Source organism: Coloeus monedula (assembly GCF_965178545.1).
Source record: "Coloeus monedula genome assembly, chromosome: 17".
In the NCBI taxonomy this organism is placed as follows: domain Eukaryota; kingdom Metazoa; phylum Chordata; class Aves; order Passeriformes; family Corvidae; genus Coloeus; species Coloeus monedula.
Window position 1 is genome coordinate 7567964 of NC_138797.1, and position 68670 is coordinate 7636633.

The following is a 68670-nucleotide window of genomic DNA, read 5'->3' on the forward strand; positions in this document are numbered from 1 at the left end:
AGTGTAACCATTAACCTGACAATCAGATCACCCATTCTCAGATAAGTTTATATTTAATGTGTGAAAAAAAAGGGAATACTTTGCAACAGTCCCTGGAGGGAAGAGAAAGAATTGTGGTGAGCAGTCCACTGACAGAAACTGCTCCCTGGAGATCCCTTCCCCCTTGCCTTCCTCCCCTCTCTGAGTGCAGTAACTCAATCCACAAGGTAACTGAACTCTCCTGAGGGAATCTGGGGCACAACAGGCTGCAGCTCCTTTCCAAACAAATTCATTTCGTTTATTTATTTTAAAGTCCACTGATCATCATCATCATCACAAAAAAACCCCATGGGAAATGCAACTAAAGAGAAAAACAGTCCAACCAAGACCTAAGAACCCAGAGCTATGAGCAGATGTGGGCCTGTGTGGCACGGCGCCGGCGCACGCGCGGGAGGAGACGACCCCGTGTGCCGCGGTTGTGTGGCCAGAGCCGGGGTCCTTTATGTCAACCGCTGAACGATGACGGCGTTGAGCAGGTTGGCTTCCTTCAGGGTCTGGTTCTCATCAGTCAGCTCTTTATTGGGGAAGGTGGTCATGAGGACGAAACTGGTGGCAGCCATCGCTGGCCGAGCATCTACTATGAAGAGCCGGATGTCACGGATCCTGTCCAAAGGGATCAAACACACAGGGTGACGCTGTTACTGCACAGCCTGGACAAATGACTGCTCTCCCCAGAGCGTGCAGCCCTGCAGTGCTGCATTTATATTGCAGCTCTCACCACAGGCCACACCAGGCTATTCTGATTCAACCTGGTCCCATTTATTGAAATAGCAGCAGCTGCTTTCTGGGCTACAGACTCAGCTCAGTGTTCTCTGTCCATGTTGTCTCTGTTTCAGCTGTCAAACTGAAAGCCTCCAAACCCTTCACGGTGAACAATTAACAAACTGACACTTGCTGAGCTCGTCACACACAGCAGAACCCAGAGGATTTCAGCTCCTGTGAGCAGCCACACAGTGACACAGGATCCATTTCCTGAACTCAATCACAGAGGTTTTTGTAACTTTTTGCCCTGAGCTTGACTCTTATAAAAACTGGAGGAATGAGTATAAATGATGAGATCAGGAAAGTGAGAAGGATTTCAAGAGAGCAGTGGAATGAAGCATATCTAAGCCAACTTTGCTCGTCGAAAGAAACAGAATTGTGGTAAGAGCATCCCTTAATGCTTCATTCAGCCCAGGGAACAGCCCCACAGAAAAGTCTAAACTGCATCAGAATAACTGAACCAGGTTCCTAATTATCTGCCAGTTTCCAAAGCCTTTGGAAGAGATTCAGTTTTTTATAGGAGACATCAAGGAAAGTTCTGCTGGTAACACTTACGCTCCAAGATGTCAGATCACTGGCTATGATCTGTCCCAATTTGGAAAGCAAATCCTACCCAACAGTTAGCAACTGCCTTAAAAACACTCACAACAATTTCATTCCCTTTCACCCATGCAGAAGGATCCCCAGAGCTCCCTCTGGCATGCTATCCAGGATTTTAACACCTGCTCTACCCGTGCCCTGGCTTGCAGTGCCGTTTAGGCCTTGCCTGTGCTCCCTGTTGTGCTCATACCTGTGACTGTGGTTGAACTTCTGGACCAGGCGCCCACCGTCAGCGAGCCGGATCTGGATGTTGGTGACGGGCTCCGACTCATCGATCACAATGGCAGAGCTGGCTTTGGCTTCATTCTCTGCCTGCTGGGCTGGCGAGCTGGTGCCCATCACCTGGGGCGCGGTGCTGCCAACAGGGAGACGCAAGGTGAGCTGTTAGAAACCAAACTCACCTGGCTGCAGGGCACCAGGATCAGGCAGCGAGCTCACCACCTGCCAGGCCCAACTACCAGAGCTCCTCCACACGAGACACCAAGCAAGCTGGAAGTGAGAATTTTTGAGTCAGCCAGTTAGCAGGAGCTTGTCTAGAAGTTCACCTCTACCATCCCCTTTGGTACCACGGGTCCTCACACCCACAAGGTAACAGGAAAGTGTGACTTGGAAACACTGCTCCTTAGCAACATACCGTGGAGGTTCCAAACCAGGGATCTGCCTCCTGCTAGGGGGAAGCTGGGCCACCTCACAGGACACGTCAGTGAGCCTTGTTTCCTTAGAGGAACACCTCCCATTCCACAGGCACCCAGTGCCTTTCTTTCAGAAGGATGAATCAGAAGAAGGCTCCCCCTCACAAGGCTCAAGTGACTCTCTCATATTACACGTAGTAAACCAGTGTCACCATTTTCTCACCTGCCCAGCTTTTGTCCTTCTCCAGTAAAAGCTCTGAAGACACTTTTAGGTTTCACATAATCCTCATCACGGTGATCTTCCATGTCCAGGTTCACCTGTCCGCCCCGTGCTAACCTGCGCAGCTCAGCCGGGACTTCCCTGCAAAGAGAGTGTCCTAAGGCAGCTGCCTGAAGCAGCAAGGCAGGAATGTGTGGACAAAAAGCCCAAGACCTCTGGAATTTCAGGAATCACAGAGAGCCTTTGCTTAACTGACAGGGTAGTTGCACACCTCCCCACTAAGAGACACAAAGGTTACTTCTCCCTGGCCCTCACCTGCAGTGACACAATGCATCAGAAATTCTCAACCCAAATATGAACATGTTTGTTTACTTCAAACTCTCAAGGCTCCACATAGACCAAACCCACTCCCTGTTTACCTGAACCAAATGTTCAATATTAAGAGTAACTAATTTCTTGCAAGAAAGCTCAGGTGAAATGTGCCACGGATTCAGAGGCCTGGATTCCACAAACGCTTGTGTTTCAGAGAACAGCTGTTACTTTTCTCCCCTCTCACTGCGTACCCTCTGCGGATATCATCGAGGAACTGGGCATTGGACGGATCCTGGTAGCTCCTCAGCTCTCCACTATCCAGACTAAATCCACTCTTCCAGAGCTTCAGTACAACATGCACCTGCAGCAGCCCCAAAAGAACAATCAGCCTCACTGAGCATCTTGATGACAAAAAAAACAGACACGAAGTGAAAAGTTCCTGATGGGTAGAGGAGCTTCAAGGTGCAGAAAACCTTCCAGCCATGTTTCTCTGGGCTAAGGGAAAAACCCAAAGCATTGGCTTTTACGTAATGGTCAGGTGTCAATTCCTAGAAGGTGGCACCACAGTCCCCTTTTGGATAAACATGGCTGAAGAGCCAGGAATGTGCTGGGTAAGGATCCTAAACCAGGCTCCCATCATGGCCATGACCTTGTTTGGTCACAAACCAAGCACAAGGGAATCTTGCACTGATGCTGTCAGCTCCAATCTATGGATATATATTGGATATAAGTAACAATGGATAAAGAAGAGTTAATTTCCCAATGCTCTTTGCACACTGTTTTTCCCAATCTGCACTTGAAAGAAAGGCTCAGATTCTTAATTAAAAGATCACCAGAAAACTGCTTACCTAAGACCTAATCATCTATTATTTTCTACTCAGAAATCCCACAGGAAGCAGGATTTACCATATTTCTGTCCTTGTGAATTTCTATCAAGCTTTGTGACTCTTGGGGCTGGCAAGCTCAGTAGCTGGAGCAGAGAAATCCCTGGGGTGACAGCTACAAACCTGAGCAGAGATACTCACATCCTGAGAAGAGTTCGGTCTCCTCTCTCCTGCCACGTAAGCCGACTCCTCCTCTGGAGTAGCCCCAAGGCGATACCCTCCCCCTGCAAAAGGCTGTGAGAGGGAGGCAGGCACAGGGTTACAGAACTACACAGACCCAACAGAGCTGCTTCCCTGTCCCCAGCACCCCTGTGGGTGAACAGGGGCTTCATGGCATCAGCAACATCTACTGCCCTGCAGGCAGTGACAGCTTCAGCAAGTTAATGTGTGGCACAACAGAGCAGCTTTTCTTGCTGCTGTGACACACAAAATGGAGCTGCACTAAGAGAGGAGCCCAGACCTAGCTGCTGAGATAATTCCAGGACTCCTCAGTACCAAACAGCTGGCACGGTGGAACCTTAACTGAAAAGGGGAACAGAAGGAAGAACTCGTCCCTCCTCACCTTTGGCTTGCTTGTCTCACCACCGCTCTTGGCTGTCCGATCGACCGCCACCGCGCCGTGTTCCTTGGCTCCCTTGAACAGATCCTCCACCAGCTCGTTGGGGCTCTTCTTCCTCGGAGGACCCACGATCTGCTGGCCACTTCTCTCTGAGCCACCGGCATAAAACCTGACAGAAAGCACGCGGCTCCTGGTCAGCCCTGCCCGCTGCCTCTGCAGGACCCAGCGGGTGGGACCACAGCTCACTTGTGCAGCTCAGTGAAACCCCTTGGATCTACAAGCACTGGCTACCACCAGTGTGTCTCCCACTGCAGCCATGTGCAAGCTCCTGTACTGCAGAGACTTTCTTTTTATGTCAATTGCTGTAAATTACCCGTGGATCAATGGCAATAAAGTGGTAACAATGCTTAGACCTGGGAAGAAGAACAGCCCTGAGGGACAAGCCCAGTTTTAAACACCACTACCAGCTCGATTACCCAGCTGAGCAAGGCTTCCAGCAAATTTCTGACCTGTCAGAGCAACATCCAGCCGGAATTCTGAGGGAAGGCACACATTCATGCCACACAAAGGATGGATCTCAACTGGAAGCAATGGATGTGCAGTCAGTGAAGTGCAATTAAGCACTTCTGGAAGACTGGGTTTATTAGCTTCCAGATGCCTTGTAACACACAGAGTGAGCTCCCAGCTGCCTGCAGACCACGGCCCATCCAGGCTGAGCCACCCCTTCAGATACATCAGTTCCATTCCATTTACCTTGCCTGTCAACCTTAAGGGTATTTAACTACTTAGAGCTGACATTGTAGGAGACTGTCCTACTAATACTCTCTGTTCCACCTGGAAAGGGGCCCTACATTTTTATTTCTGCCTCCACACTCCATAACTTTACCCTTAAGCAACACTTTAAAAAAAAAAAAAAAGAACCCAAAACCAAAACCCCGACCAAAATAAACCCCAAAACCGCAAGCAGTAAGAAAACCAATCCCTGCATAATTCCCACATTTCCATTCCCTATGGACACAAATGAGGATCTGGGCTGTTTTCTATTCTTACCTCAGGGCTTCCACATCCCACTTTAGGCTTTCTCTCAGTGCTGAGAGCTGGTGCTTACACAGCTGAGCACGTGCTTGTGCACAGGCTTTGCACTGACAAACCTGCCCTGTCAAACCTCAGTCGGTTCATTACACAAACTTCATAGCCATGGAAACCCATTTTTCAAACAAGCTGTACACAAGCAGCACGTCCTCCCAAAAGCAGAGGGACAAACACCCAGCATTTGAGCCTTCAGCTGCTAACTTACCGCTGTCCCTCCTCCTCTTCATCATCCTCCTCCTGCGCATGCACAAGGTCTCTGAACGAGGTTACTCGGTGGTCACTGCAAAAATCCAGCAAGAAGGATGTCAGCCTGGAGACACATTCCCAGCTGGAACATTGCCCACTGACACAGGCTCCTTCTGCAAGGTGGGCTCTGTTCACCAACACCTGACCCGAGAGCACTCTTCCCTCAAGATACAGCCAGTAACTCCTCTTTAGAACTGGGCAGCATTCCCTTACCTCAAAGGGATTTGGTAAGGTAAAGTTTGCTTTTTTGTTTTATAAAATGCTCGGCTTGATCAGCTCAGGTGTCACACAAAATGAGAAAATATTCTTCCTGCAGAGATATGATCTGCTCAAATGAAAGGTCACCAACAGACTGTTTCTAATGTCAAAAGATAAATCAAGCTTTTCCTGAGCAATGAGGCAAGTTTTCCTAGCTGATCTCTGGCTTACTTGTGCAATAACACCCACGCTTGTGATGTACAAACACTCAGATTTTCACAATTTCTAAAGAGCCACACAACGTCAAGCAAACCTAAACACAGAGCTACTTCTCCTGAAAACTAACATAGTCAGTGCTTTAGAAAGTTTGTTTTGTCAAGTTTCCAGCATGGAGCTGAAGCTCCCTCTTCACCTGGCTCCAGTGCCTCTGGATATGGAGCTGGGTGTGGGCTGGGGAAGGGTCAGGATGTCCTCATCACCCCCGTCCTCATAGAAACTGGCGAGTGCAATCTGGAAAGGAAAACCACCAAAGCTCCTCAGGAAAAACACACACAAACAACCCAACTGAAGCATCTGTCACGCTGGACCTCCTAAGGCACCTCACACTGAAGACACTTCATGTCATTCCCCCTGCTGCAGGTCCTGGCAAAGACAAGGCCTCAGGAGGTTGTGCTATTTGGCTGTGTCATGGCAGGACACTCACTGCTGTAGGGATGTCACCCTCCCTGTCAGGGAATGTCAGGGCCCTTCTTCTGCAGCACTTATGCAGGGGTTATGCCAAAATTACTGCTCTGAAACAGCAGCTTTTGTGCCATCCATGAGCAGACTCGGAGTTTAACACAGCCAGTTTGAGGAGAAGCAGGGACAGGAGCAGGTCAGAATGGCGGCTGACTCCCCCTCAGCTTGTTTGCTGACAGCGCCAACAGCACAGCACTGACAACCTGACCAGCATTCCAGGAAAACCTACACAACCCCGGCAAACCCCAGACCCACCGTCCCTCAGCTCGCGCTACAAAGTGAACGAGAGAACCAGGAGGGGCCTCAGTCCCAACCAGCCCACGGCCCCGCCGCAAGGGCTGAGCCCGGCGACGGACGGGGGCGAGGCCTGAGCCTGCGGACACCGACCTCCGGCCCAGCGCTGCCCCCCGCCAGCGCCACGGCCTCCTAAGCCGCGGCCCCGCCGATCCCCGCGCCGGGCCGCGGAAGGCAGAAGGCAGCGGCGGAGGTACCTGGAGGTCCCAGCCGGCTGACTCGAGGAAGAATCGCGCTCGCTCCTCCTCGGCGCCGGTCACGGCCACGAACTCCCTCAGCGCCTCCTCCCTGTCCGCCATCTTGCCGCCGTGCAGCACCCAAACCCCGCCGGGCCGCCCCGCACCGCCCCCGCGTGCGCCGCCAAACCCGCCCGGCCGGAAACACCCGGGGCGGCGCGCAGCGCCCGGCCCGCGCACAGCGGCCCCTGTCAGCCGGGAGGTGCCACTGCACCGGAGTGAGGGCCGGACACCGGGCACCGGGCACCGGGCACCGGGCACCGGAGTGAGGGCCGGACACCGGACACCGGGCACCGGGCATCGGGCACCGGGCACCGGGCACCGGGCACCGGAGTGAGGGCCGGACACCGGACACCGGGCACCGGGCATCGGGCACCGGGCACCGGGCACCGGAGTGAGGGCCGGACACCGGACACCGGGCACCGGGCATCGGGCACCGGGCACCGGGCACCGGAGTGAGGGCCGGACACCGGACACCGGACACCGGGCATCGGGCACCGGCCACCGGCCACCGGCCACCGGGCACCACCGGGCACCACCGGGCACCGGACACCGGGCACCAGACACCGGGCACGGGGCACCGGGCACCGGACACCGGACACCGGGATGGGCAGCACCGAGCCCCAGTGTGCGGCACTGAGTCCCGGGGATGTGCAGCGCCAAGCCCCAGAGCAGGGCGGGTGTAAGGCCACAGGCAGGGGCTGTGTGACACGGAGCAGCGCACAACAGCCTCTGCATTCGTTTATTTCCACGTTCACATGACAGCGCTGGCAGTGGCCAAGCCCTGGGACCCGGTTCGAGGAGGCAGGGACTGAGACGGAGCAGGATAGGGCAACAGCTCCTGTGCTCTTCTCTTCATGCGTTGGAAGAGGAAGAAGAGGAGACCACCGAGGAGCCCCTTCTCCAGCAGGATACAAACCCACAGGAGGACAAGGCTGGACAGAAGGTTCGCACCTGCAATGGGACAGAGGATGTGAGCAACCAGGGCTCAGGGACAGGCAATCCCAACCCACAGCAGGGAGCCTTTCCTGGGACTTTGAGCTTCCTCAGAGGGTGACACCACACAGCTGCCCTGGCAGGCACCCCGTCCCAGCAGCTTTGACACACCCTTATCCATCTGGGACCCCTTGCTCAGTTCCCCCTGTGTCGGGTTGGAGATCCACAGGACGGCTGAGTAGTTGACAGGGGCCTGGGCATTGTGCACCACCACGCAGGTGATCGTGGACCCGTTTTTCTCCTCCGTCGCTTGCACCTCCACCTGGTGTTTCAGCTCGAATAAGCGCCGGGGCAGCTCCGATGGCCGAAAGATGTTCTCCTCCTTTATCTTAATCCCATTCTCCAGCCAGGAAACAGACATGTTTGCTGGGTAAAACTCCTTCATGTGGCAGGTGAAGGTCACGGTCTTGTTCACCTCGACGGGGCTCGGCTCAGCACGCACTTCGACACTGGGGGGAACTGGGAAGAGAGGCAGAGCTTGGTGTTTGGCATCTCCAGCTCTGCTGCCCACAGGGACCCCTGTCCCTGCCCCAGGATCCCCTGTCCTCCTCCCAGGGCCCCCAGCCCCACAGGAGCGGGACACCCCAGTGCAAGTCCCCCAGCCCTCACCTCGCAGGGTCCTGCTGAGCTGGTACGTCCCACGCAGCGGGGCCGGCAGTGTGGAGTGCTGCACCTCACAGATGAGCCGCGAGCGGACGTCATCCTTCTGCAGGGTCACCATCACTGTGCTGGACACGTTGTAGGATTTCACCGGCTCTTCGGTGACCTGAGGCAGCTGAGCCATCATGGGGTCCTTGTTCTTGAACCATTTCACCCCAATTTCTTTGGGAAGGAACCCTCCAGTCGTGCAGGTGAAAGGCACCGACTGCCCCGGCATCGCTCTCTGCTCAGGCCCGGACACGAGCGGGGGGCTGGGTTTGGCTGTGGGGAGAAGTACGGGGCCATCAGACCAGGCTCTGCCCCCTGCCCAGCCCTGGCCCTGCCAGGAGCAGGGTCTCCTACAAGGGCACGGTGATGGCCCACAGGATCCTCTCCTGGAGCAATCCCAGAGCCCTTCCACATCCCTGCCCAGCCTGAGCAGACCCCGCTGGGCTGGTTCCCAGCAGGAGCTGCTCCGGGAGCCCCACTCACCTTGCACAGACACCTCTGTGCCATTTCCACGCCGAAGCACCTCCTGCACACCAGTGACTTTCCTGGCAAACTTCACACAGTAGTAGGTGCCCATGTCCTCAGGCTCAACGTTCCTGATGTGGATGGTGAAGTCTGTGTCGGACCCAACCACTGCTCTCGTCACACGGGGTAAGGGGTCCCCTCTCTGGCCATAGATGGTCTTGTTCCCACTGCCCAAGCCCTTCAGCCACCTCACAGGACCCAGTTCAGCCATTCCGGATATGGTGCAGTTCAGGGTGAGCGTCTCTCCCGCTGTCACCAGCACCTTGTCCTGGGGCTGCTGCAGCTTGAAGTTCTGGGCACCCACACCTAGGTACAGCAACAGGAAGGTTTGGAGTTGACAAGGGGCCCCAGGGCTGGGGCACAGCACAAGGCATCATTAGACCCTGGCTCTGAGCCTGGAGCAGCGGACAGAGAGGTATTCCTGTCACTTGTCCCCCAGGCTGCTGAGGACTGCAGGATGAGGAAGGCCCAGACTCTTGCTGGAGTAAACTGAACTCCTCATCTGGAGATAAAAGCAAGCTGGAAGGGAGGCATCGAGAGGAGATCCCTGGATAGCCACAGGCACAGGGAAGGACTGCCAGGCCAGCAGTGTGGGGAAGTGTGCATGGGCCTGTGTGATGGGGCTGTGCAGGCCCCACTTACCCGGGTTTCTGCAGAGCAGGAGCAGCATCAGGCACATGAGAGGCAGTTCCTGCATCACTGGAGCCATGGGTATTCCCACGTCTTGCTCCCTGATGGCTGGGCTTTGCTCCGCTGGATTCAGCTCCGTTGGACTCTGCTGGACTGGGCGTAGCTTAGCGGGGTGCTTGGGCTCTCACCCAGCAAAGGGGAAGGAAAGGGGCCACTACCAGCCCAGTTCCCCCATGCAATCACATCCCATTTGCTTCTCAATGTCCACATCCTCTCCTGTCACAAGGCTGGTCCATAATGACGATGTCCACCCCACTTTCCCCTCAGATGTGTGCCCAGGCCACGGCCACCGGCGCTGAGCAGTCAGCGAGAGGGCCCCCCCTATCCGGCACACTCGCCCACACGTGGCCAGCCTGTGGCTCAGCACCCTGGGGTGCCAGGGGGACGCCCAGCCCTTGCCAGCAGGATCGGGGTGCAGGATGGTGTCTCTCATGGGTCGGTGATGCAGAGCAGGGCTCGGGATACACCGAGCATCCCACATCCCGAAGCCCCGGTGCTCCTGCCCCTCACCGAACCGGGGAGGACGCAGAGCCGCTCCCCGTCCCGAGCCCAGAGCAGCCCCTCGGCGGCCCGGGAGCGATGCCAGCGGGGTCTCGGCAGGGTGATGCCCGCCGGGGGGTGATGCCCGGCGGCTCTGCCGCACCCCGCCCGTCCCGGGCAGACACCAAAGCGTTAACCACCCGCTCGCCTCCATTTCCTGTCCCGCTTCCCTTTTTCCTTCCCGAAGTTTGGGCAGAACCGATGGCCGCGGCAGCAGCTCCGCGGCGAAGCCCCGTGCAGCGGCAGCTCTTGGGTGAGTCGGAAGTGGGGGCCCCCAGAGCCTCTCGGAGCTCCCCTGCCCCGTCTGCCACTGGTCATTAATGCGAGTGGACGGCAAAGATAAACACCGCTGGGGGGGGGCCCAGGATGGTCCTTTCCCGACCACCTTTTGGTGCAGATGCAGAGCATCCCCGGCACCGGGATAGGGAGAGCCGAGTCGAGCTCCGCCGAGCCACTGCCGAACGTATCGGGGGCTTTGGGCAGGAGAGGTTTGGGAACTGGAGGGGTTTGGGGAGGCAGGAGGGGTTTTGGGACACGGAGGGGTTGGGAAGCTGCGCTGGTCTACAGGACTGCACATCCCTGCCCAGAACACTGACTCCTGGAAGGCTCCTGGCAGGCTCCTGGCTGTGAACCCCAATTCCTCGCAGAGCCCCAGTGATCCTGGCTGGTGTGGAACAGAGCCAGGGTGTTAATGTTTAACAGCACTCAGGAGTTTTTCCTGCCAGGAGTTTCCCTTGGCTCCCTCTGCACCTCTCTGGCCTCCAGGCAGCTGCAGCACCTCCTGCAAATGACAGAACAGGATGCGGATTTATCAAATCATAGAATCACAGAACTGTTTGGGTTGCAAAAGCCCTCTGAGATCCTCGTGTCCAATCATTAACCCAGCACTGCCAAGGCCACCACTAAGCCAGGTCCCCAAGTGCCACATCTACATGTCATTTAAATCCCTCCAGGGGTGGTGATTCCACCACTGCTCTGGGCAGCCTGCTCATTTTTGAGACTTGCCCCTTGTTCATTTTGAATCGGGTTTCCTCCCTCCTGGTGCCTGCAGGTTGTCTCTGCCACATCCCAGGGTATCCCTCAGCTGCAAATTGGGGGATACTGGGGCTTCTCTGCCTGTGAGGCAGCCCTTGTCTCGCCCCATCGCTCATCCCTGAACCCTCCTGTCTCTGCCCAGGTGTGGATGCCAAGGCAGCTCAGGGCTTTGAGCTGCAGCAGCCCCAGAAGAAGGTGTCAGTGGCAGTAGGGGAGATGCTCACCCTGAACTGCACCACGTCTGGATCCGCTGCCCCTGGTCCTGTGAGGTGGCTGAAGGGCTTGGGCAGTGGGAACAAGACCATCTATGACCAGACAGGGGACTCCTTACCCAATGTGACAAGAGCAGTGGTTGGGTCCAACACAGACTTCACCATTCACATCAGGAACTTTCAGCCCAATGATGTTGGCACCTATTATTGTGTGAAGTTCACCAAGGAGAGCAATGGAAAAGAGGAGATGTTTCAGCATGGAAGTGGCACAGAGGTATCTGTGCGTGGTGAGTGCAGCCTGGCGGGACACTGCTCCCAGGGACCCCATCCCACAGCTCCCACCCTGCCCACAGCAAGGTCCTGCTCTGCCCCACACCCACCACCCTCTGCTCTGCCTCTGTCTCCACAGAGACAGCCCTGGTTCCTGGCGTGGTGGCTGCAGCTGTGGTGCTCTGCTTCCTCCTCCTTGGCCTCTTTGTTGCCCTTTGCATGTACAGGAGGAAGCGCCAAGGCAGGGCAGGCAGCCCGTGCCCAGCCGGGACAGTGGCCGTGGGCAGCTTCTCGTCTGTCCCTCTGCGGTGCTGTGCAGGGACCCCTGGCACCCCCAGGTTTGTACTCAGCACCTCTTCCTTCTGCACCCTTAAATGAGTAAACTGTCTTATCCACCTGCTTTATCTTGGCTTCCTTTCCTGTCTGGAGCAGAAATTTGCCACAGAAAAAGTCCTTTACTCACAGGTTCACAGTTCTGTTGCTTCTCTCTGCATTTCATGGAAGCACATGGCAGGGAGCTCCCTGCAGCCCCTCACCATGGGTCTGAGCCCAGCCCAGACATGCAGACAGCACTTGGTCCCTACTCTCTGCCTTCAACAGGGGCATCCTGCTGAAATTCGGGAGGGGAATTGAGGGCTGTGCTGGGGGGGGGGGGGGAACGACTCGGCTTCCTTTAGTTCTAATGGCCATCCTTATCCTTCCCCCCACAGTGAAGTCCTGGATAGAGAGAGCTCCCACCTGCCCAGCCAGGTAAGAGTGAGCTGTGAGTTTGGGGGAACACATCCCATGCTGATGCCCCAGCTTGCAGGAGCTCTGCAAGACTCTGGGGCCAGGTGGGACATTGGGTGGGCAGCAGCTGCCTGCATGTGGTCTCTGCACCATAGCACAGGGCCACCTCTGCAGCTGTGGCATCACCAGCCTGGCTTGAACCTGGTTCTTAGGGTTGTCATGTGCAGGGCCAGGAGGTGGTCTCGGTGATCCTCATGGGTCACTTCCAACTCAGGACGTTCTATGGTTTAGGGTTGTTTTTGCAAGCTTTTCCTTGCGGCAGCATTCCCCATTTGTGTGCACTTTTGCAGCAGAGCAGCAAGGAGGAGAACGACATCCACTACGCCGACCTGCAGCCCCTGCCCCCGGGCCCGCGGCGCAGCAGGAGCTCGGGCACAGCCCCCACTGAGTATGCCAGCCTCAGGGTAGCTGCCAAGTGACGCGTGGCACTGCTGCCTGCGTGGCCAGGCCGTGTCGAGGAGGAAGCAGGGACGTTTCTGCAGGGCACAATCAAGAAGAAGTGGAGCTGTTTGCATGGCACACCCCAGTCTCAGCTCTGCTCGCCATGCCCCCAGCTCAGGAGAGCTCTCCCAGGATCTGGAAGCCCTCTTGACCACAGGATCAGACCACGAGGCCAAGCACCTCCGCCTTGTGCAAGCTGTTTGGTGCTGATGACACCAGGAGGACCTCACACACACCTGTGTCCACCAGCATGAGCCTCCACTGGCCCTTTCCCGGCTAACAGGTCCATAATTTGTGTTACCTTGTCACCACCCTCATTAAAGCCAGCAAAGAGCCGTGCTGTCCAGTCCTGCTGTGCTCAGAGCAAGAGCAATAGTGCCTGTCCCACAGGGTCCTGGGGGGATGTGTGCCCCCCACAGCCACCCTGTGCTACTGCTGAGCCCCCTGGGCAGCTCCCACCTCCCACCTGCCCCAGGCAGCTGCCCCAGCCAGGGAATCTGCTCAGTCCCATGAAACCTGCATCTCCTGGCAAGGCAGGGGGAAGGTCTCAGGAACAGCCCCTGGTGCTGCTGCCCCAGGCTGAGGCCCAGCCCTCGCCCACCTTTCCCTGCCCTCCTCAAGGGGCTTGTGATGCTGTTAAGGCCAGGGCAGCTGGTGCCAGCTGGCCCTTCTGCCCCTTCCCCTGGTCCGTGCACATCTCCAGCTCCCGTCCCAGCCAGTCTGTGCACATCTGCTTCATGCACATCTGCTCCTGCACATCTGCCCCACGCACATTCCCTGCTTTGTGCCCACGTGTTCAGTGCCCACCTCCAAGGGGAGCGGGCCAGTGGCAGGAAGCCAGAGGGCAGAGGTGGCGCTGGCAGGAAGCTTCGGATCACGCTCCACACTGGGCACTGCTGCAGCCCCCAGCAACACCCGGCCACCACATACAGCCCCCCCCCCACCCATCTCCCCAGCTGTAGCAGCTGAGCTCCCACCACGTGTGGCCCCAGCAGCCCCCTTGGCAGGAGGAACTGAGGCCAAAACAGGCTTTCCAGGCAGAGGAACCTGCTGCCAGCACCACTGCCTGTGACCTTGAAAGCTGATACAGTCGCCAGTTTTCAGCTTTATCTACTTTTTTTCTGTGAGATGAGAAAAGAGAAGTGAAACAAGACAGTGTGACCCAGGGGAGTGGGGCTGGCAGGGAGATCCTTGAGGGGACAGAATTGTCATGGGGGGGAGAAATGCCACTACGGAAATTCATTTGCACAACTGAGTAAGAGTCCCCTGCTCTGGGGATGTGAAGTGGGGACAGTTTGGGGTCAGTTCTTTCTCAGGGGCAGCTTGGGAACACTCAGCACCCTGTGGGCATGGTGGTGGTTGTCAGTTTGCCAGGTCAGAGGTCTAGCACCTGGTCTCAGCCTGGCTCCCTCAGTGGGGGGCTGTGGGGCAGGGGTGCTGGGATGAAGCCCCTCCCAGTATTGCTTCCCAAGTGGAGCCATGGATCATTTCCCAGCTGAGGCAGTGGCTGCTCTGAGCAGGACTTGGGTTGCCCAGGCTCTGCGCAGGACAAAACCAAAACTGGCAGAAAATCTCACATCAAGGCTGTGAACATGAGTATGTAAAATACGTGGGTGGGACCAAAACCGGGGATAGACCTCGAGGACCAGGGGAAATGAAATTCAAGGGGATTTAGGGTTTTTTAAGCACTGGGCTGAATCAGGGGGAAATCCAGTTTGATAGGAGCATATGCAAAGCAGGGAGTGAGCAGAGCCCCAGCAGAGTGCTCTGCACCTAGGAAAGGGCCCAGGTCTGCAGCTTACTGCCCAGGGGAGGGATTTGGTGGTTATTAAAGGAAAATCCTTTAAGCCACCAGCCCGGGGTGTGCCTGCAGTGAAAGCACAAACAAGCGCCTGGGCACGGACACAAGGTAGGAGTGTGCCGGGGGGCAGAGCCTTGCTCGGGGGGCAGCACCAGGCAGTGCTGGGGTGATGGATTCACTGCTCATCCGTGCTGTTTTCCTGGTGCTGCTGGCTGTCACATCCCATAAGTGACCCGCTCGGTGGGTGTGTGTGGGAGGTCAGGAGCTGCCATGGCTGGGGGGGGCACAGGGCAGTGCTGGGGTTGGGACTGGCACCCACCAGGCTCCTCCTGCCACAGCTGGGGACTTTAGTGTGGAGCTGAGGTGGTGCCTGGATGGTGCTGGGAATGTTGGTGTCCCGGGGGGAGAGGACATGCAGGTTTTGGGCTGTGCATGGACACTCTGGGGCAGTGCCGTGCCAGGTTTATCTGGGCTGGTCCTCAGCATGGTGTGTGAGCCTGGTGCCAGGACCTCATGTAATGGCAAAGCCAAGGAAAAGGGCTGGGGAGGCTGATCTGGGCTGCACTGTGATGGGTTTCTGGGCTGCCAGGGGATGCTCAGGGGCTGCTCTGGCATCTGATCTGCTCCTGATGCCGAGAGGTGGGAAACATCTCCTGGAGGTGCCAAGGCGAGTGGGCTGGCAGGGCCTGCCGGGCAGTGGTGTGTGCCATGGTGTGCCGGGGGGCCAGAGTGGGAAGCGTGGGCTGTTCCAGGAGCTGACAGGGAGCATGAGCCTCCAGCAGAAAACACAGAGTAACAGGGAGCAATTAGCCTGGAGAGTGGCTGATGGAAGGGGCTGGTCCTGGCAGCAAGGGGAGGGGAGCAGTGATTTAATTAAGGCCAAGGAAGAGCATGGTCTCAGTTAGTGCATGGGCTGGCTGAAACGGGGGGATGCAGATGTCTCCTTCGTGTCCTGGGGGAGAGGAGAGGGCTGGCTGCACTTGTGGGGAGTGGGACAATGCTGAGCTGTGCTGGAGCCAGGGCTGGGTAAGGAGAAAAGTGGAGAGACAGGAATAAATGCCTTGTGCCCTGTCCTGGAGTGCTCCAGCTCAGTGATGAGAAGCAGAGACACTCCACAGTGGCAGTGTCTGTCACTGAGGTGGGTGCCCAGGGAATATTGTGTCTCCAGGAGCAGTCATTGCTCCAGCTGGTCTCCTCTGGTGTCTGACAGGGCAGCAGCTCCAGCCAAGGGCCTGGTTTGTGACTGTCTCTGTCCAAGACACCCTTTTGCCCCTGCTCTGTCCTCACCCCTGTCCTAGCTACCGTGAGACTGTGGTGGCCACAAGCCCGTCCCCAGGGAGAGGCAGGCCAGTCCCTTTCCACATCAACATCACCCAAATAGCCACAGGTCTAAGAGCATCCAATGCCACAGGGCCCCCACGACACCACAGGCATCCAGTGATGGCATGGGGACCCTGTGATGCCATAGGGACCCCATGATGCCAAGGGGACCAGGCAATGCCATGGGGACATTGTGCCAGGATGCAGCAGCGAGCAGCAGAAGCTGGAGGAGCAGCTGGGTGCTTTGAGGGGGTTGGAGGGAGTGAGAGGGTCTCGGAGATACTTTGATTGTCCCTCAGAAATGCTTCATGGGTCTTGCTTGTTCCTGCTGGCTGCCCTGAGCTGGGCTCCTGCCAGAAGAGAGAACCTGAGGGAGAAGTCCTGGGATGCTGCACAGCTGGAACCTGCTCCCTCCAATTCCAAACCTGTTAGCTCACCCCTTTGCAGCTCCCTGTTTCTCAGGCTTTTCCTTGGAAAGTGAACGAAGCCAGAGTAAAATGGTGACATGCTTTACACTGGTCCTGATTTATTTCACGTCTTACTATTGAATCTTATTCCCTGGTTTCACGGTTGTTGTGGATTTTCACCAAAGGGGATAAACAGGTCTGGGATTTGGGGTTGTCATAGGAACTGTTTCTGTGCCACAGCCTCACTGCCAGCCTCATCCCCTCCTGGGTTCCCGACAGAGTGAGGGCTCTCGCCAGCACAGTGGGGATATCTCCAGCCCCCAGGCACAGCCCCAGTGACAGTCAGGGTACGGGGCAGCCACCCCATGACACCGGAATACTGGGATGTTCAGGGAGGAGATGGACTCCCAGGCACTACCCAGCCATGCCCATGAAGCAAACTGGGACACCCAGGCTGGAGACCAGGACTTTAAGTTGGGAAGAGCTGGAGGTGTTTGGAGGATGCTGCTTGTCCCTGTGGATTCTCTGGTGTCTAATAGGAGGTTGTGCTATTGCAATTATTGCTACTGGGAACCTCTCTGGCCAATCTGGAATAATTTTCATTAAATCCCTGGAGCTGAAGGGGTGTGGGGTGAATGGGGAGCTGCCCTATGACCATTTCTCATCTCTTCAATCGCAGGGGGAGGGGGCAGGCACTGAAATTGAAAAGTGTCATGCACATCCTTTGTGCCCAACACTCCTTTGGCCCATGAGGTCCTTCACTGCGGGACACCGTGAGGCCAAGGCTCTGGCAGTGATTAAAGAGGGGTTTCCAGGGCCGTGGGACAAGCAGGAACATCCAGTGCTTAAGAAAGAATCACTTTGTGCTTTCAGTGTTGGACGGGACATTGCTCAGGGAAAATCACCCTCTGGAGCCGGCACGGGGAGGGCGGATCAAGCTGCAGTGCTGGGTCCTGCCGGTGCCTGCGTGAGGCTCCCAGGGTGGATGGGAGGGGGGTCCTGCACTGGGGTTCCCGGGGCTCTTCATGCTGGACCAGCTGTTGGAGTCGCTCGGGAGTGGTCCTGGTCCTCCCAACATCCACACGTACATTGTACCCGAAGTGAGCCGTGCATGCTCCTGGGGATGCTTCAGGTGGTTTTGTCCAGCGAGAAGAGCTCAAGGTAGGGAAGCCCTTTGGGGAGCTCCCTGTCCCGAGGGCAGGATTTTGTGGGGTCCCTGGCGCTCCCTGCTCCTTCCGGCACTGAGCGACCTTAAAGTGCGGCTGTGCTTGGCCGCGGCCCCAGCGCTGGCTGCCCCGAGCCCGGCACAAGTGTCCCTCTGCAGAGAAGTGCAGGGAAAGGGAAAAATATTGAGAGAGGCAGGAGAAGGGGGAAAGCAGGCGCTGCGGGAGGGAGCACAGCGCGGGCTGAAAGCTCCCTCTCAGCGGGCTTTTGTTCACCCTGGACGTGCCCAGCGATGCTGCCAGCCCGGAGGGGCTGTGCTGGCGCCGGTGGCTCCAGGCGATCCCGGAGCTCCGCAGCCTGCCCGGCGCCTCGTTCCAGCGACGTGCCCGCGGGCAGGATGCAGCTGCCTCCAGCGGGGACCCCTATCACCCCTCTGGGCTCGGCCCCTCGCCGCCGGCCCTGGGGTGGGCAGTGCTCGGACCCACAGCGCGCTCCCGAAAATAATTCCTTCTGACAGATCCATTTCTTCCACATGGTTCAGGCTTAATTTTATAATGGTATCAGTAGCTATGGCAACGTGTAAAAATAACGGATCCCCGAGCCCGGCACATTCTCCGTAAACAGCTCCCGTCTCCCGGAGCCCGGCTGGGTGGGCATCACCCCTTGCCCACGGCTACCGCGGCCGCTGCGGTTTGTGGTTGGGCTGGGATTCACGCGATGATTAATTAGCGGCGTTAACTGCTTACGCTTTGGGATGATGATTCCATCCGCTAATCCTTGGGGCTAGGCTGGGCTAATTGGGTGGATATCATTAACGCTGGCGGTCAGGAGCTGCCCTTACAGAGCTGCAGCACAACGAAGGCTGGAGCACCCCTCTGGCACCCCAGACACAGCACAGGGCTGGCAGCCACGGGGGGCCGGGCACGGCTCAGCCCCCGCGGTGTCAGGGGCCACCAGCCCCATTCGCTCCTACAGCTCGCCCCAGAGCCGTCGCTGTTGCACATCCACGCGTGTGCATACGAGGGAACGTGCACACGAGTGCAAACAGGCACACGCAGATCAGGTTTCCCGCACGCAGGACCCCCCCCCACCGCCAGCAGACATCAGCCGATGCCGGCGTCTCCCGCGGCTCAGAGGTCTCTGGTCACCACCGCGAGTGGATAATCCCAGGCAATATTTTCTAAACCTGTTAGACATCACACAGACCGTCTTAATCCCTGATGCCCCTCCAAGGCTCCAGCGGGATGGCAGCACTTGGCAGCTCGGATTTGCAGCTCCTTATCAGGGCCAGCCCCTTGGAGCGATGCATGGTGGATCCTGCCAAAATTAATCCCCCCGCTTTTTGTTGCCTTTCAACTTAAAAAATTAAAAAAAAAAAAAAAAAAAGACAAACCACACAACCCCCTTGGAGAAGCATTTTTCTCCATCCAGCCTCCAGCAGCAGGGCCAGAGTAACCCCAGCCCCACAGAGCTGGCAGCACTGGGTCAGGCAGTGTGGGTGGATGTGTTTGGTCTCAACAGAGCCACAACAAAGAGACAAAAGGTCTGGAGAGCCTTGGGGCTGCTGTGGGGACAACATGGGGACAGTGACCACAGGGACAGCCTGGCAGCAGGGCTGGGAATGGCCCTGAGGGCTGGTCAGCATCCTCTTCCAGGGGCTGGGTCTGGCTGTTTCAGGGGGTGCATCCCCCCCTGCATCCCAGCAGCTGTGCCATTCCCACCGTGAGGCATCGGATCTGGCACTGTCACAAATGACCCCGTGAAGCTCCCACTGCCAGACACGCCATCTCCCTTTGCAGTAAAGGGTGACATGGGGTTGTACCAGGTCTCCTACACCTCATGTGCCCTCCATGGGGCATCTCCCCGGCTCCAGCAGGGTGAGTGCCGAGGTGCCAGGGTCTCACAGCACAAATCCCACCTCTAAGCCTGGATTTTAGCACTTCACAGCAAGGGCTCTGCCAAGCAGGAAGCAATGGGCTGAGCTGGCTGAACATGATCAATCCCTCACGTTAGCAGTTTTATTTCCATCCACAGCTGCCGCAGGACTCTCAGGCAGCGCAGCCTCGATGAGCTCCAGCCGCCGGCCCGGCAGCACAGCGTTATCTGCTGCTGCAGCTTCGGATGCGCTTTCATGATAACGATTTGCAATCAACAAAGAACTTGGAGAGGATGCAGAAAAAAAAAAACCAGCTGGCATTAGAAAACTGAGATGATATCGCTCTCCCCTCGGCCGAGCTCTGAGCTCCACCACAGTCCTGGTGGTACCGCCAAGGGGAGACCAAGGTCTTCTCCAGCATCGCTCTGTGGGGCTGGCTGTGTGCTGGAGGATCTGGGTGCTGGCTCCCCATGAGCCAGTACAGTGCAGAACTTCCCCCTCTAGAGGGGGGAGGGAGGTTTTAGTTCAAACAGCTCCCAGAAGCCCATCAATGATTAACACCCAGCTCTGAAATGTCCCTGCACGGCTGGAGCTCTCTGCCTGCCCCTGCCTGCCCTCCCCCCACTCCCTGCCACTTCCTCCTCCTCAGCACTTCTGCTCCTGGGGCTGAGAAAGGGTCCCAGGATGGACACCAAGGCTCCGTGTGGCTCTGGAGCCCATCAGAGCTGGGGTGAGCCCAGTCGTGCCACAGACAGACAGCACAGATGTCTCCCACAGTTTTGCAACCACTGGCATAAAGGGTGCAGGATTGGGGCCACCCAGTGTCCCTGATGAGCGCCCTGAGTGGGGGCCTCGTCTCTGTCATCAGTTAAGGTTGGAACAGCCCTCTAAGATCATTGAGTCCAGCCATTCCCACAGCACTGCCAAGCCCACCACTAACACGTGTCCCCAGGTGCTATATCCACGTTTGTTGAACACTTCCAGGGGTGGTCACTGCACCACTTCCCGTGCAGCTTAGTCCTGGGGCTGTGCACGTGTTGCAGACCCACAGCAGAGAGCAAACCCTTCTCTGGGACAAGGGGCAGGCTCCTGCCTGCCAGCAAAGGTCAGCCCAGCCCTGTCAGCACTCACGGCACCTCAGTGGGCACAGGCGCCAGCACTGCCAGCCCTGTCCTTCCCAGCTGGCAGTGCCGTTGGGTTTTCCTGGCCTGTCAGCAGTTTTACCCTAAAACCCCTCACTTCAGGTCAGCCAGGGCCGTTTCCAGGCCAGGCACAGGATATAAACCACCTTTCCTGCTCTGACACAGCCTGTGAGGAATTCCCCCAGAGTGTGACTGTGCTGGGCTGCATTAAGGAAGCCCGGCCGAGTCACCCAGTTCGCAGCATCCCACAGGGCACCACTACGGGGTGGGAGCAGCCTGGGAGCACGGCCCGGCCCTGGATGGGAGAGCTGCACTGCGGGTATGGGCTCCACCGTAGCCCGTGGGTTTTCCTTCCTGCTTGGCAGACAGTGGTGGACATTCTGGTAGTGGTGGGTGGTCTCACAGTGCCTGGGCTCTGCTGCCGCTGCTGGAGCCCAGGGTGACAGTGTGTGAATGCCATGAAGGCACTCAGAGCATTGCTCCAACCCAGCAAAGCCCAGCACGGGCAGGCAGTGCTGCATCCCTCCCTCATCCTCCCTGGAAGTCATTTCAGGGGTTTGGAGGGAACCAGCTGATCCTGGCAGTGCTGGGGATTAATTCAGTGGCAGAGGGACTCTAGAATTAAGGGATTTGGAGCCCTGCTCCCTAAGGAGGGGACAGAAACAGGCAGTGGGTCTGGCCAGTGTGCACAGAGGGGCCTCCTCAAAAAATCCCCCATGCCGGGGAGCACCTCACCTTCACCCCACCCATTCCCCCACACCATCTGCACCAACTGTGCCTGAGCGCTCTAACAAAGACCTGAGAGAACTGAAATAACTCAGCTGTAACTCCTAAACCACCCAATAGAAGCTTGGCTTAAACAGTTACAGGCAATTCCCATGAGCCCCCTCAAAAGGTAAGGGGCAAAGCCCATGCACAGGCTGCTCAGAGCATCCAGCCCAGCCCCACCTTTCTCCTGGCAATCACAGCCTTAATGAGGCCCCTGCACCTCATCACCCTCTCCAGGGCCTCTCCCACATAAGGGGGTGATAGGGTGCACCTCTTCCCTAGCTGCAGGTGTTCATGGTGGTGGATGCTATCCCAGGAGTACGAGACAGGTAGGATACATCCCCCTGCTTCTTAAGAATCCCTGTTTGGAGGGCTGTGGGTGCCCCTTCCCTGGGTCACAGTCCATGAAAACCATCCCCATGTTAACATATTGCTTGTTAAAAGTTAACATTGAGACAAACTAAATTAAGCTTCCCCTGTACTGGATGTCTCAGATTAAATTGGCAAGGTACCTAATGAAGCTGCAGCTCCATTTGTTGTGCTGGAAGCCCTAAATATCAGCAGTGTAATTGGTGCTCCCTGCTTCAGGAGACATTTGTGTGTTTCTCTCCCAGCTGAAAGCCCTCTTTGGGTACTGACTGAAGACTAAGGCATGGGGGGAGCAGGGGCTGTAGGATATGTCCACCTAGATCTTAAGGTAGAGGGGTTTTGAAATTTGCCTTTGAAGCTGGAGGATGGATGGGGTGAACGTGCCGCTCTCTGGCTGCGTGGAGGCTGCACTGTCTTGTGGGTACCAGAACAGACCTTGTGTGGGCCTGGTGCTCTGATGTGGTCATACTGGGTGTTTTGTTGTGGTGAGTTGTGAAAGTAACACCTCTCAGGATGCTGGGGCTGGGCTGGGAGGTGTCTGGGGCTGGGACTGAGCCAGGCTGCCTCTGAGTTTCCTCAGGGTAGTGAGTCCCTGCAGCTCCATGTGCACGGTGCTGCGTTATTTGGGTTTATCAAGGAATCTTTGAGGTTGGAAAAGACCTCTAAGATCATTGAGTCATTATTGTGGAGGGCTCCTGCAAGTGCTGGCTGCTTGCTTGTGCTTGGGCATGGCTCTGTGCCTACAGCCCCAAAACAGCACATCTGGCTGCTGAATTTGGGGTATTTTCCAGGCTCATGTCCAAAGTATCGGTGGTTTTTTCTGTTTATCCCTAAGTTGGTTTGGCTTTTGAAGGGTGGACTGAGCCCTCTGGGACAACTGCTGGGTCTTGGTGTGATGTGGCCACTCAGGCTATTGGTACTTCTCCCGCTGTGCCATCCCATGCTGTAGTGGGGATCACAAGGGACAAAGTCCCAGGCAGGGAGAGGCCGCAGTCACGTCCATTAGTGAAATGGGATTCATTAACAGGCCCAGGTTTGGCCCTGCAGGGCAGAGACCAGAACCTCTCCCATCTCCATCCCCTGCGAATCCCCTCCAGCCAAGTGAGCCACCGCTGTTCCCGGGGGCCATCGGGGCTGGGAGAGGATGAGACAGGCAACTGATTAAGGGATGAAAGAACAGTCTGGGCAAAACCAGTGCTGCAAGACTTTCCACTGGGATCACTCTGGCAAGGCTGTAATTGTTCCCGTTGGATGCTGCCAGGCTCTGACAAGAGATGGGGTGCTGTTGCCCTGGCTGGGGATCCCTGTGTCTGGAAGGATCCCCACCTCCTCCTGGGGAGGGAGCAGATCCTGCTGTCTGCACAGAGCTGCCCAGCTGGGAACACGGGAATGCAAAAAGCACGTTGATCCCGTGGTCCTGGCTGGGAATAGGGAAGGGGAGAAGACCCCTGCCTGCCCAGCCCCCAAACCTACAGGGGTGGCTGAGCCTGGCCCAGCCCTGCCACACGAAGCAAGTGCCTTCCCCAAGCAGGTGCTAGCAGCATGATGCTAGTTCCTCAAAGCTGTGAAAATCAACTTATTCTTGAAAAGCTCTCCTGATGCTGCCCTGTCCCCATGCTGGCTGCTGCCCAGCTCCTGGGGCCAGGGAGAGCCAAGCTCCAAAATCCCCCGGAGTCTCTGGAATCCTCCCTGCTGGAGCGGGGATTTTGATCTGAAGCTTGGAGATGCTGCCGAGTGAGCGCAGCCTGGGTGCCCGCTGGCAGCATGGAGAGCCTGGCAGCACTGCCCGCCCTGCCAAGGTGCCGCAGCCTCCTGCTCACTGTGGGTGTTCTGTGCAGAAGGAGGATGATGATAATGGCAGAGTTGCACTCCCAAAATTTTGCATTGTCCCTCTGTCTCAGGCACACAAGGAGCCGAATCCTCCTCTCTCCCGGGATCCCTGCCTGATGCAGGGCAGGGGCTGCCCTCCCAGGGTGTATCCTCCAAACCTCTCACGTTGGAGCTGGGCCCCTGTGATGCTGAGTGGAAGGGCCATGGGTAGGAGGGGAGGGAGGCAGCTGAGCCTGCCCATATGCTTCCTAATGGGGAGCAATAGCAGCTCTTCCCGGGAAGCTCGCGCTGCACCATCTGCTCTGCGCGGTACCTTCTCTTGCAGAGCTTTTTTTAAGCTCTAACTTCCCTTCCCAAGTGCTCTGCGGTGGCTGCTGCTTGTGTGCAGGCTGGCTGTGCTCTGTAATCGCCTCAGAAGAGGTTGTCTGAACCTTCAGCATCGAGCAGAACAGCCCAGACAGGCTGAAGCCAACCAGGCCTCCAGGAACTGTGCTTCCATGTAAAAATAACCAGGGAAGGTGGCTGGGAATGGCTGCAGTGTGTCCCTGGCATTTTCCCTCCTGCTGGGCACTCATTTGCCCCGAGGGTCCCTGCTTCTGGACTTGGGCTGGGTGGGATGCACTGCCCACAGTGGTGTAGCTGCAGGGTTTCCACAAACCACTGCTAATCCCATGGAATATCCTGAGCTCAGTGTGACCCCCAAGGATCATCGAGTCCAACTCCTGTTCTGGCACAGGACACCCCAAGAATCTCACCCTGTGCCTGAGAGCATTGTCCAGATGCTTTTTGAGCTCTGGCAGGCTTGGGCTTTGGCCACTGCCCTGGGGAGCCTGTTCAGTGCTCAAACACCCTCTGGAGGAAGAACCTTTACCCAATATCCAACCTCAAACTTCCCTTGCAGAACTTTATGCAGTTCCCTCAGGTGTTATCACTGGTCACCAGAGAGCAGAGCTCAGCACCTGCCCCCTCTGCTTCCTCTTGTGAGGTGCCTGTGGACCATAGTGATGTGTCCCCATGTCCCATCCCTGTGCAAAGAAATTACTGCCATGTGCAAAAGGCCAAATTCAAGGGCTCCTCTGGATCCCTGCTCCTTGCTGGCCACTCTGGCCAGCTCTGTGAAGGGAAAGGATGGCTGTGCTGGGCTTCCCAGGACCAGTACTGGCCACAAATGTTTTTCCAGTGGGAGCAGTAGTGGCCATAGCCCTTGAGTGCAGCCTCCAGCTGCCAGGGGATCCCAGACAGAGGTGAGTGCTGAAGCCTGAGAAGCTGTTCTCGGCTCCCAGCAGCGCTAAATTAAGGCTGGATGTGCCCCATGGGCGTAGCTGGGGCTGAGGGGGAGGCTGGCGGGGCCGGGGATGTGCGGGCGGACGCCGTGCGCAGATTGATGGTGCCAAGTCACTTCAGATATCTTGGCTGTGTTTGTGCGAGGCTCTAAATAAAACCGACAGCCCCGGCGGCTGCCTTGGGAGGGAAGGCAGGAGGGGGGAGCTGGCAGCGGGTCCTCCAGTATGGCACCCAGTGCTGTCCTTGGGGACCCGGCCCAGTGTGGGAGAGCGGTCGGTGTGATCTGTGCTGCTGGGGATGCTGCAGGTGATGCTGGGTGGGTTGGGAGCTCCTGCTCTGCAGTGTCCACCCCATCCCTGGGTGGGCAGAGGGGGTGGTGCTGGGAGCTGCCACCATTGCACCTGGCATCCCAGGTACCTGGCTTGGCCTGGCTGAAGTGCCCCTGGGCGGTGGGAGAAGCTGTGACAGGTGCAGGCAGGGGAGAATGTGTTCTTGCGACTCCCCTGGGAAGGACTTTGTGTCAGGGAGAAGCAGGGCAGTGCAGGGATATGAATCCCATGGATGCTGACACCTTGACACCCTCCTCCTCCTCCTCAGCCCTGTCTACCATTACAGCTGCCTTGTCCTCAGGCTCTCGCTTCTCCCTGCTGCAGGATCCCGCTGAGGGGACATCACAGGGATGTCCCCATTCTCCCAGCGTGCTGTGCAGAAATTTCCTCTCCCTCCCCATCCACCCTCTGCCTGTCCTGCACCAGTGTTCCCTCCTGGCCCTAACCGTCGTGGGCCAAGCTGACCTGTCCCTGTGGCACCGGCAAAACACCACCCGTGCCTCTGCCACGGGCTGCCACAGCTCAGCTCTGCGTGGTCCCTTGGGAGGTCCCTGGGCATTTGGGACCCCCAAGGCTGGGTGCTGCTTGTGCCTCTGCCACGGGCTGTTCTGGCTCAGCCCCAGGTGGCCCCTGGGTGTTCAGGACCCCCAAAGCTGTGTGCTCCTGCACCCCAGGGATGCTGGGCTGTGTATTGTGGCCGTGCCGAAGCGGTGACTACACTGGCAGCCTGTGGCGAGTAAGGACACCCCCAGCCCCGCAGCCCTGGGGCCACGGAGCCGCCCCCCCCTCTGTCCCGGCCGAGAGGGACCGGGCGCCCCGGGGCTCCCGGCGGCCGGTGCCGGGGGTCCCCCCCCAGCCCACCTTAAGGCAGCCGCACACCGGGTTGGACCGGAGGACTCTGCCCCGGGGCGGGCGGGGCTGGCTTCGCCCCCGCCACGGGGGGAAGCGGCGCTAACCCGGGGCTGCTGCGAGCCGGAGGGGGTCTCGAAGCTGGGGCCAACTCCGTCCCTCCCCGGTACCACGGCAACGGAGGCGGCGCGGCGGCGGGGGGGAGGCGGCTCCGCGCGGCACCGGGGCACGCGCCCGCCCGGGGCCCCGCCGTGGCGGCCCCGTCAGCGGCCCAGAGCCCGGCCCGGTGCCCACGGGCGGCGGCGGGGCCGCGGGTCCGTGTCGGTGCGTGCGTGTGCGCTGCCCGCCCGCCGCGGGGGGGGAAAGGGGGGAGCCCGGCCTCCTTCCTCATTTTGGGGCTGAGAAGAGCGATTTCCTTCGCCAGCTGCAGTTCTGCGCTTTTTTTTTTTTTTTTTTTTTTTTTTTTTAATTTGTCTTATTTATCAAACCCAGCCGCCGAGCCGGGCGCGGGGCCGCGCTGTGAAGCCGCGGGCTCCGCTCCCCGCACCGATGGAGCCGCATCCCCGGGAACCCGGCCGCACCGCCTGGGCACTGCCGTGCCTGCTGCTGCTCGCCCTGCCCGGTAAGCCATGACTCCTGCCTGCCTCCCTGCTCTTCTCCTTGCCCTATTCCCCCCTTTCCCTCCCACCTTGCTGCTCTGCTCTGCCTTGTTCTCCCCTTTCTCACGCTGCTCCTCTCCTGTGCTTTGCCCTGTTTTCCCCCTTTTTTCCATCCTGTTCCTGTCTCTTCTGCCCTGTTTTCTACCTTTCCTTCCCTCCCGGCTCCTCTCCCTGCTCTGCCTTGTTTTCCCCCCTTTTCCCGCCCTGCTCCTCTCCTCTGCCCTGTTCGCCCCATTTCCCTCCCTGCCCTGTCCTCCGTTTTCCCCCCGTCCTCTCCTCTCTCCCCACTCCCGCACACCTCCGGTACCGACATGTCACCGCCTCTCCGCGCACGGTTGCTTTGACCTTTCCTGCGGTGACCTAGAGAGCGGCGATGGCCGAGGGGCTCCCACGGAGCCCTCGCCCGGCGATTCTTCTCAAACCAAACTTCAAGGCAGGCAGACATTCCCCTTCCCAGCGAGGCAGGGAATTCGGCAGGGGCATGAAGAGGCATGTTGTTCCCACCCGTTCACCAGCACCCCCTGCCAGCTGTGGGTGAGGCAAATCTCAGCGAGCAGCCCGAATTCCCACTTGGAGATGGTAGTGGAGAAGGCATGGGGAGGCTCTGGTGAGGGCTGCCTGTCTTCTCTGCCAGGAACTTGTTTTTCTTGCTACCCCACTGTGGACTCTTTCTCTGCTCAACTGTTGGGCACTGAAGCGGTGGGATTGCAACACCTCCGGGCACCCTGTGCCTCGGAGCCTTGTGTCACCTCAGGCTCAGGGTGCCCCAGGCCTCCCCGCGGCTTGTGGCTCCACCAGTCCCTTAGAAAAGCTGGGGGACACAGCAAAGGACAGTCAAAGTGTGCCGCTCTTGGCTGTTTCTGTTCCTTTACCAGCAGCGGGAAGTCTCTCATCCCACCAGGAACGAAGCCCTGTGGTGACTGCTGCTTTCAAGGATGTTTCCTTTCTAGGGTGTTTCGTTTGGGTGATTTCGAAGGAATCGCTCTCCTCCCTGCCAAGGGAGGGATGGGGTTTTTGAGGCAAACCTGCAGCGGTGGTGATGCATCTTCAGGAGCATCTCGCTGCTGAGCTTCTTGCTCTATTCCAATCCCACCGCTTCCAGCCAGATCCCATTACAAACGGCCCAGCCCAGGTTCCGTGGGGGAAACCCACATTCTCTCAAGCCCATTGAAATATTTACCATCAAAGCTTTACTTGGGCAAGGAGTTGGATGCAAACTTGGGCAGAAAGCAAATGCTTTCAGCACAGCACTCCTCACTTTGAGTCGCCTGATCACAACTGAGAAGTGTTGGCCCCAAACTGAAAACTCTGGCTGCTGAGAGCCAAGAAGGCTTTGGCGGTGAGCGCAGCTTCCCAGTGAGCCACTGCGATTTCCTGCGTGAAAGAATAGCTCCAGCAAAGCTCCTGAACTTAATTAAATGTGGTCTTGGAGTAAGAACCCCATTTCTTTGAGCCGACCATGGGAAAAAAACCCACCCCAGGGTGAAAAGCCCTGGCTTGTGAAGTGGTTTGCATCCCTGATTTTAGGTGCAAACGTGCATTTCCATATGGTGAATCCCTCCTGGGCCATGGCTCAAACTAAGCTGAACTCCAGCAGAGTTGGCCCAGGCTCCCACTGCTGGCTGTTCAGACAGCTCCTGCAGAAGTGGAGGGGAAAAGGAAAGGTCCTGGAGGAGACCTTCCTGTGGGGCAAAGGCAGCGAGATGTGGGAAACCAAACGGCAAAGCCCCATTGAGAAACTGTGCCCTGCAGAGCCCTTCCATGCCTGTGTGTCTCCACAGAGGGTTTCAGCTGTGCTTCCCAGAGCCTCTTCTAAAGGGGAATTCGGTTTGCTTCTGGGGCTTTGGCTCTTGGGATGAATTTCTGCTGATGCTGGAGGAGGGGAGCTTGGAAATGGTGGCTGCGTGTGAGCTGAGGCTTCCTCTGATGTCACAGATGTAAAACACAGCCTTTACTACAGCCCTCCCTGAGCGCCTTGGGGTCTGCTCGGGGCTCGACAGCTATCCCCAGGGCTCTCCTTGCCTTCCCTAAACAGCAGATTCCAGGCCTTTTATAGGCAGCACCTGTTAGTTTCTGCCCCTGGCAGCCCTGCTGCAGGTGAAATTCCAGCAGGATTATTTTGGGGTTCCCTTGCCCATTGGCCTGTTTCTTCAGTGAGTGACCGTGGGGCTTCGGATGCCAGTGACCAGCTGCACGTTGTTTCTGGAACACACAGCCATCCCAGAGCTCTTTCAGAGGAAAAAAAATCTATTTTTACCAGGAAGCATCCAAGCAGCCTCTCCTGAATTAAACCCCGGCCTCTTGCAATCTGTTCAATATCAAATACTTCAAAAGGTGGAATATAGAAAAAAATGTGCCACCAACATGGAAAACTTGCACTGCAGCAAGAGCTGGGATTATTTTGCTCCCAAATTAAACTGAATAACGGGAAGGAGGCAGGCTCTGCCAGATCGTGCTCCTGCCTCTGCTCCGGGCTGGAAGTGCTCCGGGTCTGCACTGCGAGGGTGCTCCCACCTACATGGGAACTGTCAGGTGATGCTTTTCAGGGCTTTAAAACCCTTGGCTAATTCTGGAGTGTAGGATAGAACAGATTACAGGGTCAGAGCACCTAAATTCCCCATGATCTTGGGGGCAAGAGGATAGTGTTCCAATTCCCGGTGGTTTGAAATCCAAGTCTAAGAAAAAAGTGTCATCAGGCAGCAGGAGAGAAGCAGGGAAACAGAGAGAAATTGTGGTGTCCCATGTGTTTGTGGCATGAAGACCTCCAGCATCCCACTTCTGATGCACAAGCGTGTTGTGAGCTGCTGGGAGGGAGCTTGGCTGAGCTCCCAATCCCACTGGGTGAGCACCTCAAAAGGGGAAGGAGAGGGGGAGGTCGGCTGTATGTGAGGAGAAGCTGTGTTCAGGAGAAAGAGGAAAAGAGCTTTGGTGGAAACTTTGCATTTTCTAACTTGTGTGTTCTGGGGTTTTCTGCCAACTTCCCCTTTGTGTTTTTCCCATCAGGGTGGGGGGGGGGGGGCTTGCTGTGAGCTGCTGTGGGGGATTGGGGTCTTTCTGAGCAGTGAGGGGTCAGGTTGGTCCTTGTGTGGGGTATTGGATGCAGGCAGGAGGTGGAGAGGCCAGGTCTGACCAGGACTCCTGCTTCTTGGCCAGGAGGTACGAGCTAATCTTTGTTGGGGTGTTCCTGTGGTGGATCATGGCTGGAGCTTGTGTGTCATAGATCAGAAATCGCTGAACAGGGTGATCTGAGCAGAGCTGGGTGAGGGTCTCTGAAGCAGCAGAACAGAAAACATGTAAAAATACCTCAAAGCCCCATTTTAATCCTATCCGAGGGGCTGCCTGGAGCCTCACGGTGTTTTCTGCCATGACCAAGGGCTGCCAGTGAAGCCCCCGGCCAGGCAGTGCTGCCGGCAGTGTGAAGCCCTTTTTCTCCTCTTTAGTCTGGGAGCAGTAGAAGTCAGGAAAGCACCTTGCATCCTATGCCTGGACAACAGCATGCTCTGTGCCTGCTAATCCCTGGGCACGGGAGGCAGGCAGGGTGCTTGCATGCTGCTGCCCTGGTGAGGAGGGAATGCGGGCTCGGTGATGTGGAATGCATACAGATCATCCACGTTTGGCTGCAAATCTGGCCCCTGGGAGAGATCCCTGCTGCTTGCAGGGATAAATCCCTGTGGTCCCAGGAAGGCAGGACCCTTGTGCCGAGGCAGTGGGGAGCCCTTGCTGCACACCAGGCGTGGCAGCCACAGGCAGGGCACCGAGCCACACTCGGCTCAATGTCCCAGTGCTTCTGTGGACGTTTCTCTGGGACCCATCACTGCAACCAAGAAATGAGCTTTGGGGTTGAGCAGTGCCCACCCTGACACTCTTGGGTGTTGGGGTCAGCTCTGGGGCCCCAAAGCAGGTACTTCCCCAGCTCTCCCCCTCAGCACACCACGTGCCTCGTGGGGAGATGGGCAGATGGAGAGAGGGAGGATGAAGAGGAGGTGCTCGGCTCGCTCGGGTTGGGCTGTGCAGGGCAGTGCAGGCAGTTCTACCCAGTGCAGGGCACCCTCAAGGGGACATGGGGGTAACCACTCCATAGAAGTTGCTTTTGCAGAGGGTTGCAGAGGGGAGCAGTGAGTAACACGCTCTTCACAGGGCACAGAGCATGCGCTGGGGAGCGGGCCTGGCCCTTGGCTCCTGCTCTGTGGCCACGCATGGGACGTGTCCCTTGCTGTACTGTGTGCCGCCCACTAATGAGCTTTCTTTGCCCAATTTGGTGGAGCCAGTACTTGGCATTGTGGCCCCCCAGGTATGTGGAAGGGCTAGGGGTCTGTGTGGTTGCTGCCTGTGTCACCCCAGTCTCTCTGCCTGCGTCACCGCAGTGCCTGCCTGTCACATCCCTGTGCAGTGGTTTGGCGAGAGACGGATGATGTGATGATGCTTCTGTGCTTGTGAACTTCCTCTGTGCTTCTCAACCATTTCTTGCAAAAGACTGTCAGCAGCAGGAGATGGAGAAGTTCAGGAGATGCCACAGAAGCAGATCCCAGTGGCGTTTGCCCTGCGTCAGCACCGTGTTCAGCACATGGAGTGCACGGGACCTCTGCTCCAGGGCTGCTCCCTGCAGTTTGGGTGTCACCTGAGAAGCATAGGGTTGTCTCTCAGGTGCCCAGAGCACCACAGCTCAGGTGCAGGACCAAGGCTTAGAGTGAATGACTCATCTGGACGTGACACAAACCAACTCTGTCCCTCTGTGCTTGTTTTGTGGGAAAAACTTGTTCTGGTGTCGAATGCTGCTGCCGTGTTAATCCTGACATGCCTTCAAAGGGAAACACCAAGGCCTGAAGGTTTTGGCTGAGGATGCTGTGGACTGATGCCCTGGGCAAAAAGCCTTTAACTGGGGCAGTCTGGAGAAATTGATCCTGGTAATTCTGGCCGTAGAGATGGAGTAATTCCACACACAGTAGAACAGAGAACATCTATGGGTACAGCACATACCACTGTGTGTCAGGAGGGACTAGCAGCTGCCAAAAATCAGTTTCTGTGAGAGCCAGCTGTGGCCAAAGGGGTCAGAGCAGCTTGTCCTACAGCGGGCCCTCCTGGGACCATCCAGCCAGAGGTTATCCTGCTGTGTCCCAAGGGAAGCCTCAGTAGGAGTTGCTGTCCTGGGTTTCCCTGAAAGGAGTCTGTAGCCAGGTGGAGGTCATTCTCCTCTCCCAAGTAACAAGCCACAGGACAGGAGAAGATTGTTCCAGGTTGTACCAGGGGAGGTTTAGGTTGGATATTGGGGAAAAGTTCTTCACTGAAAGGGTAAGAGAGCTGACCAGGGTGGTGGGGTCACCATCCCTGGAGGGATTTAAAAGATGTGTGCATGTGGCACTTGGAGTCTTAGTTTGGCTGGGGGCTTGGCAGTGCTGGCTTAATGGTTGGACTTGGTGATCTTAGGGCTTTTCCAGCCTAAAAGATTCTGTGATTCCATGATTCTGGTGTGAGAGATGTGGTGCTGGTCCATGCTGCTCAGCATTACCTGCTCAAACACAATGATCTGTGTGACCATGACACTGGTTCTGGGTGCCACAGCCGCCTGTTACCAGCAGGTGGATCTAAGTGGTTCCCCCACTTCTCTCCCCATGTGGCTTAAAAAAAAGTTCCTTTAAGCAGTGACCAGTATTGAAATCTTTCATGAATTTGGTTGCAATACCTATGTTGGCATGGGAAGCACTCACAAAATTAACCCCTGGGTAACCCATGGATGTGTAGGGGGGGTTATCTGGGACATCACTGAGCAGGGAGGTGAGGCACAGGTGACTCGATTAGGGACCAGTGGTGTGGAGATGTTCTGAAGGGGATGGCTTCCTGTGGTTGCTGCTGAGCAGGAACAGTGCCAGCTTGGCTGGCGTTGGTGGGGGGATTGGCTGTGTTCTGCTGGGATCACCGGGGCTGGGATTCCGTGCGGAAATGGGACAGAATTCAGGACAGAAAATGCAGCATCATGTTGGTAATGGGAGCCAGCTCTTTGGAGCACATCGTTTTGTGCTGTTCTTTCTCCTGGCTGATAAAGCCAGGTGGCCGTGGGAGACAGCCCAGTGTGTCAGAGGCATGGGCAGCTGGGATGTGCTCCATGATCTAGCCATACAGAGCACAGGACAGTCACCAAGCAAAGCTCCATCCAGCTCCACTCCCGAGCCCTGTGGGCAGAGCACTGTGCCTGTGGGCACAGCCGTGTCACCTGTGGTGTCTTCTAACCGAGTGGGGTGCTCAGCCTGTCCCAACTGGGAGAAGAGTAGGGAGTTTGGATGTGTGGTGCCAGGCAAGACTTGGTCTCTTTTTTTCTCCAGGTGTGGGTGCCCAGAACTTCAAGCTGCAGCAGCCCCAGGACAAGGTGGTGGTGACAGCGGGAGAGACGCTCACCCTGAACTGCACCATATCTGGAATGGCTGAACTGGGTCCTGTGATGTGGCTGAAGGGCTTGGGCAGTGGGAACAAGACCATCTATGGCCAGACAGGGGACCCCTTACCCCGTGTGACGAGAGCAGTGGTTGGGTCCGACACAGACTTCACCATCCACATCAGGAACGTTGAGCCTGAGGACATGGGCACCTACTACTGTGTGAAGTTTGCCAGGAAAGTCACTGGTGTGCAGGAGGTGCTTCGGCGTGGAAATGGCACAGAGGTGTCTGTGCAAGGTGAGTGGGGCTCCCGGAGCAGCTCCTGCTGGGAACCAGCCCAGCGGGGTCTGCTCAGGCTGGGCAGGGATGTGGAAGGGCTCTGGGATTGCTCCAGGAGAGGATCCTGTGGGCCATCACCGTGCCCTTGTAGGAGACCCTGCTCCTGGCAGGGCCAGGGCTGGGCAGGGGGCAGAGCCTGGTCTGATGGCCCCGTGCTTCTCCCCACAGCCAAACCCAGCCCCCCGCTCGTGTCCGGGCCTGAGCAGAGAGCGATGCCAGGGCAGTCGGTGCCTTTCACCTGCACGACTGGAGGGTTCCTTCCCAAAGAAATTGGGGTGAAATGGTTCAAGAACAAGGACCCCATGATGGCTCAGCTGCCTCAGGTCACCGAAGAGCCGGTGAAATCCTACAACGTGTCCAGCACAGTGATGGTGACCCTGCAGAAGGATGACGTCCGCTCGCGGCTCATCTGTGAGGTGCAGCACTCCACACTGCCAGCCCCGCTGCGTGGGACGTACCAGCTCAGCAGGACCCTGCGAGGTGAGGGCTGGGGGACTTGCACTGGGGTGTCCCGCTCCTGTGGGGCTGGGGGCCCTGGGAGGAGGACAGGGGATCCTGGGGCAGGGACAGGGGTCCCTGTGGGCAGCAGAGCTGGAGATGCCAAACACCAAGCTCTGCCTCTCTTCCCAGTTCCCCCCAGTGTCGAAGTGCGTGCTGAGCCGAGCCCCGTCGAGGTGAACAAGACCGTGACCTTCACCTGCCACATGAAGGAGTTTTACCCAGCAAACATGTCTGTTTCCTGGCTGGAGAATGGGATTGAGATAAAGGAGGAGAACATCTCCCGGCCATCGGAGCTGCCCCGGGGCTTGTTTGAGCTGAGACGCCAGGTGGAGGTGCAAGCGACGGAGGAGAAAAACGGGTCCACGATCACCTGCGTGGTGGTGCACGATGCCCAGGCCCCTGTCAACTACTCAGCCGTCCTGTGGATCTCCAACCCAGCCCAGGGGGGACTGAGCAAGGGGTCCCAGATGGATACGGGTGCGTCAGAGCTGCTGGGATGGGGTGCCAGGGCAGCTGTGTGGTGTCACCCTCTGAGGAAGCTCAAAGCCCCATCAAAATGTGGTTGAAAGACCAAATCCCCATATCAGGGGGCTGGGGGATGTGATGGTGGCAGGCACCAAGCTGTCCTCCTTGGTGCTTCATGCATCACTGTGCCAATCCCATCTGTGAGCCTGCAGGGACTGGGAGGTACCACGTTCCTGGGCCATGGTGACCTTTTCATTGATGTTTCAGACGATATGCTCATCTACATCGTGGTGGTCGTGGTCTGCATCGTGCTGGCCCTGCTGGTGGCTGCTATTCTGTACCTCATCCGGACGAAGCAGATCAAGGGTAAGGGAGCTGAGTGTGTGGCAGGGAGGCACCTGCTCCCAGCCCCATTTTTCTTCTCTTTCCCATGGGTTTCACATTGCCACATTGGACAATAACTTCTGGCAGTGCAGCTGCAGGTCCTGCCCCATGGGGTGATGGATAGACCTGCCCAGGTTGTTTGCAGGCTGCAGGAAAAGCTCTGCCTGGTCTGACCCCTGTCCTGCACCTCCTGTGCTCCCCTAGGAACAGTCCTGAAAGAAATTGATTGAAACTCCAGGGAATTGCAGGCACTTGCCTCTGGGAAAAGATGTGTCCGTGTCCTTGAAGTAGTCTCTGCGTGTGTTCTCTGTGCCCAGGGAAATGGGGCGTTTGTCTTATTTTCTGAATTATTTCTTTCCTAAACTACTTCTCTTCCAGCAGGTAAAAGCTCGCCGTCTGCCAGGTGAGTGCAGATCTCTTCTACTCACTGGGTAACCTGTGGGAACTCTGAGCTGGACACCTCCAGCCCACAGAGTCCCTCAGGACTGGGACAGAGCTGTATCCCCAAAACTTGTGAAAGGGAAGGCAGAGGCACAGGCTCTGCCCATCTGGGGGCTCTGTGCCTAGGGGGATTTTTGGCTTGTGGTGGGGCTGAGCAGGCTGGTGGGAGCTGGTCTCTGGCTAGCAGAGAGGCAGCTGGACCAGCACATGAGCTGATTCTCAGGACTAGCTAGTCTTGCTGGGTGCAGCTGCAAGGACCTTGGCTTGCATCTGACCTCCCCAGCTGCTCCATAACTAGGGAAGAGGCAACAGGATGCTCCATCTGTCTGACTGTTTTTGTCCCTCCTTCCAGGTTACATGAGCCAGAGAAGAGCAGTGAGGCCACGACCCAGGTGGGTCATCCTGGGACTGGGGAGGGAGAGTGGCTGGGAGCCACTGGAGATGGGAGTGGAGGGTGGTGGTTCTCCAGTGAACATCTGTGTCTCCAGTGGAGGGTGGTGGTTCTCCAGTGAACATCTCAGTGTCTCCACTCTGTGGCTGGAGGTGGAAGAGAAGCTGCCCCAGGAAGAGGGTAGCTACTTCGCAGCATCTTTTATGCCTTCACCCTCCTTCCTCCTCCTCCTCCTCCTCCCAGTAAAGTCTGGGTTGGTGCTGCCGGGAGAACCAGCTGTGCGATAGCCAGCCAGGCTATTTGTGGAATTATTTTGCATTTGGTGACGCAGCTACGAGCAAAGTCGTGATCAGCAGCAATCTGTCCATCCCACCCAGGCTCTGCCAGCTCCCACGTGGGCATCACTGGGCAGACTGGCCCTGCTGGGATGGAGTGTCTTCAGCGATGGCTCTGGCATTGTGTCAGTGGCTCTGAAGCCAGAACAGGGTGACAAGGTGGCTTGTGATTTGAAGCTGTAGTATGGGGTAGAGCATGGCTGCAGAGTGGTGTCTGCTGGCATGGTTCCCCCATACAGGCAGGGACTGAGGTGTCCTGGGCTGAGCTGCAGTGGGATTGACTCCAGAGCAGGGCTGTGGGTACAGGGGGATCTTCCCAGAGGAGGAACTCTTTGTGCCTCACACAGGAATCTGACCCCAACAACCTGACCTACGCGGACCTGAACTTCGACAAGGAGAGGAAGACCATCCGCCGGATGGTGGAGATGAGCCAGCAGTCAGAGTATGCCTGCATCCAGACCAACCAGGCACCCAACGGCGACGACAACCTCACCTATGCCGACCTGGACATGGTGCACCTCAGCAAGGCACCCAAGCGGTCGGCCCCGCGCCCCGAGGAGGCCGGCTCCGAGTATGCCAGTGTCCAGATCACCAGGAAGTGAGCAGTGGCTGCTGGGACCCCGTGTCCTGCAGGGACCTGCTCTGCTCCTCCTGTGACTGTTCTCTTGGAAGCACTGGGAGCAATGTGAAGATGCTCTGCGGTACCTGTGTTTTAGGATGGAAATGGAGCCCGCAATACTTGTGGGGGTCTTCTCCCATCCAGAGACATGATTTTTGGGGCCAGTTTGGTCTTGGGGCTGCCAGCTCCATCCCTTCAGGACCCCCATATCAGGGGTTGCTCAACCTCAGTGTGCCGGCTTTGCCCGCATGCAGATTCAGCCAGCGGAGCAGCAGCTCCTTGGGAAGCTCCGGCTGGGCTGAGGGGACAGGTATACAGTGCCTCCACACCAGCTCTCATGGGGATGCCACTGCCTGGCCCACGGCTCCCCAGGACCAGCAGGGCCCCCACACTGCCTTCTGGGGCTCTGCCACCACGCCTGGACACCAAACTCTGGCTTTAAAGGAAGGACCGAAGTGTCTGCCTCTCTTCCCAAGTGTCCCTTCTGCGGGACCTCCGTCTCGCCCCAAGGCCAAGAGGCTGAAAGGCCATTTGTACTAGTTTGAAAGCAAACCAGTGAGAGACTCAAAATCAGAGCTACAATTTAACAGGAAAAATCAAAAATAAATGCAGTAGTACAGAAACACTGACGGAGTCAGGATACAACCTGACAGCCTGTTGGTCGGGGTGGTGGTAGCAGTCTGATTAAGTGGTGGCTGTGGTCCTCCTGATGTGATAAATGTGGTTCTGTTGAAGCAGTGATCCTGTGGAAGGGTCTGGTCTTCCTCTGAAGGTCCAGTGCTGGCTACATAGCTCTTGTCCTCTGGGAATCCAGTAGGTCAGGGCTGCCTGTGGTGTTCCAAACCCCAGATTATATCCAGCTAGGAATGCTCAGTTCCTCCCCCTGGGTGGAGCATCCCACGATGGGATGATGTAATTTTATGAGTCGTGCAGTGAGGCTTGATGGCTCATTAACAGAAGATACCACACCGGAGGGAGTTATCAGGGATGTGTCATGGAAGAGATAAAGAACCCTGCCCCACCTGGTTTTAACAGATGGTGATAGAATACATACTTTTGGTTACATCTTACACTGTAAGACACCATTGAGCCGAGGCCCCCACCCCGCCGTCCAGGGGAGCTCCAGGTCTGGCTCCCCAGCACCGAGCATCCTCCTCATCATCATCATGTTCCTGTGCACAGCCTTGCCCTGCACTGGGACCCACCAGCGCTGCCCCAGGCTTGTACAAAGCGTGTGAGGGCCCCCCCAGCCTGGCTCCCCCCGGGAGCTCCCTGCAGGTACCGTGTAACATGTTTTGACTGTTTGACATGTAACTGTTAATTTTTAGAGCTGAAACCCCCAATGTTTTGTGTTGTACGTGGGTGTACTGCTGTGTACTTAACACTAGACTAAGATGTGCAAAATTAAGACCGAGGCCTCAGTAAAGAACCCCCCAAACCCTACAGAGTTTATAAGAGGCTTATATGTCCCCCCACCCCCCAGCTCTGTCTTGGGGGCCAGGCAGGCTCCCCCCAGCCCACCCATGGGGACAAATGTCTTTCATCTGTCCCCTTCCTGGGCCACTGTGTGGAGTCTCACCCTGTGTTGGCTCCTGCAGCAGTGGAAATGTGGGGGGCTGGGGGCACCTGGGGTCCTTGGGAGTGCTTTGGGAGCAATGTGACTGCTTGTACAGACTTTTTGGGGGTTGGTTTTTGGGTTTTTTTTCTTTTTGCTTGCAAGATATTTTTATAATAAAAGTGAAAAGTCCTGTGCTGCTCCTGCACATCAGCATCTCCCTGTGCTCAGGGAGGTCACCTTGTCACCCGTACTGGGGCTGCAGGGTGAGGTTAGGGGTCTGTGTGTCCTGCAGGGAGGAGGAGAGGGGGAATCATCCTGCACAGCCCTGTAGTGTGCTCTGGAGGGAGGGAAGAGGAAGGTAGGAGGTCGAGGCTGGGGTGAGGGCTGTGATGCTGGTTCCCTTGGGCACCATGAGATAAGGGAGCAGTGCACCCCACAGGCAAGGACTGACCAGGGGCTGGCCTGGCTGCATCTTTAGGTGCAGGGAGCTGAACTGGAGCTGAGGTGCCCAAACTGGAGTGCAGGCTCTGTGCTGGCTCCAGCCTGTGCTGTGGGTGCGCTGAGTGTTCCAGTGCTCTGCAGTGACCTCCCCTTTTCAACCTGGAGCTGGTGCCTGGGCTGTGTCTGGGACATGAACTGTCTCACCAGAGCCAGGAACTGTTGTGTGGGGCTACATTGACACTCAAAAGGGAAGTTGTTGCCCAGGCTGGGCTTCCTCAGCACTGAGCGGCTGCTGGTGGGGTCACACAGGAGCAGAAAAGGGACGGTTTGCCCACTGCCCTCAGCACAACTGCCCCTTCCCAGCTGGGGCAGCAGCTGTGATTCCCAAGGGAGCCTTCCCTGGCTGCTGCTGCAGGAGGTACTTTGCCAGCACCTTACGTGCCCCTGCACCAGGCTGAGCATCCCTGCCCTGCACTTCATCAGCTGCGTTGGCCATGTCACCCCCAGGATATGGCTCCAGAGGTGCATGGAGTCCCACATTCCTTTTGACACCCATGGCACAGGCAGGATATCACCACGTCCTGCCTGCAGGTCTCACAGCCAGCACCCCTGGCCTGCTTGGGCACCCCAGTTTGGGGTGCTTGCTCTGCCCTGCAGAGGACGCTCAGCACCCAGCATGGCTTCAGCTTTGTTGGCATCTGCCTTTTATTGACTGCGGGGGGGAGGGAGGGGTTGGGTGTTGGGGCATGGGGTTGACCCTGCCTCTGAGGTCGTTCTTGGAGGGGGAGTCCAGGGGCACCAGGTGGGTGCTGGGATTATTTGGACACTGTGTGAGGCTCGGGGAGGGGAGTAGGGGCTGGGCTCAGCACTGCTTGAGCACCCGGTGATGGTGCTGTGGTTCTGCCAGCCACCTCTGCCCATGGCCACGGCAGCTGCTTCCCTGATCCTGCCCTGGCTCATCCTGCTGCTCAGAGGCCACTGCCTCGGCCATCATCAGTCTGTGATGGTTTCCAGACCGTGCTGTGCTCCAGCAGCCACGGGAGGATGGAGGATACGTGTGCCCAGCAAGATGCCCCCGGGAGTCCTGGGCTGGGTCACAGCCACACCGCCAGCAGCTGGAGGAGTGGCACTGTCCCTTCCATGCACAGGATGGGCAAGTGAACCAGAGAGGGACAACTGGGGATGGGACCCGTGGTCCCCTGGGGGAATGAGGCAGGGGTGACACCAGCCACACCAGGCTAGGCAGGGGACAGGGCTGGGGTGGGTGGCACAGTCAGGGTGGCAACGTGGGGACCGTGGTCCTGCCATCCCATGCCTGGCTCTATAGGTCCGAGACCTCCTCTGAGTAGACGCTGGGGTCCTCGTCCGACCGCGTGATCACCTTGAACTGACGCCGCAGGAAGCCCCCGTAGCGCTTCTGATTGTCCCACTTGAGTTTGGGCCGGATGCGGCGCAGGAAGCCCCCGTAGCGCTTGTGCAGCTGCGCCAGCTCCTGCCCCTCGGCCCCGGCACCCGTGGGCTCTTCATCCCCATCACCTGCCGGCCCCGGGTAGTCCTCAGGGGCCGCTCGCTCCCCCGGCTTGCGGCTGAAGCCCCCGAACTTCTTGCTGAGGCCGCCCTTGCTGTGAGCATTCTCGCGGAGCAGGGACAGCAGCTTCCCCTTGGACATCATCTTCATGAAGCCTCCATAGCGCTTGGCCGGTGCCAGTGGCAGCTCCGCAGGGCCCAGATCCTGCTCTGGCTCCGCCTCATTCTCCTCTGCCTCTTGTGGGGACGGGTCTGTCCCTTCAGCCAGGGCCACCAGCGGGGCCAGGAGCGCCAGCGCCTTCCTGCACATCTCCCACTGAGGGCCGGGTGACAAGAAGCCCTGGCATTCCCACAGGCACATCTGCAAGACAGCGGCCACAGCGGCCCCAGGTGCTCGGGGTGACCCCCTGCCTTCCTCCCACCCCACCCTGGGCGTGTTCCCACCCCAAGCCCAGGGGTCCGCGCCCTCTTGGCTCGGTGTGGAGCCGAAGTTTGCACCCTGGGGTGCCCATGACCACCACACCAGGTGCCACCCAGCTCTGCCACCCTGCACCCGTGACACTCCACTGCTGTGGCTCCCTGGCTCATACCCGTGTGGTGCTGGCACTCACCAGGGGCTGAACGCTGCTCTCGGTGCCACGGGTCTGGGCTGTGCAGAGGGAACACTGGGTGACACAGTCGGCAGATGCCACCGCACACAGGGACAGGCAGAGTGCCAGCGCTAGTGCCTCCCGTGCCATCTCACTCCACAGACACTGCCTGGAGGGGGGAAGACAGCACAGAGCCTGTCACCATCCCTGTGCCAGCTCTGAGGGCCCATCACCACTCCACAGGCACTGGGCACCTACCACGTCCACCTGTGAGCTGCTCCTGGGGACATACACAGGGACCTGTGCCTGTGTCCATTCCCATGTGACTCACCTCCGGCTGCTGCTCCCGGCAAGGACACCACAAGATGTGACCCCTTACCCTGGCTGCAGCCTGGTCCTTGGCACAAGCCCTGAGCCATAGCCAGTCCCTGGGGGCCACCAAGTCACTGTGGGCAGGACCACCATCGCATCCATCTCACCTCATCCCGATTCCATCCCATCTATCCTCTCCATCTCTCTTAAAAAGAAAGTCCCTTTTTTCCCCAGCGTTGGGTTTCTCTGTGATTGCCACGTCTGCATGGCACAGGTGGATGAATGACCAGCTCTTCCCCATGGCCTTGGGGAAAAGAACCACAGCAAACAGAGCTGTAGTGGGAAGTGGATGGGGTGGTGCCATGGACCAGTGTGGACTCACCCCAGGCTGCTGTACCCCACACCAGTGCAGCCTTCTCTCCCCTCCCTCCCACCCACCAAGTCTGCATCAGGAGAAAGGGGAAAAAAGAAGGATTTCGGGTTCAAGCCTACCTGCAAACCACGTTCGCTGTCCTCCAGCCGTTTGGGAGCCGTGACAGAGCCTCTGGCCTCTGTGGACGAGGACACCGTGCTCAGCTGGGAGAGGGGCTCTGTGGGTGGCAATGCTAAACCTGACCCTGGGTGAGGCTGGAGGGGCCAGTGCCAACCCCAGCTGCAGTGCCACAGGATGACGGTGCCACCGGGGCCATGACAGTCCCGGAGTAAGAGCCAGCCCCAAAGGGGTGCACAGGCTGCAAGCCCCTGCCTGCCTCCCTTGCTGCTTTTATCTAGGGTGGAAGGCATGACCCAGAGGGATCTGTTACACATTAATGACGCATATTAGAGACTATTGTGTTCTCCAGCAGTAGCTGCTAATGTACTGTAATTGGTACTGATGAAGAAATGTTAATGCCACAGTATTAATTCATGCTAGATTAAAATTTAATTTGAATTATCTGCACCATCATCTGTCGAGCTGTCTGCATTCCTCGGCTGCACGGCCACCAGCTCCGTGCATCACCGCAGTGCCCTCGTAGCACAGCAGGGAACAGGGTGGCAACTACCCAGGATGGCAGGGGCATGGTGGGACCTCAGCCAGCCCTCACCACTGAGACACGGGGACAGATTCTTATTGCCTCAGGGCCACCGAGACAGCACGGAGCAGTGAGGACACGCCAGCTGCACAGGTAGGTGCCAGCTGCAGCACTAGGGGGAATGAAGATCTCAAAAAGAGCTGATGACTGCTTCCCAGGAGCATTTTCCTCCCTTTCCCCACCCGCTTCCCCTCCCTTGCTCCTCTGCTGCCGGTATCCCCGTGGGTGCCGCCAGAGCAGCGTGCAGGGATGGCACCGGGAATGTTCCCATGGTGGGAACAAGCTGCCGGTTTGTCTGACACTGCACAGTTCAGACCTCTGGCATTCTGGACACAGTGTGTCCCATCCCTGTCACCCTACTGCAGACGGAGGATTTCATGGCACTCGGGGGAGCTGCAGTTCTCCAGGCACAGCCTGGCCAAGGACACCCTGGGACACCCCACTGCAAACGGACCGTGTCCAGGTGGTGCCACAAATGTCCCGGCAGTGCTCTGCCTGCTCCTGAGGCTGGGATAAAGAGGACTGGCAAAACGGGAGCAGGGAAAGGGGAAGAAAACAAAGGGCTTTGGACAAAAAAGGAAAGAAGCAGCAGGGAGGAAAAAGCAGAAAGAACACAAAGGGAGGAAGAAGAAAAGCAGAGTTCGAGCTCAATCCTGTGTTACCTGGAGGAGCCCAAGGCTCCGGAGCCATCCCTCCTGCAGGAGCACCTTGCAAGGATCGTGGCAGGGTCTGGAATGCCAGCATTGAGTTCCAGCCTCTGTGGCTACTCCCAGCACATTCCACCTGTGCCAGGTACATGCCGGTGTCCCCTCCTCCCCTGTCCCACTTCCACTCGAGTCTTCAAAGACCAGGCTTTGCTTTGGAAAACCCCCAAGCCACATTCATGCACCCCAGGGGCCAATTACAGACCTGGTGACCCAAGGAGGGATGAGGAATCAGGACTGTGTGTCTCTGCCGGAGAGCAGAGACTGACCCCATCTTTATTAACCTGCAATTATACTTAACGAAGGACAGGAACAGCTCTCCCAGATTGTGCACATCTCTCCTCCCTCAGAGGTCCAACTCTGCAGGTTCGGATCCTGCATGTATTTCTGGTGGAGAAGAACAATCAACCTTCCAGCAGCACCTTTCCTCACCTCTAAAAATTTCCTGGAAACACCATCAGGATAAGGCTTCTCAAAAAAGTCAGTAACTTTTGGAATAGAATCGCTCAAAACTCAGCACTGCAGCCACCACTGCTGCTTGTGCCAAGAAGGGGGAGAGAGAACCCCCCCATCCTCTCTCCCCCTCCAAGCCCTGGGTGATCCTGCTGTCAGGATGGCAGGCATGGCATCAGCACGGAAATGAACCCCAGCAGAGTTCTGGACAGCTGTTCATGGGCTCTGAAACTGCTCAAGGGATGAGAGGGACCTGCAGCCAGGTGGAAGCCCCCCAAAATAACACAAGTCCAACCACGAGCCACTCTCAGCACTGCGGCTCAGATGGTGTTTTTAAACTGTCACTTTTTGGGGAGCAAGAGAGATCCCCTGACTGTTCCCACGCAATGGAAGGGGGATGACAACCCCGGCAGCCCTACCTGCCGCTGCTCCCTGTCCTGCCGAGCACCCGCTTCGCCAAGTCAGGACGGGTCGTGGCTGATGGGTGTCCCTCCACGGGCGTCAGGCTGCGCCAATCATCGGTGGCAAGGCCACACTGGCGGGTGGTCCCACGGTGATGCCCTGGTTGTCCACCGGACTCGCCGCCGGCTGCCTTCCACCCCGCTTTTATGGCCACGGAGTCTCCTCCTGCGGCGGGGCCCGGCTGTTCGCGGCGGCAGAGCCAATCGGGGCGAGGGAAGCTGTGAATAATCAGCCCCGCAGCATCCCCGCCACCTCCTGAGCAGGCTCGCCCGCACCGCCGAGGCCTCCCCTCAGCCCCCCGGCTGCCCCGGGGACCGGGATGCACATCCCACCGCTGCGGCTGCATCACTCGGAGACTTCCGTCGTGCTCAGCCTCGGTCCTCGGGGCCGAAACGCGTGCCCCAAACAAGGAAGGTGGCAGGGGACTGGGATGGGGTCTGTCTGCATTCCCACATAGCCGCGTCCCAGAGGGGTTTGGCTGCTGGGGGTGTGCGTCCCCTGGACACCAAATTCAAACCCTGCCCAAGGAGGATGGGGGGTGGGGAGGGCGAAAGGTGAAGCCCTGACCTTCTCCCACCCTGCTCCCCAGGTTGGGGAGAAGCTCCGTCCTCGTGGACATGCTGGGGAGAGACGTGAGCCCATCCAAAGCTGCTGGGAAGGGAGAGAGGGTCTTCATGCCCCGGGAAAGGGATGTCCCAACCCACCCAGCCTGGCTGCTGTCAGGTGAACAAGCCTTTGAATAGAAACCCCCCAACCTCTGCAACGCCAGGGCTCAGACCCACGGGGCTTCCCCCCAGCCCCATGTCCCCCTGAACCCCCTTCTCAGGAGGATAAACACAGAGATGAGCCAAAGGGGCAGGGGGAGCTGGGTGGGGGGGAAAAGACATCCCCACTTTCCCAACTCAGCCCTGATTCCTGTTCTCACACATTCCCAAGTCTGATTTGGGGTTAAAGGAGAACAGCACTGGGGCAATGACAGGCAATCCCCGAGCCCCTGCACCACTGTCCCACTGCACCATGTCACAACAGACGTGTGGAATGGGGGTCTGAGGCGCAGACCCCACAGGATACCCTGCCCTGGTCCCCACACCCCTGTGGGTGCAGACACATTCCCTGCATCGCTGGCAGCGCAGCCAGTCCTCTTGCCTTGAAGATGGAGCTATTTTTATCGGAGCTCAAGAGGGATGTTTCCCAGCAACCTGCCGTTCTCCCAGCTCGAACACGAGCTGCTGGACCTGGTGCCCCCTTGCTCAGCCCTCCTCAGCACTGGCGAGGGAAGTGGGGGCCATCAACACGGCTGGAACCCTCTGCTGGGCACCCAGCAGCCACGGCAGCCTGTGACTGTGGTTCTCCATCAGGGCTAGCTCCATTGGCATCCACCTGTTCCCTGAAAAGCAGGCAGGACCCCACGGGTTTTGTTCGGAGGTGGATTTTAACTCATCCAGGCTGGGACTGCGCCACCATGGAGGGACCAAGGGAGCAGGGCATGGGGTGGGGGTCAAGGGCAGAGCATCCTGCATCCCCCTCAGGGCCAACGGAGGAACCCATCCCTGGTGCTGCAGCGAGGGAGGATGGAGCTCAGGCCCTGCAGGGGCAGAGGGCCGCCACGGCCCCGCCTCGCTGTGTCGGGGTGTGTTGGGCTGTGCAGGCACAGAACAAAGCTGAGAAGAACAAAGTGCAGCTGCAAACGACCACAACACCCTGGGCGAGGGGCTGTGGGCGGCCCTCAGGCAGTTTAACCCTTGCTGCTGGGATTGATGGCCGTGAGGGCACCACAGACACGGTGGGGTGGAGCGTTTCTACACCAAACGCATCATTTTTATAAGAATATGTATATATGTGTATATGTATATACGTATATATGTATATACGTATGTATGTATATACGTATATATGCATATATATATATGTATATTTGCACCCAGCAGCCTGGGGTGCAGCCGCCTCCCTGCACAGGGTAATTGCACACGAGGGAGATGTGTTAGAGATGGAGCAAACCCCAAGGACACAGAAGGAAATGTCGTTTGGAATAAGGTTCCTTCCCTTTGCTCCGGCTGGGAGGTCGAGTTACTCCTGTCCCCAGAGCAAAGTGACACAGATCTACTGAGCTGGGTAAGAGGGTCCTCCATGGGTTCAGGGTGTGGAGGGTGACAGGGTCCCCCGGGAGAGGAGCTGGGAGCCAACCCACCCACCAGAAACTCAACTTAATATTCATCTGTCTCTTCCTAATGGGAAAGTGTCTCTGAGTCACACTGACATTTCCCTGGGACAATGGTAATTAAGTACCTGGGTAAGTGAAATCTGCGGTAATAGAAAAGTTAACTTTTCCTAACTACATGAGTGAAAGGCGCGTTCGGCGAGGAGGGGGCCGAGCGTGCCAGGCACCCGCGGAAAGCAGGTGGGAGTTAATGTCAGCTCACGTCACACGGCGCTGCCACTCTGCCCCTGCGCCCCCAGGCCCCCCCACCGAAGGACTCTTCCCCCAGACCAGACAGGGCTCCCCATCCCGGGATGGGGTAAATTGTCCCTGCAGGTGGGACAAGCTCTGCCAGCCGCCGGGGCTGTCCCCAGGCAGAGGGACCGCGACCCAGAGCTGCCGGCGGGAGCATCCCCGGGAAGGCAGTAGTCGCTGTGCTGTGGATCCTCCAGCACCGATAGCTTCATCCCATTCAGGGACAGGGCTTTTCCAGAAACTCCCAAAACGTTTGCACTCCTGCCTGGCCATGCCGTAGGCAGGAGAGGGAGGTGTTCAGATGCATTTTGTGGGACGTGGGGAGAAACGCCGGGTGGGCGGTGCCCGGGGTTTTGCTCCAAACCGCCCGCGGGAGCTGTGCAGCCTCCGATGGAGCGTGACTGCACCGGAGCGAACCGCCGGCGATCGCATCGGCCAAGGGAGCACCGGAGCAGGGGACGGTCAGCGCTGCCCAGGCGGGCGCACGGTGACCTCCCTGCATGGGCAGGAGGCACAAGTGCCACTCGACGGCAGTACAAGAAGCGGCGCTCTCGTAAACACACGAGTCACGCCGCTGCCACCGTCCCCGCCGCTCCAGCCTGCCGAGCGGCACCGGGGGCACGGGGCCGTGGCACGGCCCCCGCAGCACCCCCGGGAGGCGAAGTGGCTCCATTTAAAAACAAATAGAGGTCAAACCACTTGCAGGAGCTGCAGCCGGCGCGGTGACACCGCGGGGCAACCCCGCATTGGAGCCGCCCCCGGTGGCTCCGGGGGTCGCCGTCCCTTCCCCGGGGGCACCAGCGTGACGCAGCCGGGAGCTGCTGGGGCTGCATGATAGCAGCGGCACATGGCTCAGCAGCAGGTCAAGAAATCAGGGAATTTTGAGAGCTCCTCCGTGAACCGGCTCTGCAGACGCTGTCTCTGACCGGCCGCAGTGTCCGCTGTCAACGGCACCGCGCGGGGGGCAGGAAAACGAGGGAGAGGCGGCTGGAAAAGTACATTTTGCGGGGTTGGGTCCCCATTCCCTCCCCAAATCCACGGGGAGCGAGACGGCGACGTGCAAAGCCCCGAGCCCGGGGGGCTGTCAGCCACCAGCAGCGCCAGGAGCAGGGTGAGACCCCCGCGCAGCCCGGAGTGGACGGATACTCGTGAAGCCTCCGGCCAGGAAGGTGAAGAGCAATTTGCGGACACTGCGTGGGACAGGGACCTCTGTGGTCCACCCCACCTGCTCGCAGGAGAAATCCCACCAAACCAGCTCCACGGGGAACCAAAACCCAATCCCGCCGGGCCATCCCGGGGGGAAGCACGGCAGCCCCGCGTTCTTCCCCCGGCCCTCGCCGCCCCTCGGGGTCCCGGCGTAGGGCGGTCGCCGCGTTCCGCTCTTGGTAACCAGTGCGCGTCCCACCACACGGACACCCGGTGGGTGCCGCGCCGCTCCACACCAGCCTGGGGTGCCCCGAAAACTCTCGGTGCCTGCCCGCAGGGCAGTGGGGCGATGCCTCTCGGGATCGCGGCCAATTTCCCGGGGAACTTCCAGCTGCTGATCCCCGGGAGCGGGGTCGGACCGTCACTGTCGGGGTGAGCGCGGCGCCCGGGAGGGACCCCCGAACGTTGCCGAAGCTGTAAAACCGCCCCCGAACCGCGCGTCCGCCCTTTCCCGGTGCGGCTGCACAGCACCGGTGCGCCGAACATTCGGCACCGCGAGGCTACCGCTGGCGCAACGGGTCCCGGGGATTTATTGAGTCCCGGGGCACCACCCCCTCCCCGGGGAATCACGTCCCTGACGGCACAACCTCCCCGCCGGGTCATCACCTCCACCCTGTGCACCGCCCCCCTCCCCGGTGCACCGAGCTACTGCCGGCGCACCGTGTCCCGGAGCATCGCTCCCCCGGCGGCATCACACGCAGCCCTCCCCGCTGCACCGGATCCCTTGCACCGCACGGCTACCGCTGGTGCCCCGCTCCCCCGAACCCCCCCCCCCCCCGGGGCATCCCGCCCTCCCGGTGCACCGCCCGTCCCGGGGCGGTGGGTGGGGGCGGGTCACCCCCCGCCGTTACATAAGGGGTTACGTCAGGGCGCGCGGCCACGCTCTTATCCCACCGCCGCTGCCACCGCCGCTCCCCCACCCCGCCCATTCACACGCCACCACCGCGCCCGGCCCGGAGCCCCCGCCGGCGCTCCCCAGGTGAGCCCCGCGGGCCAGGCCCGAGCCCGCACCACCTCCCCCGGGCCGCAGCCGGGGGGAAGGGAGGGAGGGACGCGGGGGGGAACCCGCGGCGGACGCCGGGGCCCCCATGACCGGCCTGTTTACACCGGCGCGGCGCGTACCACCGTGGCGGGGGAGCGGGAGGGGCCTACTGCCGCGCTGAGCCCTGGCCGCGCTGAGCCGCGCTGGCGGCGCCGCGACCCGGTTACCGCGCCCGGGGCGGAAAATCCGGACCTCCCTTTCCAAGTAGGGGGCCGGCACCGGGGAGAGGCCGAGCCCCGTTGCGGCGGCCGCCTCCCCCCCTCGGCGCCGCGGTGGTTCGCCCCGCGCGGCCGCGATTGGCCGAGCGCTTAAAGGGGCCGGCAGCGCGCGCTTTTCCGCCCCGCGGCGCGGCGGCGGCATCGGCGCGTGCCCCCTCGCCCGCGCGGCGCTGCCCGGCACGCGGGGCGGGGGGGGCCATGGACGGCGGCCGCCGCGGGACACAAAGAACGGCGCGGCGGCGGCGGGCGACGCGGCGCGGGGCCATGGCGGCGGCGGTGGCGGGGCCGGGCATCGGCGGCGGCGGTGGCCCGCGGTACAGCCTGCTGGCCGAGATCGGCCGCGGCGCCTACGGCGTGGTGTACGAGGCGGTTTCGGGCCGCAGCGGCGCCCGGCTGGCGGTGAAGCGGATCCGCTGCGACGCTCCCGAGAACGTGGAGCTGGCTCTGGCCGAGTTCTGGGCCCTGACGAGCCTCCGGCGGCAGCACCCCAACGTGGTGCGGTTCGAGGAGTGCGTCCTGCAGCGGCACGGCCTGGGGCAGCGCATGAGCCACGGCAACAAGCGCAGCCAGCTCTACCTGCGCCTCGTCGAGACCTCCCTCAAAGGTACCGGCACCCCTGGGGCACCCCCGGCACGGCCCCAGCGCCCTCTTAGGGCACCTCCCGGGCTGTCCTCCCACGCCCAGGGCCTCCAGGGTCTCTGTCCCTGACACCCGTGTCACCCATTCCTACCCCTGAGCACCTGGATTTGCCACTTCCCCGCTGCCTCAGTGACCCCCACACCCATCCTCCTGCCCCACTCCCACGTTACACCCCTCTGACCAGGTGACCGCCGGGATGCCCCATGCAGGACGTCTTGGTGTTGTCTCCCTTCCCCATGGACACCCTTCCACAGTACCCGCACCTCAAGCACTGCTGCTGCCCTTGCTTGCTCCCCATCACCCTATTGCTCAAATCCCTCGTGGGCATTGTCTGTGCTCAAGAGCACCCAAAGCTCCCCCCAGCTCTCATAATGCCCTTCTCCCCACCTTGGCTCACTGCTTTTCCAGATTAACCACCCCTGGGGTCTCCCCACTGTGCAGGCATCACCCCTGCAGTCTTAGGGGCCCCTCTGGGGTATCTGCTCTAGGCTTGCTCCCATCACCCACCTCTGTCCTGTCCTGCAGGGCTCCCCACAGGGTCCCTCTGCTGCCCTTCTTTGCTGCCACCCACCCTGAACACACCTGGGGAATCCTTGTCCTGGACCCTGTGCCACCCCCTGTACTCTCCCTTTCCTGTATGCTGCTCCCAGGAAACCATTCCCTAAACCCCACCCATGTTTTACAGCAATGCCATGGGCTCCCTCCGTGTGCCCTGCAGTCCTGCCCCCAGTCCTTACAGGCCCTGTTGTTATCTCCAGGCTCAGACCCAGCCCTTGGGGGACATCCCTGTGTGCTGGACCCCTGGCCAGCACTGACCTCCTCCTCCCTTACACCTCAAATACTGAGGCTCTGTCTGCTATCCTGACCTGTGCCACAGCCCTCACACATCCCTCGGGAACCTTCACAGCCTGTGCCCCAGTTACACCAAGGGGACATCTCCCCCTCTCTGCCCGATGCGCTGTCCCATCTCTGAGCACCCCAAGGCTGCCCCCTGTTATGGCTCAGGCTCTCACAGCTTTAGGACTGTCCCCATGTTCCCCCATTGCTGTCTCTGTGGGAACAGCCCTGGAAGCACTAATACCTGTAGCCTGGGCTGATACCCCCATTTTCCCCTGGGGTCCCTCAGCATCATGGGGCTGTCAGGGGTCACCTTCTCCTGTCACAGCCAATGACTGTGATGGTGACATCTCCAAAATGCTCCCTCCCTCCCTTTGCTCCCTTCGCTGCTTGTCAGATGCAGCTTTGCCAATGTGCTGTGAAGATGTGGAAAAATACTGGAGCCCTGTGCCCCCTGTGCTCACCCCAATCCTTCCTTCCCCAAACTTGTGTGCTGGGATTCCTGTCAGCTCCTTGGGGAGCTCAGTCTCCCTGTGCCCCCCAGTATAGGCAGCCCCCAGGCCCCCTGCCACGCACAGAGCTCGTGCAAAGCTCCTGAGATCTGTCCTCTGAGCAAACCTGTGGCTCTGACCGTCCCTGCCTTGCCTGTCCCCTCTGTATCCCTGGTGGGAGGATATGTCCAGACCTGCCTGGCTCTCCCCATGCATCCCAGCTCCTGCTCTTCCTTCACACAACCACCCAAGGGAGGCTCCCTGAGAAGGGCAGTGTCCAAATTCCTGTACAGCCAGGGCACACAGCTCCCTGGGAGAGGAGCCAACTCTTCCCTTTGGGTGTGTGTCCAGCTGTAGCATGTGTGGGGGGTTCTGCCCCCCTCTGTCATGTTGCACACCCCGAGGAGAGGTGGCTTAGCTTGGGAAAGCTCTTGGGTAGCTGGAGGTGTCCCATCTCCAGGTGGAGAAGGAGACCCATAGATGCCCCATCCCTAGGTGGGGGTTGAGCCTCCTGAATTCCCAGCAATGGGAAGGGCTTTGCCTGCCCTGGTCCTACTGCAGCCCCTTAGAGGGGAGCCGAGCTGGACTCTGCATCCCCAGCCTGGAGCAGTTTGACTCCCCAAAACAAGCTGGAGCACATTCTCCCTTCCGTCTGCCTGGCTGCCCTCGGGGCTGTGTTGTGCCGGGCAGCCTGTGCTTGCTGCTTTCCCAAGCCTTGGGTCTGATAGACATAGATAAATATTTTCAAAGCAAAAGCTGGAGCTGGATGAGCCCCGCAGGTCTCCTGCTCTCCTTCCCTGGCGGCAGCAGCGCTGGAGCTGTGGCGGTGGCTGTGGAGCTGTGCTGCCGTGCCATTCTGCACGACCGCAGCTGGGCTATTTACAGGCCAGCACAGATGCTGTGCCAACGTGCTGGGGCTCAGGGCACAGTGAGGATTAATCCGAGACTTTCTGAATCAGGAGCACAACTGTCGGGATACCAGGTGGGGTTTGGTCTCAGCTACAGCGCGGAGCCTGAACGTTTATCATTTTAACGAGGTGTGGAGTAATTAAATTTAAGGGCAGGATGTGTAAAGGAAGGTGAAAGCTCGGCACTGAGCTGGAGGAGAGGCACATACCCGTGCAATGTGCTCGGAGCCCTGACACAGGAGCACCTCCAGGGCTTGTGCACATCACGTGCCCCTCTTGCTCCTAACCCACAGCACTGACAGCTGCCTTAAGTGAACAGGTATAAGGTGTGGCTTCCTGCTCCTCCCATGCTATCTGTGGCCACCAGCCTGCTACCAGCACTCAGCCTCACTCGTGGGCTGCCCTGGTGTCACCCATATGTGTTGCCATCATTCCAACCACCCAAAATTCCATGCTGCTAGCTCCCATCTCTCTGCTGCTGCCTCCTTGCACAGAGGGAGTCAGAGGTTACGTGTGGTGGTGGGCACTGGGATGCTGCTTCTGCTCTCATTAGATTTTTATTTTCCCTGTGAAGCTAAGCAAATTAGCATGCTGCTAATGAGCTCCCAGGATGGGGTGGGGGAGGTGTGTGTGTGCTGCTGGAAGGATGGAGTGTGAGTGTGTTCCATCCTGTGTTTGGGCAGGGAGCACATGGGGATGCTGGCTTGGTGATAGAGAACAGGTCCAACCTGTCATTGGCATCTCCTCAGCTCTTGACTGCTTGTCTTCAGTTTGCTAACATCTTATCTTTAGGGAGCATATTGCCAGCTCTTTATGTTTAAAGCTGTTTGTTTTGAAGGCAGGAAGATGATTTAACAACTAAAACACTTTCAGATTATAGAAAGAAAATGAGGAAATATTACTTTTGGTTAAGCCTCTACTTGCAACACTCCACCCAAAGTGAAGTGCCTGGTGCTCACAGCTACTGCTGGATCCCCATCATCTTTCCTGCTCTTGCTGAGGTTCTGGGGCTAGGTTTTAAATCAGAGCCTTCGTTATGCTGAAAACAAACCTTGACTTGTCGGAGCTAACAGTTCCTGGCTGCTGCTGAGCCAGTGTTTGAGCCACTTCCTCTGGGAAGGGGCTGCCAGCAGTGCTGTGTGGATGCTCCCACCTGGCTGTGTGTGAGGGATGTGGGGCTCTGCTGTGCTCCCTGTCATGGTTTGATTCCTGGCAGAGAAGAGCCAGACCCTTCAGCTCCCTGTGTTGGGGCTGTATGGCTGCAGAGGGGAGCAGGAAGGCTGAACCCTGTGTCCTGCTGTGATATCACTGGGGTTTAACAAATCAGAGTGGTGGCAGCTCTGTGAGCTGGGGCTGTCCTGGCTGTGCCAAGGTCTCTGCTCCCAGGACAAGCAGCCTCTCCTTAAGTTTCCATGCTGTCATGCCAAAGGTGGCTTGCACCAGAGAAGCTGCTTTTCCTGGTCAGCATTTTGGTCTCCAGAGCCAAGCTGTCCTGTGCTGCTCCCAGCTGGCCCTTGGGCTTTCATGCTGAGCCCCCTTCCAGCCAGATGAGACCTCCGAAGTGCACCCTGTACCCTGTGTATCTCCACCCTGTTCTTTCATCCCCCAGATCTAACCTTCAGACCTAACTTCAGCAAAAGATTGCCGAGGATAGGGAGGTGCAGCCAAATCCTTCTGTTGTGCAGATTTCCATTTCCATAACAGTAGCCATGGATACAGACTGTTTGTGCAAATAACCAATATTCCCACCCACACCGATTGCTGACCAGTGCAGGCCAGGGCTGGGTGTCCCTGGTAGTCCTTGGCTTTACCTGCTGCTGGAAGTTTTTTGCTTTCCCAGATGCTCTCTAGGGCTTTGCTCGAACAAAACCCAACTTTGTCAAATGGGTGGAGTTATTTCACTGCTTTCAAAACCACTTGAGTTTGGCTGTGGGACTTTTTAACTATGGCAGAGGTGAGTGGTGTCCTCCAGCTTCTCTCTTATGGTGCTTGAGGATTAAAAAAAAAATCAGTTTCTAGAGCAAAATGATGCTCTGGTGGTGTGTGCAGGCTCTGCCAATCACCTGGGTGCTCTCTGGAGGAGACTTGGGGTCTGACAGTGGGGTTTGCATTCCTGGCATCAGCTAACAGAATGGGTCTGTTGCCAATGCCCCCTGGGGCATCCTGGCAGCCCTGGGGAGCACCAGTGGCAGACATGGCCCCATTAGCTGATATGATGCTGTTGTGTTCTTCACATGTTTAATTGATGTGCAGGAGAGTCCTTCCCTAGGTAGGAGTTTTATGGAGTAAAGCCTAGATTTAATGGACCAGCCCTGACATGCTCTGAGTTTGAAGAGCTCAGTTTGATGTCTGGTGAAGGAAGAAGCTGTTTGGGGTGTAATACTGGGTAGTATGAGCAGTTATAAGTGTGGCTGAGATTACACTCAGCAAACATTGTTTGTGGCTTGGACCTCTAGTTTCCTCTCATTAAAGACTTGTTGGCACTTAATGAAAGCTGGATGAAGTGGCAGAGTTTTCCCAGCACAAATGCAATCCTTAAATGCACAAATTCCGTCTGGGAAGACCCAGTGGGCCATAGGGCTTGGACACTGGTGTGACCACTCTTGGCAAGACTGTGCTGGCACAGTTTTAAGGGCTGTGATTTACTCCCTGTGTGCGGTTCCAGTAAAGTGTATGGAATGAGCCAGCCTTTGCCTCTTGCAGCAGAGCTCAGATGGGAGAGGAAGCATTCACAGAACTGATTTTTCTCCTGTAGACTCACTGCTAATTGTGCTTTTAGCCTCTGCTGCTTTGGCTGTCAGAGCTTGGGGAGAATGGCCTGGTGGTAGGACTGAAGAAAATGTGTTCTCTGCACTTTGCTGGGAGGAGGTCCCTGAGCCGGTTCCCAGCAGTGATTTGGATAAACATAGTGCTGGTGTGTTGTGCTCAACAGGATCCCAAAGCACGTGAAGGCACAGCAGTGCCAGCATCACTGGTGCCTTGCAGTGCAATAGGTCCCAGTCACATTCCCAAAGCCTTTGCTATCCACATAAACCAGACCTGTTGTTCCTCACCCACCCTGGGTCAGTATGGACTTTGTAATGTGTCTGAAAAACCCACTCTTTTATCCCTTTTGGTCAGGTGAGAGGATCCTGGGCTATGCAGAGGAGCCTTGCTACCTGTGGTTCGTCATGGAGTTCTGCGAAGGGGGAGACCTCAACCAGTACGTGCTGTCCCGAAGGCCCGACCCAGCCACCAACAAGAGCTTCATGCTGCAGCTGACCAGTGCCATTGCCTTCCTGCACAAGAACCACATTGTCCACCGGGACCTGAAGCCTGACAACATCCTGATAACTGAGAAATCTGGCACCCCTGTGCTCAAGGTGGCCGACTTTGGGCTGAGCAAGGTCTGCGCTGGCCTGACTGCTCGGGGCAAGGAGGGTGGGCATGAAAACAAAAACGTGAATGTGAACAAGTACTGGCTGTCCTCAGCCTGTGGCTCTGATTTCTACATGGCACCCGAGGTCTGGGAGGGACACTACACTGCCAAGGCTGACATCTTTGCCCTCGGCATCATCATCTGGGCCATGATTGAGAGGATCACTTTCATTGATGCCGAGACCAAGAAGGAGCTGCTGGGGACTTACATCAAGCAGGGGACTGAGATCGTGCCCGTTGGGGAAGCGCTGCTAGAAAACCCAAAGATGGAGCTGCACATCCCTCAGAAACGCAGGACTTCCATGTCTGAGGGGATCAAGCAGCTCTTGAAAGACATGTTGGCTGCTAACCCGCAGGATCGACCTGATGCCTTTGAGCTTGAAACCAGAATGGACCAGGTTACATGTGCTGCTTAAATTCAGGGCAGGGCACTGCTGTGCTTTGCAGCTGGGTAAGTGATTCGCACTTTTTGTCTTATTTCTGTTGGCTGTACTGGCCCAATAGTGCACTTTGTAGTGACACAAAGGAGTCTTTTATTTTTCTAGAGCTATTTCTATAGTGACTCATCAGAGCACTGCTTCTGAGATTGTTTTCATCTATTCTACTGCAAAAATAAAGCAGAGGTGAGAAATAGAATTAGCAGCTGCACATCCTGTCACTGCCCGAGGGCCCAGTGGAGCTGGAAGGGTTGGGCAGGAGCCCTGCTCCTCAGAGGTCCTGGCTAGTGGCTGAGACAGGCTGGGGCACAGCAGAGAGAGACCTGCAAGCACTTGCTATAAGCTTTAGGGACATCTGTCTCTCTCAGGGGCAGGGAGGGATCGGCCAGTTCTGCCTCTCCTGCTGTGTGATATAATTTCCACGGTCTGTGCTGGGAGCAGCTCCCTGTCTAGCACCATCCCCCTCCCCTGTGACACTTGGAAAGGACACCTCAGGGCTCAGCTGGCTTAGTGAGCAGGCACCAAGTGGCACATCTGTCTTGGCACAAAACTCTTTGCTTTCACCTACAAGGCACGTGGGTCCATCTTGTGGCTCTGTTTCATTTCCCTATTAAAGGCAGGACTTCCCTTTGGTGTGAATGTCAGTGGCCCAAACCCAGGAGATGCTTTGGTCTCCAGCATCTGTGTTTGTAGACCTGTGTCTACTCAGGAAGGAAGCTTAAAAACAGCTCTGCTCAGACTGAGCTCAGCTCTGTCCAAGCAGAGTCCCCTCTCTTCTCCCCTGCTGCTAAACAGTCTCAAGCTCTGAGGTCCTGATTCTGAGGCCTGGGTGGTCACACATGGTCTGGAAGGACCCCCAGGGTGTGGGGTAGCTGGTGGTGTCACTAACCAGTGACATGGAAGGACTGGGAGGTGTTGCCTACACAGCAAAGCTGTCTGTAAACAGGAGCTGTTACTAGGGATTCTCCCAGCCAAGCATTTCAATGAAACTGAAGATTACCAGGGGTGAGGCTGACGTCTTTCCAGCCCACATCTTTTCTCAGCCTCCTGCAGAGCTGCCTGCCCATAACTGGTCCCAGGAGATCTCTGACAGCCTGCCTGTGTCAGGTGGTGGCATCACAGCTTGGGCCCCAGCCCTCACCTCGCCCTGAAACCACACAGAGCCAGCTGGACTGGAGCTGACCATGGATGTAAGAGGGCAGAGAGGGGGGAAACCATTTCCCTGGCCAGCTGATGGTTGTGTGCCTGGCCAACTCCGAGAGCAAGGCCCCAGCAGCAGGTGGTGGGGAAGGTGGTGGCATTTCGGCTGGTTTTGCTAAAACCCCTCATTGCTGCCACCTGAGGGTTCCTGAGCTTATGGAAAAGGATGTGGTGCCTGACTCCCCCTCTCTCTGTGTGCCCAGGTACACTCTGTGCTGTATGTAGAAAAATAGGGATATGGAAATGAAAAGAGCTATTGGGTTGGTCTTGTTCTTCTCTGTTGGTTTGTCCAAACTGGTCCACAGACCATCCCCTCTGCACTCTTTCAGGCACAAAATATTTAACACCCATCTCAAGTGTGAATAGCTGATTCGAGCACTGCTGCCTGAGGCTGGATACTGGTACCAGTGCAAGTGCGGGCTGGGATTAGGGTGGGGGTGTGAATCTGCGGAAATATGAGCCCTTAAGATGGGTGTGCTCCAGCCCCGGGAAAGAGCAACACCCGGCCTTGTGCCCCGGGGCGAGGTGCAGGGCTGGTGGGGATGTGGGAGCAGCTCTGCCGCACGTGGAGGGTCAGGCCGGGCTCTGCCATCTGCGCTGCCTCTGTGCTGACACGATGCTGCTGCGTTATGCAACCAGCCCCTGCCCTCGGGGGAAAATTCATCCTGCGCAGATCTGCGGAATAGTACATGAAGGGATAACAAACACCATGGGGACAGTCCTACCCCACGGCTGTTTGCTCAAACCCAGCTGCCTCCTGCAGCCCCCCCCACCCCACTCCATCCGTGAGTCTGCACTGATCGCTCCATCGTGACACAGCTGCAGTAGCCAGGGATGCTCTTACATAACCCAACCTGCCACATGGAGCGTGATCGCTTGGCCCAGATAGAGCCCAGCACCAGCCATATGTTCCCTGCAAACCCAGAGTATTCCTCTGCCTCACTCGTGGGACAGCCAGAATATTTGGTGGGTTTTGCTCTGTGGTTTTTGTGGTGTAGTTGTGCATTCACATCAGCCTTCTTCTGGATGCTGTTAAATGCAAATCTTAAATTGGAAACCTGCTTGAGAAGCTTAAAATGGGATTTAGAACAAGGCCTGAATTCTGCTCTCAGGTAATTTTAGTTGACCGAGAAACTCATGTAACCTCTTCCAACTTATTTGTGGCAATGGTGTGTAGCTTTGCTATGCTGGGTCATGCAGCAGGTTCTTCCCCAGGACAGTTCAGACCTGCTCAGCCTTGGGTTCATGTCATAACCTGGAAAACTGTAACCCTCCCTGACCCAGGGAATCGGATTTTTGCTTATTCTTTGCTATGCCACTGACCTCTTCAGATTTCGCTTCATGTCTCAGCAGCTTCGCCTTTAGTTCTGCCACGGATGCTGCATGCACCTGACAGCTTCATGCTCTGTTACTCTCCCAAAATGCAGATAGGAGATGTCAGTTCTCAGACAGGAAAGTGTTTTTGGCTTGGTTTATGCTGGACACTGAGGTGGAGATGACTCATTATCTCCTTGTGCTTCCCACTGTTGGTGGCCCTGGGGCAATAGTTCTAGCAGAGGTAGGCAGCATTTCCCTGGGAAAAACAAAGGTATTCTCTTTTTAATTTGAACGCTGCTTCCCTACCTTCTCCAAATGTTTACATAAAGCCAAGTTTATCTACAACTCCCTAGAGTTGTTGGCAAAAACTGCCTTTTGGGCAAAGAGGACAAAAGCCTTGCTAGTACAATTAGGGAGTGGCTGGGTTGTGCTGGGTATTTGCTGATGGGTCTCTTTGACTGTGTGATAGCCCAGCACTAACTGCACTGCACACTGGGGAGTATTTCACCCCTCCTTCCCGGTACTGGAAAGCTAGGACTACTCTCCTTTCCTGCAGTGTGAACATCTTTCTTTCTATGTCACCTTTGTAGTTGCCTTCCAGATTCCCTGGGGCTTGTGAGGGGCCTCCCTGAGATGCTGCTCCAGTGGGATCCTCTGATGGGGTGGGTTTGTGCAACCCCTTAGACAAGTTGCAGAGGCACAAGGGTACAGTGGCAGTTTCACCTTTTGCTGCTTACTGCAGTCACACAGCAGCCTTGGCCACAGAAACACAAGGGGGGTGAGTACAGCATCACCCACCACTGACAATTATGTGTTTAAGAAACTTTGTAGTTTTGATTCACACAGGACATCAAACCACAATGGTTGTGATCAGTGTAGAAGGCAGCTTGTTCTGGTAGATTGTATTCAATGATATTTTCACTGTGCATAAAACAGTTGGTCTGATTTTGGGTGGATGCTAAGATGAATGGCAAGAATCTGTGCAGGCTGCAGCATCTCAGGGGCTGTCATGAGCAGGAAGGTGTTCAATAGCTGTGGCCAGCCTGGTTCTCTCCAGCACTCCTCTGTCACTGGGTTTGATTATTCCAGTTTCAGCTGAAAGTGGCTGTTTGCATTTGCATTGTTCTGCTCTTTGCATTTCCAACATGCACCAGGAGCTGATGCTGAACAGGCTCATCTGCTCACCCTGCATGATGGTGTCTGTCCTGGCCAGAGCTCTCTGGTGCTGTGCCCAGCCACTCCCAGCACTGCTGATAAACTGCTGCCCTGTGGAATTTCGGAGCTGGAGGACAGACAGGGATCAGGGACACAGCAGCAGCTCTGAGAGCTGTCAGTGAACATGGGCTGCTGCATCATGTTAGATCTTGTCTGTTAGTATCACTCAGCTCAAGTTTTACTCACTGGCCAGTTAAAGGACAGCAATTTCATTCCTAAAACAATGTTGGTTTTGACTTTGGACTGGTTTTTGTGTGGTTTGTGGATCTTGGCATGGACAAAAGCCACAGGACAGTAAAAGCAGTGTCAGCTCCTCTTCTCAGCCATAACAGTGAATGCAGCATCACAGGGGCCACCCCACAGAGTGGTGATACCCTTCTGGGCAGTGTTGATTCTACCCGGGGCGAAATGAGGCCCTGCAGGTGACCTGGACCATGTCACCTCTTGCCAATTGTGTTAGTGTTTGCTCACTGTCACCCCTGCTTTGCCTTCTGGGGGAGGTCACTGCGGTTGGATTTAAGGATTCACCCAAGGAATGCATCACAAGTATAGGTACAGAGCACGAGGAAAGGCTCAGGAGATAAATCAGGCACTCAGCCCCCTTCCCTCGCACTCTGTGTTCCCACACAGGGGCAGATGACATGGTTAACACGAGGAGGTGATGGGTTATCTCTCCCTCCTCTGCACTGAGTCCTCTCTGCCCTGCAGACCCCTCTGTGTGACCCCCACATTGGTGTCATCTTGCGTGCTGGGTGAGGGCTCCACGGGCTGCTGGTTCACATCCTGCTGACGCCGAATGAACGTTCGAGCTGATTAAAGCTATAAGTGGCATCAGTGGAGGGATTAAAAGCTCCTGAACAAGCCCCTGCAACAATGTGCGTCAGTGGGGTGAGCTCTCTTGTCTCAGAGCAGTGAGCTCAGGGCTGCTCAAGCAAGCGCCTTCCCTGAAAATGCTCCTACTCCAGGGAAGCACAAACAGAAACACTGCCCTACTTGCTAACGAAGCTGCACAATAGGAGAAATCTTCCAGGAGAATCCTTGTGTGTTTGCCCTGACCCAATGTCTGTGTGCCTCTTGCCTCCTCAAACAGAAAGGCTTTATTCCAATGGCAGCCTGCAAAAGTGGCATCCCTTGGTTAACCTCTCCTGAAAAGGAGTGTGCCCACGACCCTGCCTTCTGCTCTGAGCAGCCTCGTCCTTTAGAAATGTGTTCCTCAGGCAGGGATTTCTTTAATGAGATTTCCTAGGACTAAGGGATTGGAGTAATTTGCTGGGCAGATGCATTTTTTCTGCAGCAGGTCTTTCCCACTGCTCCCTTGGTGTCTCTGCAGAGCCCCTCGCCCATCCCTGGGGGGGTTGGGACCTGCCCCTGCTGAATGGGGGAACTAAATCCACCCCCCACATTTTTTTTTCCATGTCACTGTCTGAGTTTAGAGCTCATAGACCACCCCTGCTGCTTCCCACCACAGCTGCTGCCCTTGGCTCTGCTGGTGCCTCCTTGAGTTTGGGACATCCTGAAGGATGTATTTTCAGTACAGAAGTGACATCACGTGTACACATACTGTTCTTCTGTTGTCCACAGGGAATCTTCTGGGTTGCACACAAATTGTGTGGAAAACACTGGTAGCTTATGTGCAGAGTTGAGCATTCCCATGTCCCTGAGCTTGGAGGATGGGAGGGTGTCAGGGCTGTGGATGAATGGGTGCAGCACCCTTGCTGCTACAGGGACCATGGAGGTTGTTGTGTGTTGAGACTTTGGCCTAAGCAGGGATTGATGCAGCAAATACCTGCCTGTTCTAAAATCCCTGGCACTGAGCATCCTTGTGGGCTGAGCTGTGAACCTATCCTGCTCTGCTTCCAGTTGCACCAACCTGGATTTTACCCACCTTTTGCAGAGCTGCTCGCGGTGTCTGAGCTGCTGCTGATGTAGGGGATGAGCAGTGCAGGGCAGCTCCAGGGTTGCAGCTTGTTCCACCTTTCCTGATAGAGAACAGGGAGCCGTCACTCACAGACACATCACATGGACTCTCAAGGCCAGGCTCTGCCGTGGGAGCACTTGTCCTTGTTCCAGCAGGACTGTCACTGCGAGGAGCTGTGTGGGATGGGGCTGTGTTGTGGGGAGGTGGTCAGCCCCAGCCAGCCTGTCCCAGCTCAGCTCCCGCCTGGGGCAGCTGCATACATGCTGTCCTTGGCAATGTGCTCTATGCACTGCTGTCTGAGTCCCTCTGGGAAAAAACTGACTCTAAACTGAGCCCAGTTCCTATCTGGATCGATAGCAAAAGCACTGGGCAGTAGAGAGATGTGGCAGCACTCGTTTTGGACAAACTGGGATCAGTGGGCAGGTGGCAGGAGTGGTGTCCTACACCCCTTCCATCCAGCAGCCAATGCCTGGAGTCATAATGTAGTAACTGGGGCAAACCACTGACAAACCTGACCTCTTTCTCCTCTCTTGTTTTCTCTTGCAGATTTATTTACCAGGGACCCATAATATCCATTATTTACGTGCAACAAGGAAGTCAAAGATAAGGGAAGATGATGATACAGAAGATCCCTGGTCTGCAGGATCTCTGGCAATGTGAAATCTTTGGGTGTTACTTTTTTGTGTTGGGAAGGGGTGTTGTGGGGGTGTGGGAGGGGGCTGGAGGGGCCTGTGGAAGAACACAAGCTGGCAGCTGTCACATTCATGAGACTTTGAAACAAGATCCAGAGAGCAGAGCTGCCCATGCCTGGCCCTCCCCATGTCTCCTGTGCTGCCATTTGATTTAGTAGATGTTTCTAGGGATGTGGTTCCATAAGGAAGTGGGAATCAGCAGCCTGATGGTGAGGTGTGCTGCCAGGCACCAGCTCCGAGTCCAGCTGGGCACAGTTTTGGGTTCAAAGCTTTTGATTTTGCCTAGGGAAAATGGGAGCTGAGTGGTGGCTAGGTTTGCCTCGGGAGTGCAGTGCTTTAGGAAAAACGAGTCTCTTGGACCACATGTTGCAAGCAGCTAAATAACCTCATAGCCAGGCAGCCCCTGAATAGGTGGTGCTGTCCAGGCTATGAGCAGCTGACATTAGGATAGAGTAGGATAAACAAGCTGGAAAGCCATTTGGCAAAGCAGGTCTTCCCAAGCTGGATTTCACTATCATCTTTGTTACTTTTTCTATACAGAGGGAACTGGGGAGCTGCTGAGTACATTTTCAGGTTGACATCATCTGAGTACAAGAGAAACAGAAAGCAGTCCACTTCTCTGATCCATTTAATGCCAAACTTCAGTCAATAGGAACAATGCTGGGGAGAGAAGGAGGTTTGGCCTTAATGGCTCATGGGCTGGATTCTATCCTCCCACAGGACACTTTTCCCTGCTAGCTAATGATCTCTAGGAAGCAAAAGGCAATGCTGCTGTTCAGGGTGGGTTACAGTACAGCACAGCTCAGGTCAGGAGATTGGAACCTCAGGCTGAGCAGTTTATACTCTATTTCCTTGCCTGTATTTGAAGCAAAACTCCTATTCTGGGGCTGCCCTGTGTTCATGATCTTTAGATTTTGCTCACTGTAAATGCAATGTAAAGCACCACCTCTTCTCCACCCTGCAGCTTCTGAACCACCTAAGATGTTTCTTAGCAGGTGAAATCACCCAGCAGTGGTTTGGGAAGTGGGCTGGTCTGACCCAGCATCACTCCTGAGCTGCTGGGGTGCTCAGTCTGGAGCTGGCCATGGCCATGGGCAGGAGAGGGTCCCCCTGGCCCCCTCATCCCTGGCTGTGGGAACTGGTCCTTGCCTGCACTTTCCTCTGCCATCACTGGAAGGTTCCTAACTGGCAGCACCTCCATGTATCTCCTCAGTGTACTTTGCTGACCTCACAGGAAGGAACGGAAATCGAGGAAGTTCAGGTGGGCTAAGGCAGAGCAGGGAAAGGATGGAGGGGCTTCTTTCTTCTCTTCCATCTTTTCCAGGACATAAAGCTAAAGCTGTGGCTGGAGGAAGGCCTGGTCCCTCTTAGGAGGACCAGAAGTCTCCAGACTGGCTGTCTGTGACTTGTGAAGGTTTGGACAGCACAAATGCAGCACCAAGCCCTTGTTCTCACACTGCTCTTGTGTTTGTCCCTAGGGATGCTTCTGTGTACTGCAGCTGGGTGGGATTCCTGCAGCTTCCTGTGCTACATCCCACGGGAAGGGGAGAGTGAGCCTTTTATCTCACAAGTGCAGTGTTACTGCCCTGATCACTGGACCATCCTTCCTCCACCTGGCAGAGCCTTTGCTCCTGACTGTTACAGCTGTTCTAACTGAACCCTGGCCTGAACAGGTGCAGTAAGAGGGCTTTGTCCTCCAAGCCTTGGCTTTCCCTGCTGGAATGGCATCTCAGCAGGCATAACTTTGCAGCTGAAGGGAGCTTCCTAGCAGGAGAAATACCAAGTCTGAAAGGCAGGAGGTGAAGCTGGAAGGCAGTGAGTAGGTTGCCTTGTTCCTCTCAGGACAGGAGTGAGTCCAGCAGGCCCTGAGAGGGTCAGCCCTCTTGGTCCACTGCTGTTTCAGGCCATCTTCAAACCACACGTCTCCACCTCAGCTTTTGCATTGCAGATGTGTTTTTCAACAGCTTGATGTTAGTGAGCTAGACCGTAGTGCCTTACTTAGGATTTAGCAAACACTTCCAAGGAGGAGTCCTAGGGCTGCTAGCCTTTGGCCAATGTGGATGTTTCCCTGATTAGTTTGTCCTTTTAAGAGCATTTCTCTCTGATATTGCTGCTGTGTTCAACTCCCCAGACTATACAGGAACCTGCTTTGTGTTTACAGCTCCCCACATCTCTCCTCCAGTTACTTTGGCCCAGACCAGCACTCCCTCTAGAACAATGTGGGAACGGGGAACAGCTCAAACCTGCATATGCTGTGGGATGGAGAATGTTCAGGCTTCTCTTCCCAGGTGGGTCTATCTGGCCTCACCTGCCCAGCTCCTGCAGGCCACTCTGCTGTGGATGTTTGGCACTAAGATGTGCCACTGGGAAAATCCAAACTTAAGAAAGCAACACCGAGTCTGTGGCCCTTTTCCCAGCCCAGGGCCAGGCTGTCTCTGTCTCTTCCTGGCTGCAGTGAAGCTGAGCATGCTGGGGGTAGCTGGTTGGTGTGGGGGGAGCCAAGCCCCCCTTGCAGAACTCTCCAGGCTCGTGCGGCCCCAGATGGTGCCCACGCCAGGGGAGTGATTGTATGAAACTGTTTACTTCTGATTTTGCTGTTTACAAAAGGGATGTGGGGTGGGTGGGGGGAACAAGCCAAGCCTCAGGAGGATTGAGAAATGTGTTATCTGCACCAGCCTGCAGCAAGGCTGACACCACTGGCATCATGCAGGTGTCGTGGGGATCTCCCAGCCAGCTTTTGGTCCATGGGGAGGAAAGCAGAGGTGGCTCTAGTCTAGAGGGGTTAGATTAGCTCCCCTATATCCCCTTACTGCTGTGTTTGAGGTTCAGCAGTGCTAGTGACAGATAAGAGTTACCCCTGTGGTCTTCCTTTACTCCTCAGGACCCAGCTCCTTCACATATCACGGGCTCCCAGAGCCTTTCTGGAGCAATAAGATGTAAAACAAGCATTACCATCATTGTGGAAATCCTCCGTTGTGTGCGGTGTCTGTCTCCTCCGTATGCAGTATGAGTCTGGGTTTAAGCCTGCCAAGTGTCACAGGGCAGCTGCTTCAGGGCACAAGCTGGGATTCGTTTCCCTGGGCTTTCTGCAGGTCAGGAGAACAGGGAAACACGCTGCTGCTTTCCTTCCTTACCCAGGCCTGTGCTGCTCAAGCCTCACACTACAGCTGCCCAGGGCAAGGGTGCTCCTGGTCCCTTTTTTGGCAGTGCTGGCATGGGATGGGTGTGCGGAGCTCAGCGCTGTGCTCTGCTCCTCACAGCCCCCAGCCCATCAGCCAGGGCAGCACTGGGAAAGCAGAGTCCCCATTTCCTTGACACCAGGATGCAGCCAATGCTTGTGCCTCTGGTGTGGGAAGAGTTGTGCCAGTGGCTCCTGTGCTCCTCAGCTGGTTACAGGCACATCCCAGCGTGTGGGCCCTTCATGTCCAGAAGCATTTCACACTTCAGGGCAGGGTGTCTGGGGTGGTGGGTATAGCTAGAAGGGAAGTGCAGGGAGCTGCTCTCTTCCAGCTGTGATCTGCCAGATCATTTCTCTGCAGCCTGCCCAAATGCTTTTAGTCCTGAGGGTGTGTCTAGGCTGCTGAAAGAGCTCACAGGGGCCACACAGGAGTGCCTGGTGTCCCCATCCTGGCACCTGCTCCCTTCACAGCAGCTGCCCAACCCAGCATGAGCCTTCAGCTCACTCACCCAGCAGGAAACAGCAGCTTTGCAGGGTGAGCTGCTTCACTACCACACCACTGGGGGTGCTGGGTGAGCCCCAGGACAGGGGCACTCTGCCCCAGCCCTGCTGAGGGCTCCCCCCACTCCTCACAGCTCCTGTGCTGAGCTAGCAAGAGCAGAAGGCTTAAACCCAGACTCTAAACTAAAGATAATATTAGTAAATTAATCTGTATTTTTCTTTTTTTTTTCTTTTTTGCACAGAAGCTGGTAATCTAGGACCTATGTGTGAACAACTTTATATAAATATTTTTTTGTACTTGATTTACTTGGGTTGGTATGAAACATTCTATTTAAGTTCTTTGAACACTGTGGATCCCCTGATGTGTATGAATGGCAGAGGCTTTGTAAATTAAGGGACGTTTGTGTGAATAAAGCTGTTTGATGGGGTTGAAAAGCCACACACAACTTGAAACGTGAGCTCTGTGTGCGTTTGTCCTTGGCTATGCTGGCAGCAGTGGGCATACCAAGGCCCTAAAGCAGCTCTGTCTCCATCCTGGAGGGGCAGGTCCAGCTAAGCCTGAGCTAGAACTGAGCTAGCTGGACTGACCTCAGGGCTTAGGGCACTAAACAAAGGCACCGTGGCCAGTGCCAACCAGAACGTGGCACCCTGGCATGTGGCACTTGTGGCCTTTTATCCTTGCCCTGGATTAGGATTAGCCCCATTCTTGATGCAGACACCAAGTAGGACACTGTGATTAGCAGGACAGGCAAACTCGGCCTCTGCCTGCACAGAAGCACCTCCCCATCCTGCCTCTTCCCCTGGTCCTGCCCCTTCCTCCCCATCTGGCCACATCCCTGGCAAGCCCACGGTTTGGGAGAAAGGACAAAAGCCCCACACCCAGCTGGCTGCGCACTTGTGGTGGCTGCAAACCCCACAAGGAAAAGCCCAGCAGAACTGCTACTTTAGTAGCCACGCTTTCTCCCTTTGCACAGATCCTCTGCCCCAAATCCCAGATGCCCAAGCTGGTCACAGCAGCTGGGACTCTCCAGTGCCACAACTGCCATCCACGATGGGAAAAGCACTACGAGGCTGAGCCGCATCCTGCAGCCACGAGAAGTTTTCCTGTGGGTGATGTCCACAGGTGTCCAGCAGCCTGGGGCCAGCCCGGGCCGGCGTGGGCCACAGGCTGTCCCGGCAGCCGGGGCCGCGCTCCGCCGCTCGCCAGCCCTTGCGTAACGGCCCCGCAGCCTCGCACGACCCGCGGCAGCGGCCGCGCCCGCGCTGGGACGTGCTGGGCAGCCGGCCCTCCTCTCCCGCTCCCCCTGCGGCAGCCCCAGCGCCGCCGGCCCCGCGGCCGTGGGCTCCCCCCGCACGGCCGTCAGCATTGTGCTCCGTAATCGCTGCCGACAGGCACCTAAAATGGATGTTTTCAGCCCAGTGGGGCCGCAGGGAGGCTGGTCGACCACAGCCGGAGCGATGCCGAGGGGCCAGAGCAGCCCCGCTCACCGGCTGGCAAGGGGGGGACCCAAGCTGTGTTTCCTCCCCCTTCCTGATGGGTTATCTCGGTATTGACTGCACAGCGCCCACTGTAAGGCGCAGTCCGGGGTGCTCAAACATCCCCCCCAGTCCTGCCCGGAGCATCCTGCCTGCAGGCAGGGAAGGGGCTGCACTGGCTCCAGTCACACTGGCCTCCGTGCAGGACAAGCCCCGTGGCTGTCCCTGTCCTGGTGACAAGTGCAGCTGTAGAGACCTGCTGTGTTACACTGCTGTCCCCCACCAAATGCAGTCACCGCAACATCTCTGTCACAAATGCTGCGGCACCTCCAAGAACGCTTCTGCTCTTGTGACTTGCCCCTGGTTTAAGCTACACCAGTGACAAGGATCATGTGGCCTCCAGGCTCATGGCATCTCGCTCTCCTCTGTAAGCTGGCCCCCAGCTCAGCCCTTGTAAATGGGGTGAAATAGAACCCCAGCAGAAGCTTGGGTTTGGAGCCCAGCTCACCTCTCACGCGTGCTGCAGGTGAGGAGCCGGTAAGGGCAGGTGACCGTACAGCACAGCCGAAAAGCACCATTAATGAGAGACGTTGATGTCAATCACCAGGAGAGATGTTTCACTCTGGATTTGCTCTCTGGAGACTTGCTATTTCGCATGCAAAGAGGTTTGCTGAACTCCACAAAGGCGCTTCAAGCACTTGACAGCTGACAGAATACCCTAGCAGCCACCGCCTGCCCTGAGCTCCTTGGGGACCAGGAGTGGGGCACGTGCTGGGGCAGAACTGCACGTGGTGAAGGCGATGGGCTCGCAGCAGGGCCAGGGTGGGAAAGGCAAGGACAGCCCTCGCAGCCACCATGGCCATGAGGCCAGTCACAGTCCTGAGTGCCAGCACCAACCTCACCTGGAGGGATTAAACCTCAGAGCAGGGCTGAGGTGCTGCAGCCATGGCTTTGCTCTCCCTCTCTCTGCTTGCAAACAGAAACATTTTCAAGGCCCTCCTCTCCACAGAGGCTGCATTTTACAGCTAAAGCACTAAGTCATTCATCACAAAACATAAGTCCGTATTTCTTTTAAGATCTCTTGAGCTCCTCAAGCAGCAGCCACTTCAGCAGCCTTCGCTGGGCCAGAGAGACACCAGCTGCTGCTTGAGCTGGTGGGAGGAGGGCAAGGTCCATTTTATCGGCACAGGACATTCATTTGCCTCATCCCCACATTGATGAATTGCTCCGCTTGCCTGTGTCAGGCTCCAGCACAGCAGAGGATGAACAGCTAAAGCTGCACTAAGCCCACACACTCCATTGAGCAGGGAGATGACTCAGACAAGGCTCTCAGTGCGGGTGGAGGTGACAATGAATACAAGGGACAAAAGCCAAGCGAGCAGGGACTCTGCTCTCCCACTGACCCACTGTGAGGTAGAAGCCTGGACACTCCTCACCTTCTGTTCCCCTGTTCAATGGCAGGACAGTCATGGGGGTCCTCAGACAGCCCAGCCCCAGTGCTCTACCATGCAGCACACAAGGCCCTGGATGGCACCAAGCTTAAATACCTTTCATCCCATTGCACACAGTATCCCAGCAGCTCACACAGGAGCAGTGTGGCCCCCAGTGTGTGTGGAATGGCCATGGCCCCTCACTCCCCCTTCTGCAGAACCCAGGCAGCCCTGCCCAGGGGACCCAGCGGATGAAGCAGGGGGAGCAGCATCGCCCAAACCACCTCCTGATTCCACACAAGGCTTCAGAAAATGTAATTTTTGCCTGCAATCTGTCTCAAATGCATTGTGCAGTCTGCTCGCCCCACGCACACCCC

General features: G+C 57.2%; 5 protein-coding genes across 5 annotated transcripts; 2 read left to right on the forward strand and 3 right to left on the reverse strand.

Moving 5' to 3' along the window:
- Positions 1 to 255: 255 nt before the first annotated feature.
- On the reverse strand, positions 256 to 6905 carry NSFL1C (NSFL1 cofactor). Its single transcript, XM_082292670.1, has 9 exons — positions 6774 to 6905; positions 5957 to 6054; positions 5306 to 5380; positions 4012 to 4177; positions 3591 to 3683; positions 2817 to 2926; positions 2257 to 2394; positions 1592 to 1756; positions 256 to 642 (listed from the first exon to the last, which is right to left on the reverse strand). Exons 1-9 carry the CDS (start codon positions 6873 to 6875, stop codon positions 480 to 482), a joined length of 1110 nt encoding a protein of 369 aa, XP_082148796.1. The 5' UTR covers positions 6876 to 6905; the 3' UTR covers positions 256 to 479.
- A 661-nt stretch (positions 6906 to 7566) lies between these two features.
- LOC309579581 (signal-regulatory protein beta-1-like) lies at positions 7567 to 9754 on the reverse strand (the record flags this gene model as incomplete). Its single annotated transcript, XM_082292987.1, has 5 exons — positions 9624 to 9754; positions 8940 to 9287; positions 8418 to 8729; positions 7920 to 8267; positions 7567 to 7766 (listed from the first exon to the last, which is right to left on the reverse strand). The coding sequence occupies exons 1-5, from the start codon at positions 9688 to 9690 to the stop codon at positions 7567 to 7569; spliced, it is 1275 nt and encodes a 424-aa protein (XP_082149113.1). The 5' UTR covers positions 9691 to 9754.
- A 16892-nt stretch (positions 9755 to 26646) lies between these two features.
- On the forward strand, positions 26647 to 36669 carry LOC309579485 (tyrosine-protein phosphatase non-receptor type substrate 1-like; the record flags this gene model as incomplete). The annotated part of the gene is made up of 8 exons (XM_082292823.1): positions 26647 to 26719; positions 33074 to 33421; positions 33632 to 33943; positions 34094 to 34441; positions 34697 to 34795; positions 35192 to 35216; positions 35607 to 35646; positions 36328 to 36669. 8 exons carry the CDS (start codon positions 26647 to 26649, stop codon positions 36580 to 36582), a joined length of 1500 nt encoding a protein of 499 aa, XP_082148949.1. The 3' UTR covers positions 36583 to 36669.
- Positions 36670 to 39919: 3250 nt separating this feature from the next.
- PDYN (prodynorphin) lies at positions 39920 to 44065 on the reverse strand (the record flags this gene model as incomplete). Its single annotated transcript, XM_082292988.1, has 3 exons — positions 39920 to 40486; positions 40737 to 40884; positions 43677 to 44065. The coding sequence occupies 3 exons, from the start codon at positions 44063 to 44065 to the stop codon at positions 39920 to 39922; spliced, it is 1104 nt and encodes a 367-aa protein (XP_082149114.1).
- Positions 44066 to 47666: 3601 nt separating this feature from the next.
- Positions 47667 to 61684, forward strand: STK35 (serine/threonine kinase 35; the record flags this gene model as incomplete). Its single annotated transcript, XM_082292989.1, has 4 exons — positions 47667 to 47749; positions 48628 to 49241; positions 54633 to 55380; positions 61563 to 61684. 3 exons carry the CDS (start codon positions 47667 to 47669, stop codon positions 55343 to 55345), a joined length of 1410 nt encoding a protein of 469 aa, XP_082149115.1. The 3' UTR covers positions 55346 to 55380; positions 61563 to 61684.
- Between the last annotated feature and the right edge of the window lie 6986 nt (positions 61685 to 68670).

What these genes read in the sequence shown, in the direction of transcription:
- NSFL1C (XM_082292670.1), bottom strand. Translation starts at nt 6,875, where the DNA reads ATGGCGGACAGGGAGGAGGCGCTGAGGGAGTTCGTGGCCGTGACCGGC. An exon ending in GACCGAACTCTTCTCAGGAT is followed by an intron (nt 2,927 to 3,590) that starts GTGAGTATCTCT and finishes GGGCTGCTGCAG; the next exon opens with GTGCATGTTGTACTGAAGCT. An exon ending in AAGTTCAACCACAGTCACAG is followed by an intron (nt 643 to 1,591) that starts GTATGAGCACAA and finishes CCCTTTGGACAG; the next exon opens with GATCCGTGACATCCGGCTCT.